The sequence below is a fragment of the Mercenaria mercenaria genome, chromosome 12, assembly GCF_021730395.1.
Source record: "Mercenaria mercenaria strain notata chromosome 12, MADL_Memer_1, whole genome shotgun sequence".
Lineage (NCBI taxonomy): Eukaryota > Metazoa > Mollusca > Bivalvia > Venerida > Veneridae > Mercenaria > Mercenaria mercenaria.
In genome coordinates this window covers 53,786,546-53,858,634 of record NC_069372.1, presented here as the reverse complement: position 1 = coordinate 53,858,634, position 72,089 = coordinate 53,786,546, and the positions used below count along the sequence as shown (strand labels likewise).

The 72,089-nt window shown below is 35.4% G+C and overlaps 1 protein-coding gene across 1 annotated transcript; it reads right to left on the bottom strand.

The window, feature by feature from the left end:
* Nucleotides 1–36,662: 36,662 nt before the first annotated feature.
* Nucleotides 36,663–70,272, bottom strand: LOC123534029 (methylcrotonoyl-CoA carboxylase subunit alpha, mitochondrial-like). Its single transcript, XM_053520095.1, has 16 exons — nucleotides 70,117–70,272; nucleotides 65,673–65,716; nucleotides 64,958–65,091; nucleotides 63,662–63,879; nucleotides 62,312–62,459; nucleotides 61,797–61,918; nucleotides 60,756–60,867; nucleotides 60,236–60,317; nucleotides 57,541–57,668; nucleotides 54,502–54,685; nucleotides 52,202–52,311; nucleotides 50,459–50,672; nucleotides 49,628–49,714; nucleotides 40,136–40,323; nucleotides 38,891–39,070; nucleotides 36,663–37,174 (listed from the first exon to the last, which is right to left on the bottom strand). Exons 1-16 carry the CDS (start codon nucleotides 70,152–70,154, stop codon nucleotides 37,031–37,033), a joined length of 2,133 nt encoding a protein of 710 aa, XP_053376070.1. The 5' UTR covers nucleotides 70,155–70,272; the 3' UTR covers nucleotides 36,663–37,030.
* Between the last annotated feature and the right edge of the window lie 1,817 nt (nucleotides 70,273–72,089).

Below are 72,089 nucleotides of genomic sequence, written 5' to 3'. Positions count from 1 at the left end.
CAAAATACAGCTGTAAAAATATACAGTTGAAAGTTACAGTTGTAAAATGCTCATGTCTCTAAATTACAGCTGTAACTTTTTTCGAGGGCAACATGAGTACTGTCAGCCATCTTTAAATACATTTGGCGGGATGTAACTGAAGTTCACAAAGAAACCATATTTTCTAAAATATTGGAATTTTAACTATTATAAAGTAAGTGCAACTGTATTATTACTTAATATAGTTATAAAAGGCCATATATATGTACATGTATTAACTACTGACACTATATTTGAAGCTGACAAGTTTAAGTGAAACAATTACAAAATTGTCATGTGTTTTCATGACAAAGAAAGAAAACAAGATCTGATGTACAGTATCCACTTTGACTATCCTACTCTTGAATTTTGCAAATGCTATACTCTAAACATATTTCATTACTGTCTTTTTTATTTACAAGGTCATTTATTTTGCCATTTTTGTAGTATTTGCTACCTTTTCTAGAAAATTACAATTCATCCTAAAACTTTTTGTACCTCTGCTTCCGTCCCTTAAAATTATTAAAGCCGATATCAATATTTGTATCCAGGATTGATTAATTACTTTGAAAGCATTTTAAACCATTATTAATATACATTCATTGTTTTGATTAAACAAAGGGCTTGGTAACATATGTAATTCTAAAAAAACAAACATTTATGGGGCTATAATTTCGGGTATATCTGCGTATGCTTTATTACGTTGCATCAGAGTTTCATCTTATTAACTGAGCCGCACCATGAGAAAACCAACATATTGCATTTGCGACCAGCATGGATCCAGACCAGCATGCGCATCCACGCAGTCTGGTCAGGACCATACTGTTCGCTTTCAAATCCTATTGCAATTAGAGAAACCGTTAGCGAACAGTATGGATCCTGACCAGACTGCGCGGATGCGCAGGCTGGTTTGTATCCATGCTGTCCGCAAATGCACTATGTTGGTTTTCTCATGATGCGGCTCAATTAGTATTCATTTTCTTTGTAGTCTAGACAGACGGGGAACTAAACTTATTCAAATAGAAACTACAAAAATAAATGCCCTTCTATAGAAATTAAAATTACTAAATGGCTAAATTTTCAACAAATGCATTTCACACCGAAAAAAGTGTATTTTACTTCAAGATACGATCAGCTACTTAATGTCATATGTGGAATTAAATTTGAACATGTAAAGGTTCTCCTTAGAGTGAAATTTTCATCTTTTGTCCTCTTTTGATTTCTTACATCCCTAAATCTAGTATATAATTTTCTTAAACAGTCGTTTTGATACGAGTATTACACAAATAACTTTAAAATTCAAAAGTATACTCGAAATTTACATATTTGATTTAGGTGTAGCATTTATTTCACACATACTGATCCCAAGCTTATTCTTTGTACGGCCGGAAAATAGCTAGATCTTATACCCATATTAAAATTGTCAAACAAATTACTAAAGCGTATCCTTGATACATCTTGCCCAACAGATCCCAGTTCTATAATTTGAGTACAGTATCCTAAATATACGTTGTGAGTTGTATGTTTGATTTCGTTTTCTTTTGATCGAGTAGTAATATATGGTCAATTGCAAGTTCAATATTTTATCCTTCCTATTCTTCTATCTGTTGATCTATTCTGTCCTCCCGGCTTTTAACATCAAATACTTCTAAAAATTTGTTTCCTCCCAACTTTAAAAGTTACAACTTAAATATCCCTTCGCGATTCTAAAATTGTCCGGTACAATTCTAGAATTGCCGGACGTTACTGTAATTCTTATAATGCCATTTAATCTTTCCTTGCCAAATCCGACAACATGTTTCGAACTGAAACCAGAAACCTCCCTGCGTTAAACACAGTTGGCTCATTTTTTCTATAAAAACTTTGTGACATATTTAATCTATATTCTAATAATACAATGCCTTTATTTACGTTTCGTGTGATTGAAAATGGCGGCTGTATAGGCGTGTAATACCAGAATTACCTATTAGCCAATGAAAACCCGTGAGCTGGGAATTTATTATCCAATAAAAACCTAGGATCTCAGGTTGGATTGATTTGCTCTCTGGAAAGAAAAAGCCTGTGTTCTGAAACAAAAACGTAAGTTCTCGACCCAGAACTTACGTTCTCAGAGAAATTGTACATTTTTCAAGTCAGAACCTAGGTTCTCTGTAAAACTTGTGATCTGGAGTGAGAACCTAGGTTCTCACCTGAGAACATAGGTTCTTGGATTTATTGTGCAATTTGCGTTCCATAACTAACTAAAGGGGAAACGTTACATTTTCTGTCAGAGCATTAGCCTCAAGAGAACGAGTTTTGTTTAGGAAATTACTAATCAAGTTTGTAGGTCAGCTATTTCAGGCTTACATTTATAACTAGTACTTTGCTTTGAGTTAAGCCTAAATAGATATCATATCGCAAGTTAAACTGTTATAGTAAAGATATCACATTTTTCAGTTCTTTTAATTTCTGACATCAAAGGTATGCGACTGTTTGATAAACGAGAGACTGGGATTACTTCTTTTATTCAGCCCCATTTTGTAGAATCATGTCGAGTAATACTGTTAAAATACCAGATTATACCCCATGTAATCAGAGCCTTCATTTGCAGAACTTTCAAAGTTAATACTCTATCACGCAAAGATATTGTCACCAAATTTAATGCTAAATTAAAATGATAATAAGAAGAAATCATTGAAACAAGAATCCCATTTTTACAATGGGGCTCCGAATTTCAAACTGTCGTGGGTAGGGTCTTTATTTTTTGGATTTTATAACTTCTAGAAGAGACTTTTACAGAACTTTGGTTCCATTCATTAATTAAAACCGTTGGAAGAATAAATCATGTGAAGAGAATTTCCTACTACAACTCATATGACACAATACTCTCTCCCGCTGCATCTAAGCGACTTTAAGCCATAATTTCTAGAATTTCATAAGAGACATTAAACTATAATTTCTGAAATTTTCAAAAGGTGCATTAAGCCATATTTTCTATAATTTCATAATTTTTATTACAGCATATGTCAGACATACAAGTATGTTCCTAACCAAGTTCCATGGACCAAGCTTTGGCAGCTGAAATGTCATTAATCTTTTTTTTTTCAGGTCAATACCTTAACTAGTGATATAATCATATTGGTTTGTTCACTCATGTTTGCTTCGAAGAAAACGTGTAAATTGTGTTTAAATTATGGATCGAAGTTTTTTGTCATTTTTCTTTTTTTTCTCTCTAAACACAAAATGTACTTCATTTTGTGATAATACATATAGTTTACTGATAAACCAGACTGTCTCTGTTTATTCATGTTTCCAAGGAAATGTTTAATATAACACCTAACATACTACCATTTGTGATTATACGTTAAGCATAGAGATAGAATTATACTGTCTCTGCTTACTCATGACTTCCAAGAAATGTGTAACTGTGTTTATACTATGGAAGGACATACTCGCCGTGTTATTTTTCCTCAAAGATCATATCATACTGCCATTTTATGATCACACGTTAAGTCTAATAACTGAGTCATACCGTTTTGGATTAATCATTTACTTACATTCGCTTCACTGATCATTGTAAATAGTATATCTGGTGTCACTTGTCAATTTATTTTAAATATTGATATCTCACAGGAAACTGCCAATGAGTCTTTGCACGTTTTAACGATGGAGGTATCCGAATCAAACTAGAAATGTATTGCTGATTTCATTATGCGCTTTATTACAACTTATTATTGTAGTATTGTATTACTGCATATTCTACATATTATTAAAGCAAAATAGGAAATCAGTAATCACTGAAAAAGGCGTGCTGAGTATTCAAATATATTTACGCACAACTGCTTATAGATATCTATATTAGATTAGTTGGTACTGTAACTGTTATCAACAATATGAGACTTGTGCAATGTTTGTTTCAAATATTGTCCTTTTGTATATATTATATATGTAAATATTATTCCACTTTAACATACCCAGTATTACGACGCTATGTAACCAATTAATCTGACCACTAAAATGTCCACTAACTAGTTTTAACCATACACTTTTTGGCGAAATAAGTCAGTTATTAAGTCGGCGTCGGTGTTATACTTGGGTTAATTTTAAGGTTAAAGTTTTTCGGCAACCTTTGTTTTTCTGTCCATATCTTTTTTACTATTGCTTATATCTTACTGTAACTTCACACAAACATTGTCAAGTATACAAACAATGTACGTGTAGGGGCTGAGCCCATTGTACCTAAGGTCAAGGTCACTTAGGTCTAATACTTTGGTTATTTTTAAGGTTAAAGATTTTTCGGCAACTATTGTTTTTCTGTCATATCTTTGTTACTTTTGCTTATATTATACTGTAAGTTCACATAAACATTGTCCAGCATATAAATAAAGTAAGTGCAGGGGCTGGGCTCATTATACCCAAGGTCAAGGTCACCAAGGAGTTATACTTGGAATTTTTTCCATGTTAAATTTTTTCGAAAGCTTCCTTTATAGACATATCTTTGGTACTTTAAAAGATAATGATTTGAAATTAAAAGTGTTTGTTAATAATCATCTGCACGTGTGGCTACATACCCCATAATTCTAATTGCGCTTTAGGCAGAATTATGCCCCTTTTGTACTTAAACTTTTTTGCAATCTTTGTTTTCTGGACATAACTTTAATGCTGTATCAGATAAAGACTTGAAACTTAAAATGTATCTATATCATCATCATCTGCATGTGTGATAACAATCCCCATAACTCTGATTTGTATTTTTGTCCGAATTATGCCCCTTTTATACTTATTTTTTTTACAAACTTCGTTTACTGTATATAACTTTGGTACTATATAAGATAATGACTTGAAACTCAAAATATATTGTAATGCTATCGTTTTTCATTGCATTTATTAGTTTGTATCCTAAATTTTCAGTAACTTTTGTCCGAACTCTCAATACTTTCTACTGGTTAACAATAATAATACTTTATCAATTTTTCTCATTGCTTTTTTTTCTTCTCTACGGTGCTCACACACTCTATCATCTCCCAACACGAATTTTCTACACTGTTTTGCTCACACACATGTTCTTACGCACTTAAGGCTCTCGCAAGTGAAAGGTATCACCCACCATGACATTCACATTTGAACGCGTCTTAGAAGCCAACAGAGCCTTAGTGAACCAGCTCTTCTCCATGCGAGTCGTACTTTACATTGTTGTTAAATTTCCCTTGACTTTTCTTCTTCTTTTAATATCAGGTGATGTTCACCCGAATCCAAGACCAGAATCAGTTTCATCAGAAAACATGTCAACATCAATGTACTCTGATCTTCTCAATAGTGGTTTAAGCATTATGCACCTTAACATCCAAAGTTTGAAACCCAAGCTAGATATTCTTGCAGTTGAGTCTCTCCCTTATGACATCATGGTTCTTACAGAAACATGGCTAAGCCATGACGTGATTAATGAAGATGTTCTCATTCCCGGCTTTAGTCAACCTGTTCGATGCGATCGTGATGACAGATTAGGTGGCGGTGTGGCGATATACGTACGCCAGAACATTAACGTTACTCATCGCCAAGACTTATCGGTCAATGGTCTCGAAGCTGTATGGATAGAGCTACATGTAAATAATCGTAAACTTCTTTTAGGCGGTATATACAGACCTCCTAGTGCTAATAACAACTATTGGCAACTTCTAGAACATATGGTCCGAGAGCTCACGGACTTTTATTGCAACAATTGAGGCCAAAAGAAGTTTATACATTTTTGGAAACAATATTTCATATCCTCCATGAAACCCCATTTCTTAAGTGTCAAAGCCGTGCCTATCTATATTTTGTTCACTTATGTTTGTGATAGGGGTGGTAAAACTCACTTGTAAAAATTTAGGGGGTAGGGTAAAGTTTACGTCTACTAGTTTTTTCACTGTTTAATTACAGTAGCTATATGATTGTCATTTAATGTATATATGTCAACCAATGTCAGCAAAAAGAAATTCATCAAAAAGGAATGAAGGGCAAACTTGATATTTAAGGTCAAAGGTCAAACTTATGTATAAATCACATAAATTGGCATATTTGAAATTTATTTTTATTCTTAAAAATTAGTTTGTTATCATAAGTCACTCAGCTTTATATATGCAATGTGTATATATCGGTCAAAGTCAGAAATACAAATCTTATAGCAAAACGCCAAGGTCAACTCTGATAATTAAAGGTCAAATTTCATTTTCATGCAAAAATATGAAAAATGGTACATTTACTTTTCTAACGTTTTTAATTTGTATTCACATTGTTAGTCAATGAAGTTAATTCGTTTTAATGACTGTATATCAGGTAAAGTCAGCAGTGCAAAGGTAACCCCAAAACTGCCAAGGGTAAAGCTTATATCAAAGGTCAAAGGTCAAAATTTTGTGAAAAATTGCATGAATAGTTTCCTTTTTGGATTATAACAGCTATTTCTGATCATTATTTGTAATTGCTCGTAATTTATTTTAATGTATATTTGTCCGACAATATCAGTAATAAAGATATCGTCTAAAATCAGACAAGTTCAAATGTGATATTAAGGGTCAAAGGTCATTTTCAAGTAAAAGAATGAAAAAATAGCCCTTTAACTTTTCTTCTTGTTTATGATATTTTGTCGATATTAATCAACAATATCAGTTCATTTTAATGTATAAAAAGTAGGCGATATTTGGTATGCACATATTATTTCAAAAATTTCAAGGTCAACCGTAATTTCAAAGGTCAAAAAAGTAAGAAAAATTTTGCAAACATATCACCAGTTTGTAATAATTTTTATTGTTTTAAAGTATTTGTTTTGTCATTTTTAGTAACTGATCGTTGTTCATTTTACTGCATATATGTCAGACGATGTCATGAAAGAGAAAATAAGTCAAGGTCAAACCTGGTATTGGAGGTCAGGGGTCACTGTTGTGTAAAAAATTACAACCTTTTCCATACTTACTCATTACTTTGATCAAAAATAGCTTGTTGTTATAATTCACTGTAGCAATTTACTTTAATTTATACATGTTAAGCAAGGTCAGCAATGTAGGTCTTATCATTATAAGTGAAAAGCAAACCTATTATCAAAGGTCAAAGGTCAGATTTGTGTAAGAATTCGCAAAATAACAAAAAAATTGCACTGATTTTGGTTGAGGGTTTATCCCGCTACAAAAGTTAAAGTGTATTTTTGACAACCAAAGCATCTTTATTTTATTCCGAATCACGTCAAAAAGATGTTCATGTGCTGCACAAAATAGTCCCATTCATGAACATTGCGGATGAATTATCAATGAACAAGCAGTTCTTATTCAACCTGTATACACTCACACTGACCATTTAGATTACATAAGATCTATTAATGATAAGGTATTCCAGCCCATGGTTACATCACAATCTGGGTGTGGCAGAGTTCATCTTAGATATGAGGAACATTAAATTTGTATTTGTTTCTCATTCATGTACATTCATAGACTGGCATTTAAACAGAAACTAAATCTACCCAAAACCCGCAACCATCAGACATTTCAAGGCTTTGGTTCTTATTGTGTAGGTTATTTCTGTCACTACTAGTAAAACTGATTAGTAGTCATTTTAAAGTATATACAACGACAATATCACTGTTGAAATAATAATGGAAAATAAGTCAAGGTCAAACCTGACATTAAAGGTCAAATGTCATTTTCATGTAAAAATTCAAAGTACAGCATTTTTTTATTTTTTCTTCGTTACAAATTATCTTGCCATTTTGTTCATTGAAAATAATTCTGTCTTATGTTTATTTGTAAATCAATGTCAGCAATGCAGATCTAATTTCAAAAACAGTGATTGGTAAAGCTTATATCAAAGGTAAAAGGTGAAATTTGCGTGAAAGACCGCAAAAAATAGCATTTTTGCAATACTCTTCACTGTTTAAAGGTATTTTGTCATTATTCTTATTAAGATTCTTATGGTCATTCCTTGAGGTTTCATACATGTATATATATGGATCAAAATCAACTATGGAGATATCATAAGACATGGGTCTAGATCAGCCCTGATGTTAAAGTTTAAAATTCATTTTCGGGTAATAAATTCAAAAGATATCACTGTTATTTCATTTTTTTGTTCAAACATATATTGTAACTTGCTGTTAATTTATTTTAATGTTAGCCTTTAATTACTTACTTCCTTACTGCCTTCTATCTTCTTATGGCCGTTTTATATTTTATGATTAGATGCGGCAATGAACTGCACCGTATTCTGCAGGTCGCTGATATCTCTCCACGGCTTGGTCTCAAATGGGATGTCTGTTGGCCAAACTTCCTGGCGTGCTTCTTCCAGATAGGAACAGCTCTGAAGAATGTGAAACTGTGTTTGTTTCTCTGATCCGCACTGACATTTAGCTTTCTCTGCAACTTCCAGCTTCTTCATATGTTTTCTCAGGCCACAGTCTTCAGACAGAAGACAGTTAATTGGCTGTTTAGCTTGTGTAGACAGTCCTGATTTGGCAGTTAACTTCCATTTATGTTCTTCCAATCTGACACAAAACTGTTCTTCCGCAGAGTCTGAGCTTCTCTGTATGAAGTTGGAGGTTGGGGCTGTATTTGCCTGGTTGCTGTCTTTGCAAGTTTGTGCGCAGCTTCATTTCGAGCTATGCCCACCGACATGTGCAGGAATCTATCGAAATGCTACATTGTTGTTCTCAGGCAGGAGATTGATGTTTTTCAACAGCTGTCTGATTAAGTTGTCTGATGGGCCTGCTGAGAGAGCCTGAAGAGCTGATTTGGGGTATGTTAAGAATATATTGTCCCTTTTCTCCTCGCTCATACTGTTCCAGTGTTGCCGATGTGAGGGCTTACATCTGGATTTGTAGTTGGAGCATCTCTTGCCGACTGTATGAGAGAGTATGAAGGAGGAGCTGTCTGAAAATTTGATGTAGGCACCACCCCAAGCTTTCTGAACTGCCTTTTCCACTGATCCATTGGTATATTCTTGAATCCAAGAATGTGCTGGATAGCGGTTATTGATCATTTCTAGCGTAAGAGACTGTTGGTAAGCCTGATGTTGCTTTCCCTTTTCTTCTACTCTTGGCATTCCAATCTGATTTTGGGAGCACATTGTCTGGGAACCCATTCTTTGGGCTCACGGCTCTGCCTCTGTGTCCAGGCTGCTGCTTTCCCTTTTTTGCAGTTTTTTTTTGACGATGTGGTTAAGACTCTGTCTTTTCAGTCTGTTCTTGGTTCTGCTCTCGAATTTTGAGTGGAGTGGGTGAGATGGTAGTCTCTTTGCCTTCTCTGCATGGACAAAAGCTTTGTACTCTCGTCTTGTCTCTAATGGTTCAGGATTGGCTCTCTTTTCGATTTAGTTTATTTGAGTTGTTTTCATTGCCCCGGGATTATCCTCAGACCTGAAATTTAACCTTGCCCAGTTTATCTTTACTGGTTTTAGAAGCAGGTACCAATGAGGTTGATGCGTACTCTGCTATGTACCGTACGTTGCCTGTGTAGACTTGCAGAGGATCTTTGCATTTACTCCCCAACTTGTTCCAGCCAGTTTTGTTTTCATAATATCGAGTTTTTTTAAGGCCCTATCCTTTGACCTTTAATGTCAGATTTGACCTTGACTAATTTTTCATTATTATTTCAAGAATGATATCATCTGTTATATATACTTTAAAATGAATAATAATTATACCCCCACCAAACATGTTTGAAGGGGGTATATAGGAGTCTGTTTCGTCGCGTCCCGTCCCGTCGCGTCCCGAAATCTATTATCTCAGTTATTACCAAATGGATTTGATTCAAACTTAAAATACATGTTCCACCTTATCACCCACATCATGTGACACAAGGGGCATAACTCTTGACATCAAGTTTTCATGAATTATGTCCCCTTTTACTTAGAATTTAAGGTTAATTTTGTTGTATTTTCACTATATCTCAGTTATTACTAAATGGATTTGATTCAAACTTAAAATAGATGTTCCACCTCATCACCCACATCATGTGACACAACGTGCATAACTCTGACACCATTTTTTTATGAATTATGCCCCTTTTTACTTAGAATTTAAGGTTGATTTTGATGTATTTTCACTATATCTCAGTTACTACTGAATGGATTTGATTCAAACTTAAAATAGATGTTCCACCTTATCACCCACATCATGTGCCCACATCATGTGACACAAGGTGCATAACTCTGACACCAAGTTTTCATGAATTATGTCCCCTTTTACTTAGAATTTAAGGTTAATTTTGTTGTATTTTCACTATATCTCAGTTATTACTAAATGGATTTGATTCAAACTTAAAATAGTTGTTCCACCTCATCACCCAGATGATGTGATATAAGGTGCTTAACTCTGACAAATTTTTTTTATGAATTATGTCCCCTTTTACTTTAAATTTAAGGTTGATTTTGATGTATTTTCACTATATCTCAATTATTACAAAATGGATTTGATTCAAACTTAAAATAGATGTTCCACCTCATCACCCACATCATGTGACACAAGGTGCATAACTCTGACACCAATTTTTCATGAATTATGCCCCTTTTCACTTAGAATTTAAGGTTAATTTTGATGTATTTTCACTATATCTCAGTTACTACTGAATGGATTTGATTCAAACTTAAAATAGATGTTCCACCTCATCACCCACATCATGTGACACAAGGTGCATAACTCTGACACTAATTTTTCTTGAATTGTGTCCCCTCTTACCTAGAATTTAAGGTTAATTTTGATGTATTTTCACTATATCTCATTCTGATTGGCTTAGAGCCAAACGGAAGTAACCTTTTTTAACTTTTGTACTGAGTCTCTTCCCCTTAAATTCCAGGAATGAGTCTATTTTTAGAAATCCTATTTTTACATTTTCAAAATTTTAGGTATTTTTCTAACTTTTTTATTATAAGTCCTATGCAAAAAGTAAATACATTTTTCTGTGGTAACATGGGTCGGTAAGACACTTTTTTGTATTCACTTTTAGTGTATCTCTAATATTAGAGATTTAATATATTTACTAGTATTACTATGCTAGTATTATACTAGTATTACTTATATGTGGAAGCCCAGGATGAAGTACTCCAAAGTATTTTTAAGATTTCTAATGGTTGCCATTCTTCTGTGACAAGACCTATTGGTGGGGGTATGAGTCACTCCTGTGTTAGGTAATAGTTTTTAAATACTCTCAAAAAATAATGAAAAATCATGCAAAAATACTAGATATTTGGCTAATTTTCACGCAGATTTGAACTTTGACCTTTGATAATAGGTTTGGCTTTGCCTTATTTGGATAAAACCTACATTCCTGACCTAGCTTGACATGTATACATTAAAATAATTTGCTAACAGAAAATTCTAACAAGAGCTATTACTTTTGAACAAAGTAATGAGTATGCTACAATTCGATCTTTTACACAAAAATGACCTCTGACCTTTAATACCAGGTTCAACCTTAACTTACTTTTTCTTCCATGACATCGTCTGACATATATACAGTAAAATGAAAAAGATGATCAGTTACTAAAATGACAAAACAAATACTTTTTTAACAATAAAATCATTTCAAACAGGTGGTATTATTGCACATTTTATTCACTTTTTGACCTTTGACCTTTGAAATTATGGTTGACCTTGAATGTTTTGAAATAATATGTGCATACCAGATATCGCCTACTTTTTATACATTAAAATGAACTGATATTGTTGATTAATATCGACAAAATATCATAAACAGGAAGAAAAGTTAAAGGGCTATTTTTTCATTCTTTTACTTGAAAATGACCTTTGACCCTTAATATCACATTTGAACTTGTCTGATTTTAGACGATATCTTTATTACTGATTTTGTCGGACAAATATACATTAAAATAAATTACGAGCAATTACAAATAATGATCAGAAATAGCTGTTATAATTCAAAAAGGAAACAATTCATGCAATTTTTCACAAAAATTTGACCTTTGACCTTTGATATAAGCTTTACCTTGGCAGTTTTGGGGTTACCTTTGCACTGCTGACTTTACCTGGCATACAGTCATTAAAACGAATTAAATTCATTGACTAACAATGTGAATACAAATTAAAAACGTTAGAAAAGTAAATGTACCATTTTTCATATTTTTGCATGAAAATGAAATTTGACCTTTAATTATCAGAGTTGACCTTGGCGTTTTGCTATAAGATTTGTATTTCTGACTTTGACCGATATACACACATTACATATATAAAGCTGAGTGACTTATGATAACAAACTATTTTTTAAGAATAAAAATAAATTTCAAATATGCCAATTTATGTGATTTATATATAAGTTTGACCTTTGACCTTAAATATCAAGTTTGCCCTTCATTCCTTTTTGATGAATTTCTTTTTGCTGACATTGGTTGACATATATACATTAAATGACAATCATATAGCTACTGTAATTAAACAGTGAAAAAACTGGTAGACGTAAACTTTACCCTACCCCCTAAATTTTTACAAGTGAGTTTTAACACCCCTATCACAAACATAAGTGAACAAAATATAGTTAGGCACGGCTTTGACACTTAAGAAATGGGTTTTCATGGAGGATATGAAATATTGTTTCCAAAAATGTATAAACTTCTTTTGGCCTCAATTGTTGCAATAAAAGTCCGTGAGCTCTCGGACCAATAGTATTGATCAGGCCTTTAATGAATCTTGTGATGATATTTTGATCACCGGCGATTTCAATACTGACGTTCTTTCAAATCCATCCAACCGATTGGACAGATTTATGTCATCATATAATGCACATCAACTTATAGATACTCCTACTCACTTCACAGAACGATCTTCTTCTCTCATAGATTTGAATTATATAAAACATCCCAATAATGTTATTTCTAGTTTTGTTGCCGATCCTTTTGTTCCAGACCTCGTTCGTTTCCACTGCCCAGTCGTCTGTGTCCTCAATTTTAACAAACCGAAACAGTCTTGTTTTAAACGCCGAATTTGGCAATACGACCGTTGTAATTTTAATGATTTTAGGCAAGAACTGGAAACATGTGACTGGAATTTTCTAAACAATAATGACCTAGAAGCAACAGCTGACATCATTTCAGATATCATTACCTCTGCAGCATCGAAAACAATTCCAAATAAAGTAATAACTTTAAGACCAAATGAAATACCTTGGATGAATGGCTCAATTAGAAAATTAATACGCAAACGCAACAGAATCCATAAAATAGCGAAAACCTCCAATGATCCTACTACCTGGGCTAATTTTAGGAAAATAAGAAATGGGGTTACAAATCTAATAAGAAAATCGAAATCTGAATACCTATCAAAACTCACCGATAAAATGAACTCTGATAATACAACAGCTAAAGAATGGTTCAAATTGGCTAAACAGGTAACCAAAAAGGATTCCTCAAAGTCTATCCCGAACTTGGTAAGTGGCAATGCTCAAGCTTCAAGTGATGTAGACAAAGAAAACTTATTAAATCAATATTTCTGTTCCCAGTCATGCATAGATGATACAGGTCACGAGTTACCAAATATCCCTGTCAGCAGATGCTCACTTCAGGACATATCTATATCAGTCCAAGACGTGATTGACAGTATAAATTCAATCGACCCCGGAAAGGCATGCGGCCCAGATTTGGTCAGTCCCCGTCTTATTCGGGAGGGATCCAGTGTTCTTGCTGAACCCATGCCCATCTACTTCAACAAGCTCCTTCAGCAATCTTTCTTTCCTTCTTCTTGGAAACTCGCTAATGTCACGCCAATATTCAAGAAGTCCGACCCATCCAAACCGACTAACTATCGCCCTGTCTCGCTCTTAAGCTGCATAGGGAAACTTATGGAACGCTGTATTCACAAGAACATCTACAATTACATTGTTGCTAATAACCTCCTAACTCCGAATCAATCTGGTTTCATAAAAGGTGATTCAACGGTTAACCAGCTGACCTTCCTTTACAATGAAATATGTCAAGCACTGGATGAGGGCAAGGAAGTGCGCGCGGTGTTTTGTGACATATAAAAAAGCCTTCGATAGAGTCTGGCATCGGGGTCTTCTTCACAAACTTTCTTCTTTTGGAATCCAGGGAAAGCTCCTAGAGTGGTTCTCGTCATACCTTTCGGGCCGTCGGCAACGAGTTGTTATTTCAAATACTTCTTCGTCCTGGCGTAACATTTCCGCTGGCGTTCTTCAGGGTTCAATTCTTGGACCTCTTTTGTTTCTAATCTATATAAACGATATTGTAAATGATCTAAGGCCAATGAGATGAGGCTAATATCCGGCTGTTTGCCGATGACACTACACTTTACATAACTGTTGATTCCCCGGATGCATCCGCTGTTGTCCTTAATTCTGATCTTCGTAAAGTAACAATTGGTCAAGAACATGGCTTGTGGATTTTAACCCCCAAAAAACTGAAACTGTTCTATTCTCTAGGAAGAGAGATCGTGCAAATCATCCCCGTCTAATCATGGATGACGTCCCTATTTCTTCTGTTAAAACTCACAAACATCTTGGTATTTCATTTTCCGAGGACGCTAAGTGGAAGGAGCATGTATCTTCGTCTGTAAATAAAGCCTGGCAGAGGTTAGGCATAATGCGATCACTGAAATTTATCTTGTCACGTTCCAGTCTGGAAAGAATGTACTTTTCATTCGTTAGGCCTCTTCTTGAGTGCGGAGATATTATATGGGACAATTGTTCTGTAGAGTTAAAAAATGATATAGATGCCGTTCAAAACGAGGCTGCGAGGATCGTTACTTGTGCGACCAAACTATGCAATATTCAAACGATGCTGTCTGAGCTTCGGTGGGAGACCCTTCCAATTAGGCGTAAGAAAAACAGGCTCGTTCTATTCTACAAAATGACAAACGGTCTTACTCCTCATTATCTCAGTAGTTTGATTCCTGAAAACAACCAAAATCGAAATCCTTTAAGGAATTCCGATAACATACCTACGATACCATCTAGAACGCAACTTTATAACTCTTCCTTTTTGCCAGCAACTATTCGTGACTGGAATTCTCTCCCGTCTGATGTTCGAAATTGTAACACTCTTCACACCTTCAAAACCAAAATCACGAAACAGCAAACAAAGTCTCCCGCCCTTTTTAACCACTGCAGGGAATCACATGATCAAAATAATCTCTAATCCAAAATAAATATATGAATAATATGGGATAATACTGAAACAGCTTTTGCTATAAAGCTAAAATATAGCCTATCATATGGCAACATACATGTATCATAAAACTACATAGATTTCAATCACAACCACCTTCTGATTATCTAGAACACTTCAAGAAACTGATACTTCTTATTTTCCTTAGTGTTTGTAATTACAGGATATCTATCATTATTGTCAACTTCATGATAATTTAACAATTTTCATTAGTCATATGATAGGCTATGTTTAAATTTCATATCTTATCATAATAGGAAATTTATTCATGTTCTTCAAAATGTAACTTTGGCTAAGAGATTATTTTGATCATGTGATTCCCCACAGTGTTAACGTTGGAACACGTAAAAACCAGATATTACATACTCGTCTACGCCTCGGTTGCAGCTCTTTAAATTTTGACCTTCACAGGAAAAATATTACCGATACCGCTCTCTGCAGATGCGGAGCCCCTGAGACTGTTTCCCATTTCTTGCTTCAATGTCCCCTTTACACCATGCATAGACAAGAAAACATTGGCAATCTCCCATGTGCAAAAACTGTTAGCAATCTCCTTTATGGAGATAAGCAACTCACGTTCGAACAAAACAGTCAGGTGTTTCTAAAAGTGCAAAGCTTTATATCTTCTTCTAAACGATTCTGTTAATGTATTCGTATTTTGGACTGATGTCAAGAGCTGTGTGAGCCCCTCCTTTCTCTTATTTTATTTTCCATCGATTTTATCTTTCTAACTCATTTCTCACATTAAATTTTTATTTGATTGTAGTAACGTGACATATACACATGTTTTAAAGAGTCCGTATACTTAGATCATTTCTCAAGACGCTCTACCCCAAACAACTTTCCAACTCTTGAAACATTATTCAAGTATAAATTGAATTACCTCGTTACAATGTTCATAAATGTCATACTGATCGTAACCTTGTACATTTATTGTTGTCAATCTGTTTTTTGGAAAGGAATTTACATAAGCTATCAGCTTGTTTTCCAATCCATGTATTTGACATGTAAAAATTTGTTGTACATGTTATGTGTATTTTGCTCAAAACAAAATAATAAAATATTGTTTAAACTAATACCTTAACTATGAATAGTCATCAGAAAGCTGTTAGAATGGTAGATATAGAGGATATTTGTTTGTTTCAGTGAAATATCAATTTTATTTCACAAGTGAGCATCAAAAACTGATATTTTCACGAGTGGCGTAGCCACGAGTGAAAATGACTTTTTTTGGTGCTCACGAGTGAAATAAAATTGATATTTCACTGACACAAACAAATTTTCTTTTTATTTCATGTGTAAAACTCTACTTTTGTTGCGTAATTTATAAAATGTCGAAAATTGCGGGAAAGATCAACAGAAAGCATAACACAAATGACGTCATTTTAACGACATCATCGTCATTATGGTCCCCGGTATTCATAACGTTCGGTATACATTTTGACTTCAGTCGCGACGGAGGACCGGAACTAGTTCGGCAAAAACAGTGAAAAATAAAAATGATAATCTACTGTTTCAAAACTGTGGATTATCACTTTTATTTCACTGAGAAAACTCTATAATTCACTGGAAAACATAAAATAAAACGATTTACACCAGTAAATACTCATTTATCAAAAAAACGTTACCAAGTCTAATGTACCGACAAAACATCAGCTTAAAGGGTTTAGTATAACGAATGTTTCGTATTCCTAGATTGAGAACAACCGCATTCTATTCTCTGTGATTCATTGACAGCTTTTCACGAGGGTCAGTCGATAGCCTGTCGGGTATAACTATTATTTACACTGTGCTGTAACTATAGCGGTGTAAAAGGTGAAGGTTGTTTAAGCTCCTAAGTAGAGTTTTTGTCACTGACCTTTCCATCTACCGTTTACCCCTTATCCTGCTAAATTTCTATAATGAACTTTTCCATCTTTCAATTTGGACAAAAACATAAACTGTTAAGAGGGATGTTGACCAAAATGGTACTGACTGAATAGCGAACAGTGCAGATCTCGATCATACTACACGGACGTGCAGGCTGATCGAGATCTGCACTGGTCGCAAAGACAGAATAAATCCTGTCCAGCAAGGTGAAGGTTAAACATGCATACGCTACTGTACGTTTTTATTCAGAGAAGCTTCGTTTTTGGTATGTATCTACTGGTATTCCTAATAAATCTTTGTCAGTGTTTTTTCCCAACGCATTATATTTTTTCGAATTGTCGCAATGAACAATCGCATCGCATTAATAGAACAGAACTCGGAAGTCTTGTTTTGAGATAACTAGACAAGCTTCTGTACCAATGACTTACCTTGGAAATATCCTCCTATTTAAGTAACAAATTACAGGAAGTAACAAATTACAGGAAATGGCAAAAGTTCAAATATCTGTAATGTAATTAGAATGTTTTTAACGAGAACGTTGCAATAGTCAAGACACTGAAAATCGTAAGACTTGGAGGTAATACTTGGAGTCTGGTTTACAATAAAACGTGCTTTTACTGCCCATAACATCATATAAACCATGGATATAGAAGTACATAAGAGCTAGTAGAAAATCGTGACTTGATGTGTTCCAAGTGAATATATCACGTTCTTTGAAAATGGCGCTTATCAAAAAAGGTTCAAAATAACAAACTCCTTGATAAACCCGACACCGAAAAATAAAGGATTATTGTGGATTGTCAATTAAGACACCTATATTTTTTCCTCATCAAGGTAATGAACGTGTATACCATGTCTTCTTATTAGAATATAATATTTGTTCTCTATTACTTCTGTCCTTTCATCTTTGCCTATACATTTACGTTATATTCAGAAAGTGCTAACTAGTAGGCATTTCGTAGGAGATTGCAAATTGAAATGATCCTAAAGCGTTGTCAAAATTTTCACTGGTTAAAATGTAGAGAATCATGGACATGTCTTTGTGAAGGGCATACTAAACCCGACGCTGAAGAAACTGAATGGTATTTTATAAACAAAAGAAGCGGCAGACAAATTATGACCCAGATCTAACTAAAGTATATCTCCAATTAACGCTACGCACATTTGATCTGAAGACGTGCTATGTTCTGACGAGCCTTCCGCTAGCCAGTCAGAACCTTACTTACAACATTTTGTATGTGAAAGTAGAAGTTTAAAAAATCTATATTTAGCCCGGAGTTTTCATAATTTACAATTACGACGACCACATCGCGACTACGCTCTCGTGTTTTGAGTCACGGTACGGACTTGGTAGCGTAAGGTGTCAGACAGCCGGTTAGCTCAGTCGGTAGGGCACTCGCCCTGTAAGCGAGGGGTCCCGGGTTCGAGCCCCGGACTGACTGCACATTCTTCTCACCCTTTAACATTCAACGTTATTTTGATGGTTCTGCCAAATGCTTGTTGAAACAAGTCGTCTGATTGGTTCAAATAACAATAAATAGCAATATCGGAAATCCAAAATTTATAGAAGGCGGATATGAATGGGCCATTCTCATATCTTCGTGTAGAAGATCAAGTACTTTAGTCAAGCTGAATATGACCCATATGACTTTTTCTGTAAAAACTTTTTTCATATATACAGGCTTTGCATACTTTCTACATGACTCACACCGGAAGTGTAATAAACTATACTGGTGTTATGCAAGCAAGTTAAGATGCAGTGGTTAACGTAAAACGGACGAACAGTCTTTTCGTATAAAATAATGAAAACAAAACTCTTTTTAAAATGTTTAAGGTAAAATGTGTAATTGTTATACATTGCTGAAATAGTGCCTTATTGTTTGATACGTATATTCTAAAATACTATTTCATTATTTGATACATCTATGTGAAATATAATTATTTCATTGTTTGGTTATACATTGTTTATATAAATGCGAAGGTACATTTGTTATGTATAGATTTATCTTTTGAATGGATGTATTTGGTTACATGAATTATAATTTTAGAAATCCATTGAACAGAAAATTATCTGGTATTGCCCTAGTACTATCTATCTTTCATTAATTATCAACTTGAAGTATAAAGAAATAGATATTCCTGTAAAGATATTGGAAAGCTGCAATATATATAAAAAAAACAACAACATTAAGTTCAAATCTCGAAAGTAAATTATCATAATTGTCTTCAGAAAAAATCATAAATTCATGATCCGAGTAACAAATAATTTTACAGTGTATAATAAATTAGACTGCCGTTTCCTAATGTGTCGCTGTACTAAACATACATATGTTACCGATTATTGATATTATTTGAAACGTTTTTCTTTACAGTGGTACTTTGCTGTTCATCATTTTGAGCCAAAGTACTGAAATAAAAGTTGAAAGTTGAAAAAATTTGAAACAACTTGATGCATGACTGATAATCATCAAAATAGTTAAGGCTCTGGGATAATAAAGTTTCGTAGAAGTGTTTTGGAACAACTGAACTCTGCTGGGTGTCATTCTTGTGGGAGTCATTTACACAAGTTTGCCTACCATTGTCACTTGTTCGTGGCTTGAAGTTATCTGTTACAACGTAATCTGTCCGATGCTAACATCTCAATTACCAACACAGACTAAAGCTAAACTCAACTAACTTATCAACTAATGATAACTGATAAAACCTTGCTCCTCGGTCTGATTTCACCAATAAGTCAAAGCGCTGAAAGCACAGAAAGGTTGAAACCCGCATTTGCTGTGCAGTAAATCACTCCGCTGTAACAGTTCAAGTCACTTCCATCAAACAGTATAACATTCAAATCATTTGCATCAATAGTACATTATATACTAGAAATTCTGCACTGACTAAACCCACCAAGTGTCTTGAAACACAATGACGGGCTGGGCAAGGCAACTCTTCATCGGCTTGATAAAAATTTACTATGAAGATACCAATGAGAAATATAGTGGCTGTTTTATCTAAAAGACAAATATTTATAAAGAGAATATAGATACCCATGTCTTTATTTTGCTCAAATTATAGAGGATTACCCTTTATCTAGAATATAAAAATTTAGCAACCGTATATTTTGGGCTGGACATACGTAAAAGAAGAACTTACTGCATTTTTCAAGAAGAGCATATATCGAACCATTCCGTTTTGAGCGAATTATCACTTATAGAGCGTCTGTCTATGATAAATCGCTATCCACCTAAAATTGTATAAGAATAACTTGATAAATAGTAAAACGTGAATATCACTTATTATTGTTGGAATGCTTAGCTGAAATTTTGAGAGCTGATGTTGTCTGGATCCATGCTGTTCGCAAATGCACTATGTTGGTTTTCTCATGGCGCGGCTCAAATCTTGATTGAGCATCAGAATCATGGCCTGCAGGTTAAAAGGTTTAAATATTGTTAAGCTGGAATTCGATTTGACTGGCATCAATCGTTAGAGTCCTTCAAAACAAATATATCTACTTTAAAATCCTCTTTTATAGCACTTTCTTGAAATATTAACAATATCTCTTCTCTCTGATTCTAGTCTCTTTTGAGATGAGCCTAGAGGAATCATGGTTTTCTGAGTAAATATCAGTATCAGTATGAAAAAAAGACATTAACATTATTACAAATTATTTAATCTCAAAAGACTTTGTAAGTCTGTAATTCGATCAAAGAACTGTTTTGTGAGAGTCCAATGGTCTGAAGTCTAGGATGCAGTCACTATGTGCATGTGATTCTCTGCATTTGATATAATTGTAGACTAATAACATAAGTTAAAACTGATGTGTACGGTAATTGTGGTTAATCGAATGGTTAATCGGATAACACAGCCTTTTAAAATAGTAATGACAAAATGTAAATGTGACGTTACAACTGTTTATTATTATTATTATCATCATCATCATTTTTTTAACTTTACACTACACAAATCTAATCCACAGCTCATTTTTTGCCAACATTCCAAATGTACATTTCTCGAAGTTTAGACAATCACCACAACAACAACAAAAAAACAACATCAAACGCACAATAATACTACTGTTTAGGCTACGTTGCTATTGTGAAAATCGTCATATAATCATAGTCTGAATATAAAGTGTATCCACAACATTAAAAACAACAACGAGAGAAATGAATTTGTCAAACATCAACAAATATTTAATTCTACTCGGTCAAAAAACGTCTTAGCATTAATTATTCTCTTCCTCCTCTCAAATATAATGACCTCAAAATAGTAATATGATTTTTTTTAGATTAGCATTGATTATTAAAAGAAATAAGGTAATGTTATTGCACGATCCGAATCAGCTATAATTTTGATATATTAAATAAGATCAGTTTAAACAAAATAAAAAAAGTACATTTTTTTAAATATGCTGAAAAAATAAAAGTTTCACCTAGTAATTTGAAAGGAATCGACACTAAGATTTATTAAGTATATATGTCTTCTCATTGGAGAATTATTGAATCTATTGAATCAACAGAACGTTTGCGTGATAAAATGAGCTCTGACTACAAAAATAGATATCATGCAAACTTCAAATATCTTTATTAGTTGTTTTTCTTTCAAAATCAAGGTTCGATATTTATATATTTTTTTTATTTGTATGTTTTCATATAATTCGTAGATTAAATATACGATTCATTTTCGTTAATCATATTGAAGGTGTCACCTGAATTAAGATCCTTACCATCCTAAAGTACTAATTATGTCAGTCATTCAAGTGCCAAGATCATTACTGAAAGTTTTGTCACTTTCAAAATTGCATGGGCTTTGATCACCTGCCGGACAACTGTAGTCTAGAACTGAAGAACCGTTCATTTCTGGGTATGCACTGTTCACATCTTGTCTGTTGGTCGATTCAAAGACCGAGCTTTCCATCCCGAATGTCTGTTTTCTCGAACATCTTACCATCCGGAAAAATCTTTGTCGAAATTGACGACAACACATTATGTAAACAAAGAAATTACTCGAATGATTCACTTGCTCAAAGGACATGGCGATGCCTGAAAGAATGATATATTCTGTCTTTGCTGAGCTGAAGAAAGGTTCATTGGTCCAAAATGTGAGAATTAGGACAAGAGTGATTGGCGTCACACAAATTATGTAAGTTATCACAATACCAATTAACATTATAGTTACACGAGATGTATCTTTTGCGCTTTTAGCTACATTACTTTGCTGAATATCCTGCCGGCGACGTTGGCTTCGATAAAGTTTCACAACAGGTATCGGTGTCAAGGTCAAAAGGATGATCATCGGAGCGATACAGTAGCAAGTGGCACAGACGATGACAAAATATTTGTGTAAGCCGAAACTTTTTGGAGACGCAGCATCGGATCTGCAACTGCCGTTTACAATGTCTGTGGAAAATGTCCAAATTCCAGATAAAGTAAATATCGCTATATAAATGGTGAATATAGCAACACCGGTCGTCGTTTTCGTTAACAACCGTTTCGCTTTCAGTGGAAACATTATTGCGACGAAGCGTTCAACAGCGACTAAAACTATAAACCAAGATGACGACATTTTCCCCGTTCTATACATGACAAAAAATAATTTACACCCTCCACTACATAGAGCTCTCACGTCTCGGTTCCAGATCGTGTGCATAAACTGTTGATTAAATGGATTTGTCAAAAGCAAGAGAGAATCAGAGACTGCCAGCTCACACAATAAAAACCGGGATGTCATTTGATGAAACTGCACATGAGAAACAGTCAATATTGTGCACAAATTCCCTAGAATTCCGAAAACAAACAATGTAGGACACACAATGTACTGAGCTGTATTCATTTTCTCCTGGATGATTTCAGCAGTTGTTTTGTTTACTTCCAAAAATGTCGAAAGTGAACAAGCATTTTTTTCCTTCGCACACTAAACTTGCTTCAGTCGATACATTAAATGTTTGAATAAATGTTTCTGTTGATACGTTAACCATTTTGTGTTTCAGGTTAATAGTTCTTCTTAAAAAATAGATTTGTCCGTATCTTTAAAATTAAATAAAAGAGAAGTAGAATCTATAGTAGATCTATTTTGATTTTTCATTTGATCATTTTAAACCGTTTTAAGCATGTTTTAAAACACTTCACACATTTTGTTCTCAATCGTAAAAGGTATCAAACCGTAAGTTTTGCTAATCATTTTAAATCCAAAGGCATATACCTCAATGCATCTGCTGAAAATGATTTCAAGCTGTCTTCTACTTAAGAAATAATAAATCTGTTCCTATATTTTATCACTTAATAAAATATGGGCAGGAGTTTGGATGCGTAATAATTAAATCACGAGTGCGTAGCACGAGTGATTTAATTATTCGCATCCAAACGACTGCCCATGTTTTATTAAGTGATAAAATTATTGGAACATATTTATTATTTCGATTCTAACAACGCAAATAATTCGCATTTTACAGTACTACATTTTCAACGTAATACGTCATTCGGGTCATATGCTGTTACAATTTACCCCCTATATTTAGAAAGTGTTGCACAGTCAGTGGAACGTATAGATATTTTTTCTTTTTTATCAGAATTTTGAGAAGTATTATAAATAAGTAATCTAACAGCTCGCAAACTAATTATGACTAGAATCATCAAATTAGGCGATTTGTCAAAATTGACCTTGTGTTACGAGTGACGAACTTAACTTTTTTATGACGTCATATCATTATGACGTCATACTTTATGTCATACATTTATTACGTCACCGCTGAATCATAATTGAGCTAATTGAATTCGTTCGTAGAGATCAAAACGTGTTTTGCGGTCCTACACATATGTCAGTATGATTTTTTATCATATTTATTTTTTTGAAATGCTGTTTTCAACCGTTTGGCCCTGAAATAATTTGTATGTAATAGAAATGAAATAGAATCTCTAATGTCACAATCATAGGGGGTGAAATGTAACAGCCAGCCATATTTTATTGTAGATTCATGTATAGGCGATTTCGCTATATGTTTATATAGCAAATGCTTTGGATTGTGTTAGAATATATGTTTGGTGAACCAACACGCTAATATAGACTGGTCGCTCTTTTATCGATAATACTTACTACAAGACATAGATTAGGTTGTCTGTCACTTCTCTTAGAAAATACCTACAGACGGTGCCAGACCATCTTTTACAATTTAAGGACGATTTTATGGTAGGTGATTTAGGACATTTCGTTATGTTGTGTTGGCGTGCATGCGGTTTATGAAGACGATTTCGTTATGTCTTCCTAGCATGTGCATCAAACCACCATAACGAATTTTAGAAGTTTAATTGTCATTTTGGCGTGCGCGACAACGCAAAATTAAAAACACGACATAACAAAATAATAGACAGAACGAAACATTTTATTTCGAGTCGGCGCGCAGCCAAGGCGAACTGGAATGTCGAGCCATTAATAAAGATTTATTATTGGCGTGTTGGTATGTGCGCGCCAAAACAATATAAAATGCTCTATTCTTATGTTGGCGCATGCGCCAGGACGAGACAACGTAATGATTTAAATTACCGCTCGAATTCCAATGCGACTTAATTAACGAATCATTTCATTTCGTCTTGACGCACGCCACAACATACCAGAACGAAATCGAAAAGAATGCGAAAGAAGTCTACGTGCTTCTTTATTTATAAGCGCTATAAGGACTATAACAAGTGATTATAACTATATAGCTAATAGCCTGTGATATACTGCTAACTTTATCACATAATTTAAAACAAAACAGCATCAAAGCTTGTCAAAAGCAGCATTTTTATACAATTAAAAAGGAAAATATAATAAAACTTTATAATATTATTATGATTTTCATCAGCGATAGCACTATCTCCATGGCGCTTTTGTTTCAGCATCTGCCTACAGCGTGAGGTAGTGCTAGTTTGAATATTGTCAATTTTAATAAGAACTATTCTACTGTTATGGTATACACTTACTGAACGGCTTGTCGGTCGGTATGTGGTCTGACGGACAGAGGGCAAGTAGTTTTTCCTGTTAATTGGCAAGCTATTCAACAAGCAATATATAACAACAGAGTCATGTATCTCTGACATACACTTTACGAAAGTTTGTCTCCTTTTAATATTCAAGTACACAGGTGTCCCTACAAGCCAGTTTTTAGCTATAGGAGAACCGAACTGCGCCCAGACTCTACAAATCTTTAGAAAATTTCGGTTAATCCTTTGTTAGCCAGTATTATCATGAAAGTACCAATTAGTCGATTGTGCAGTTATTAGCCTTCGCGTTATCAAAGGATTCGTAATGCGGAATAAGCCCTGCATTATTGCCATTGTATATGTTGTTTGATGTTATTATAGACGACAGACATTTCATTCAGTAACTACATTTGCCGTGCTCGCAAGGGACATAATACCTTTTAAGCTTAAGTATCAAAGTAAGAAGATTATGAATAGAGTACAAATTAAAACATCTGTATCAAGGTAATTACAAAGATGTGGCTAAAATGCCCACAAAATGTACGCAAAAAGGGCCTGTCTTCAGTTAAGATCTGCACGTATTTTATACTTACATATATAAAATTACTGAAACTGAAAAGAAATGCAGTTGGGATATACAGATGTACAACACTCAGCTCTAAAAAATACGCTGTAAAGAATAGTCGAAAATTACAACTGTAAAATCCTTATTTTGAAACGAACAGCTGTAAACATTTTGAGAGGGAAACAGGAGTATTTACAGCCATATTTAATGCATTTTGGCAGGATGACAGACTCCACATCTTCGATAATATACTGTAGTTGTAAAAGAATTTGTAGAAACAAATACATTAAGTATTTATAACATCTTTTAATGTATATGTATATGTTTTCATGGCAGAGAGATCTTTATAAAAACAAGATCTTTTGTTTTCATGGCAAAGCGATATTTAAAACAAGGTCTTTTACACAATTAAAAAAACTACACAAATGAAGGTACTAAATAACAAAACAACAACAAAAAATATATCATAGATGACTAGATCTGTAAAACAACACTTTTTCCCAAGTTCCATGATTTTAAACAAGAAGCTGCGTTCAATAAACGCTTGATGCCACCGGTGGCATTTTTGTCGATACAAAGCAACCTAAGTCAAAAACGAGGTCAAGTTCAAGGTCAAGGTCAAACTGAGGCCAGGTGATGTCTGAAGATGAGGAATGGTCACAGGTTACATCTGCATTAGTATCAATTCATTCTTGTAAGGGGTATTGATGCTAGACGAAACGGTCCCATTTGGTTAACCAAGAGACGGCCCATATAAAGCAATCAAAGTCCAAAACGAGGTCAAGGTCAAACTGCGGTCAGGTGATGTCTGAAGATGAGGAATGGTCACAGGTACATCTGCATTAGTATCAAATCATTCTAGTAAAGGGTATTGATGCTAGACGAAACGGTCCCATTTAGTTAACCTCGTAAGGACGGACGAACGAACGAACGGACGGATAGGACAATCACTATATGCCTCCCGCATCATTAGATGCCGGGGGCATAAAAATGTTTAGACATTGGCAATTTGAATTTGTCACAGACTCAGTGCTTGAGTTTACATAATACATTTATGTTGATAATTACTATCAATTTATTTGTTTTTTCACATATATGTACCGTGGTAGAACCAAATACCTTCCGTAAACCAGCTGGATGGCTTCTTCACATAAAGAATTCAACGTACGCCCCGAGTGAGGCTTGAACTCACATTGGTGAAGGGCAAGTGATTTGAAGTTGGCGACAAAGATTGATTGTACTTGACATACTTGAACAAACGTACAAAGTTTCAGAGCTAAATCTCTTAAAGTATTTAAGAAGATCCGCCAGGACCTGAACAAAATTTTAACAAAGAAACACCATTTATTTTTTCATAATACAAAATGGCCATAGTTTTCAGTTTACCACAAATATTAGTAACAGTGACCTTTTCTATGATGTACAAATAAATCAAGTCTGCCATTGCCGAAGTCCACTGCGCCACAGCGGAATTTTTCAAGTACACAGCAGAAGAAAGTAATGCTGGACATCAATGGCCCTATATGCAATCCAAATAAGCTTCCTATGAGCCAGGTTTCATGTCAGTCTATCTTTGCAAACCAAAATTATTTCAGGGGACACTGCGTTTTTTCTTTTCTTACGTGACTTGACAACACAAATCCCATATGCATTCCCAGTATTTGTCTTACTATAAGTTAACTACAGGCAAAGTGTTATTTCAATATCTCGACTCAAACTAAAGTTGTTAGCCCTCGTCTGCCAGCCCTACAATATCTCCTGTTAAAAACTGTTTACACCACCTCTGAGAACAAGACTGAAGACACCCAAAACATTTTACGCTAAAGAAAATTGATGCGACTTCTGAAGTACAAAATACAAAAGTACTTACGCACTTTTGCATGCAAATTTTGCTTCATAGCGCCTAAAATAGATGCAGTTACAGTTTAAATAAGTAAGTTATAATTATGAAGAGATAAATTATCTATAATACTACTGCATTCTTATTTATAAGTATTGATGCATTCAGGTGATTGTACATGTAGCTGAAAAATGACCTGAATACGTCATTAAAACTCTCCCAGTGCAAGCTTATGCCATCGTATGGCGTCCGTTTTTCAATCAGACTTATTTGCCTCATTTGTTTATGACTGAAATCAACTAAATTCTGACAGAATTATGCTTTAGTGGCATGGAAATAATGGTGCGGCTGACCCCTTTTAAGGCCAGAGCATGAGGATCCAATGTGTAACCCCATTACCTTTAACAACATTGTCCCCCCCCCCCCCCCCCCCCCCCCCCCCCCCTGGCTTGAAGATTCTCTAGTGGTATGGACTCCAGTTGTAAAAATGAAGGTTCTGCCGAAGCTGTGTATAAAAGCTGACTCCTTCAATGCAAAAAGCAACGTCAAATTAATTCAACAAAGAAAATGCCAAAATGCATACATTTGACGACTGACATCATTAGTGTCAACCGAGCATTCCCCTGATGAGTAATGGAGTCTACAGAACTATGTGATGGACCTTAACCTAAATTGTATGGAAAAAATACACTGATGGTAGGTATTCAATATTCTACAAATGCCCTAAATTCCTTTTGCTTACAAGTCATTTGGTTTAACAAAACTTGCTATATTGAACTTCTTGGTGGAATTAATTCAAATATGGCCCAAGAAAGGGATTGTAGGACCCCCAAATGTAAAAATGGTCACATATGTAAAAATGGTAACAAACGTAAAATAATTTTACCGTATATGTAAAAACTTTCTACAAATGTAAATCCGAGTTGTTACAAATGTAAAAACGTTGCTGCACGGCTACTAAACGCTAGCGCCACCACCAAATTGTGGTGATAAGGAAAAGAGCTATCGACATTTCCGTGGTGCAGTTATCGCCCGTTTCTACTTGTAAACACGTGAGTAAAATTTATATTTGATCTTATATTTTTACTGATAGAACTTTTTTCGAAAATCGGGGAATGTAGTTCCGTGTAACAACACTTTTACTAGAGGTTGGCTGTAATTTCATTAAAATATTATGCAAATTGTGGTGCCAGGAGCTTTTCTCCTGAATTTGACAGTGGCGTATTTTCATATATGCTAGTATTCGAACACCATTCCGATGATAAGACACACTGTAAAAACATACCTGCGCACGCAAATCGTGTAGAACTGAATAACACGTATTCCAGTACACCAAAGAATTATGAAAAACACAGTTAAAAAGTTAAAACACGACTATTTTTGAAAATGGTGGCGCTTTCACCAAAGTGGTGGCGCTATACAGTAGTGGTGGCGCTGTTGTATATGATTAACTGATATATTCAATTTTAAAATATGAAAGCCGCGGAACTTTCTACAATAATTGATGTTACCAACCTATCCCACACTACAGCCAAATTACGTTACTCAACAAAATACATGTAGTAACCTGTACATGATCGCAAAATAATCTACATGTATATGGATTCAGATTGTGCATCTAAGCTGTATTGATTAATCATATTTAATCGATTGGAATTGAAAATGTACTGTACTTTTTAGAAAGAATTGTGAAAGTATGGTCTTTTGTTTACAATGCATGCAAACGACGTAAAAATACAAAGGCAAGTAACTTTCAGAATCTAAATATAACAAGTAAATTCTACACAAATCTTTGTTTGAAATAAAAGTATTGCTACTATTTTTCATGACCTGAATTTAAAGTACACTTACATTTGTATTTAGGTAGAATATTTAAAGGTTAGAAAATAATTCTACATCAACATTTTAAACAAAGGAAATTTACTTTGACTACAAAAGTCCCAAGGGTCTGTGAGTATTTTGTTCTTTTTTTTTCTTGGATAGAGAATGTTTCATCAAGATAAATAAACTATGATCGTGTTTTCCTTTCTTTAATAACATGATTCCTTGCAGGAATATTATCAGTTAGAGAATGTTGGTATTTGTTTTGTTCCGGATGCGTCAGCAGTTCGTATTACTGAATGCCGTAACAGCGCCACCACTACTGTATAGCGCCATCACTAGAGTTATAGCGCCACCACTTTTAAAAATCCTGGAATATTTCTTCTAACCCGAGATTCTATCATTCATGATGTGTGCCTATATAGTTATTTATCATTTCTACACTATTTGCATGCGCAGGTATGTTCTTACAGTGTGTCCATTAATCTAAATGGTGTTCGAATACTAGCCGATATGAAAATGTGCGACTGTCAGATTCGAGAGAATAGCTCCTGACACCACAATTTGCATATTATTTTAATAAAATCACAGCCAACCGCTAGTTAAATTGTTGTTACACGGAACTACATTCTCCGATTTTTGAAAAAAGTTCTATCAATAAAAATATAAGATAAAATATAAATTTTACTCACGTGTTTACATTTTCAAACGGGCGATAGCTGCACCACGGAAATGTCGATAGCTCTTTTCCTTATCACCACAATTTGGTGGTGGCGCTAGCGTTTAGTAGCCGTGTGCTGGTGATATATGTAATAAAAAAGCGTCATAAATGTAAAAACAAACTTATGGTCACATACGTAAAATCAATTTCCTACAAATGTAAAACACAATTTTCAGTCACCCTGTGATTTCATCTGTATGAAATAGTTACGCCTTCACAGCCGCCGTTCAAGGTTACTGTGACATTAATCTGTGACCTACTACTGACTCCATAGTAGGGATCATCTACTCAAAGAGACCATTTATCATATGAAGTCTGAATTTGAAATGATGTTAAAATAACTAAAGTAGTATGGGAACTTTATGACCGAGTCTTGCATGTGTTCTATCAAAACTTATTAATTTTCGTAACTTCTAAACCATTCTTGATATTTTCGTTATTTTTCCAGCTTTTTCAATCCACGATTTATTTTCTTTAATATAGTCACTTCAATGGAAAAGTACATTTTTTGACGACATAAAAACAAGTACCCCACTTGGACATCTTTTTCGCTATATTATTCACTTATTTGTCGTGATAAAACACGAGCTGTGACTATAAAATGCCATACGCCCTTAAACTTTAAATCATTGCTCAGAATGGGCCTTAACTAAAGAACAATTTAAGATAGAGCTATGTAACATGCATTCTTTAAAGAGTATCCTTGTGATAACAAGCAAATTCGATGAATTGGAATCCCCCGCCGAAAGGGTCAGAGTTGAGGAACGGCAAAAAAAATATATCCAGCAAAAAGTTAAGAATGTTACCAAGAAGCAAATAATTTCATTAGTCAAAATCAAATTAAAAGAAAATGAATGGTTTGTTTGGGGGGGGGTGAGGATACAACAGTTTACATGTTGATTATAAATATTGATAGAAAACGAAAAATGAAAAAAAAATAAATAAATAAATAAATAAATAAATAAATTTGGGGGTGGGGGGGTAGGGGAGGGGGAGGGGGTGACCAAGGTAAGGTGGTGACCAGGTGTAGGTACACAACATCACATGTTTATAATAAATGTTCATGGAAAAGAATGAAAGAAGTTTAATGAAATTCTTCATCGGCGGGGGATAATAAAAACTTTGAAAGTTCAGGAGATAAGTCGATCTAGACATACAATATAACGCAAGAAAAGAACCGAGAAGATGAAGATCCAATATGAGACTTGAGCTTGCATACATATTAAGTTTTTATACTTACATTAAAAAGTTAAAATCAAAGCTTAACATTTGTTGTACGGATTTCATAAAAACCTGGGGCATAGCTAGGCCGATTTGAATTGTACAAACAAGCCAGATTTTAAAAGAACTGTTGCACCTTTGGGTAACAGTATGACCACCACCCCTTTCCCCATTCCAACCCCGTAGCCCAGCTAATTCCTGTCTTCGAAGGTTTTTCATGAATTGACTGTTGTCTGTTTTTTTTTCTGGTACGTGCCGGTTACGAACGTAGAAATGTTGCACGAAAGTGTGGCATGCGGTGGAGTGGATAAAATGTATGTCAATTTTCTGATGAACTCTACGCATGCACTTCTGTGTTTGCGTAACGGCAGCTAGGCCCCTAAAATTCCACAATTCTGCCAAGAAGTGAGTTAAAGATAAAAGTATATTGCTCGTAGTAGTACCTATATACATACTTTATGGTGGTGAACACATATTTTAACAGGCTGGGCACATTTCCCGATCTGACTATTTTAACGAACTTCATGTGTTTTAGTAGCCTTACCAATGTGTTAATGGACCAGTTAATGATTCAAACGCTAGATCTTACCGTTTACTATTGTACAATGATCATTTTGCCAGAAAAAAACTAATTATATTATGGGTAAAAAAAACGTTCCCCGTGTGGAACTCGAACCCACGGCTCTACGTGAACATTCAATTTAGCCTCGTTGTGAGTGCTGGTTTTCTTAAAATTGAGCTTGGTATTAAAAATTTGATAAAAAGAGGCCCGATGTCAATAAATAAAGCTAATTTGGAAACAATAGAACGAATTATTTATCTGAATAATTATTTTATTTAGCACTCTTTCTTGTTTTTGACTGACAAAAATTATACTAAAATCGGGAGTTGCGCATTGTTGTGGAGAGTCATTTTATGATATTTCATACATTTTAGTTCGTGTTTAACAACATTTCTAGAATGACAACGATTCAATGTAAACATAAGCTGTAATATCACGCCTGAGAAGAAGCATGATCCTTGTGGAACTGTTTTCAGAAAAAAAACATCTATATTACCACTACCCGCCCCCTCCCCTTTCTTTACCTGTACTCGCAGCCAGGAGCATTGGCTTCTATATTTTATGCAGGAGGAACTACAAACTGAGGAACGGACAAGCCCATTACTACACACACGAGCGCACACTACACATATCACTGTGTAGACCACTCCGGCTATATAGTTTTTGTTTTAGATAATAAAAGGCGAAACTATTTCATATAGATGAAATCACAAGGTGACTGCGAAATTTGTGTTTTACATTTGTAGGAAATTGATTTTACATATGTGACCAAGATTTTGTTTTTACATTTGTGACGCTTTTTTATTACATATGTCACCATCAATGTTTTTACATTTGTAACAACTCGGTTTTACATTTATAGAAAGTTTTTACATATACGGTAAAATTATTTTACGTTTGTTACCATTTTTACATATGTGACCATTTTTACATTTGGGGGTCCTACAGGGATTCATAATCTACAGGATTGCTCTGATCCACTGAAGTGTATAGAGCAAATTTTGCTTTAAACGACATCTACAAGGAAGTCAACAATGTTTTTCCTGCGTCTACTAGTGGTAGTGACCCAACATTGCACTGACAATCATAAAGATAAATAGGGTGTGGCCGGTCTGATGTATGTTTCAAACATAGCTAATTGCTGGAATTGTGATTGAGGTATGCTGAAGTGGTAGGGTACAAATGACGGCTCTGGATGAACCCCTGGAGATAAGGATGTGTCGCGGTAAGAATTCTCAGGAGCTTGAACTATAAATTATACAAATAATGCCTCCATGAGCACAGGGTCATACCAACTATCATTATGTTGTAAAATGTCATTTGCTTGTTTTTCTTGAAATACTTTCATTTAAGACATGTAGAATTCGCAAATTAATTAATACATATCTAATATAATTTCAAATGTGTCACAAAGGCCATTTGTTATACATGTATAATTATTACACATTACTCACTGTTTATAAACACATTATTAGAAATAAGGATATGCCGAGTTGAACATGAAAATCAAACATAAAAGATCAAGTCAAATTGTAAGTTGGATGCCCTGTAGGCAACCCGACAATTCCGGTATATATTACCGAACGTATCTGAAATTTGTCTACATATTTTAGACAGCAGGAGTGTTTATAATGCCTAGAACTCACAGACTTACCTTTTTCAGAAATATTAAAGACTGTATCAAGAAAGGCAATAAGTTTGTTTAGTATCAAATATATATTCTAACACGATCTGCAGCAATTGGTATATAAACATATAGCGAAATCGCCTATACATGAATCTACGATAAAATATGGTTGGCTGTTACATTGCACCCCCTATGATTGGTATAAGAGATTCTACTTCAGTTCCGTTACAAACAAATTATTTCAGGGCCAAACGGTTGAAAACAGCATCTCAAAAACATAAATATGATAAAATGTCATACTGACTTATGTGTAGGACCGTAAAACACGTTTCGATCTCTACAAGCGAATTCAATTAGCTTAATTAAGATTCAGCGGTGCCGTCATAAATGTATGACATAAAATATGACATCATAATGATGTGACGTCATATAAAGTTAAGCTCGTAACTTGTAACACAGGGTCAACTCGCCTAATTTGATGATTCTCTTCATAATTAGTTTGCGAGCTGTTAGATTACTAAATTATAAATACTTCTAAAAATTCTGATAAAAAGAAACAATTATCTATACGTTCCATTGGCTATGTAACTCTTTCTAAACTTAGGGGGTAAATTGTAACAGCATACGACCAGAATGACGTATTACGCTGAAAATGTAGTACTGTAAAATGCGAATTATTTGCGTTGTTAGAATCGAAATAATAAATATGTTCCAATAATTTTATCAATTAATAAAACATGGGCAGTCGTTTGGGTGCGAATAATTAAATCACTCATGCTACGCACTCGTGATTTAATTATTACGCATCCAAACTCCTGCCCATATTTTATTAACTGATAAAATATAGGAACAGATTTATTATTTCTTAAATCGATATGAGACAAGGATAGAAAGACACTGTCAAGAACCATCTAAATCGTAAATGATGTACATGCCATGCTTTCAAGGGAGATAATTTTACCGATAAGACGGCAAATTTTACCTAATTGTTGATCATGATGCTTCTGGCCAAGTTTGACAAGAGCTCATTAAATATTTCATGAGAAAGTCATTTAAAGGTTTCTATTTAAACTCTAGTAGCCTGTAAATGCCATCAATTAGCTGAAACATTTGAACAAACTTAAGAAAGGTCCTAACAATGTTTCTGACCAAGTTTGGTGAAAATCTATCAAATGATTCATGAGAAGTCGTTTAGGTACTCATGGCAGGCCTCAAGTGCAGTCAGGTGGAACCACTAAATTTAAAGGTCCATCTAAGGACGTTTTCCCTAAAGCTCCAGTTGCCTTTTAGAGCAGTCAAGCGGAACCACTTGAATAAACTTGAGATAAGTCCAAGGAAGTTACAGACCAAGTATTGTGAAGATCCATCCAGCAGAACTTACTACAGGCTTTTTCTATTTTTAGCTCTGACAGCCTCTAAATGCAGTCAAGTGGCAACATGTGTTCAAATTCAATAAGAGAACTTCATGCTACAGACCAAGTTTATTGTAATTCTGACTACTAGATTCAGAGAACTGTTTAAGTAAACAAGAGCTGTCGCAGGACAGCAAAGCTCGACTATTCAACAGTCTTGTCAATTGAATGAATATTAAAGTCAAAAAAGGGGCATAATTTTGTAAAATTGCAAAACAGGGTTATGGAACCTGTACAGTGCATATCAGCTCATGACAATGGACAAGTGTATGAAGTTTCAATCCATTCCCGTCAGTGGGTACTGAGATACCAGCTTATATACAAAAACTTAACCAAAAAACTGCTTAGTCAAAAAAGGGGCATAATTTTGTAAAAACGCAAAGTAGAGTTATGGAACCTGTGCACTGCATGTCAGATCATCACAGTGAACAAGTGTTTGAAGTTTCAATCCATTCCCCTTAGTGGGAACTGAGATACCAGCTTACATATAAAACCTTAAACTAGAGCTATCACTAAAGGTGATGAATATACCCCCCGCATGCACTGACACAGTACATTGCAATTTGACGCACACAAGATTGCATAATTATGTGGACTGTATGTATATAGACTGTATGTATACAGTACAGTAACAAAAAACAAAGTCCCATAACTATGCAGAATATTTATCTAAAAGAATGTAACATGCACCATGCACAACTAGGGTTGGTACTGATCACTTGTGTGAAGTTTCATTAAATTGTGTGTAAGGGTTTGGTAGATTAGGCACGCACAAGATTGCATATGCAGACTGTATGTACATAGTATGTTAACAAGAAACATATTCCCATAACTCTGCAATTTTTGTCGCTGAAAGAACCTAACATGCCCCATGCACAACTACTGTTGTTACTGATCACTTGTGTGAAGTTTCATTAAATTGTGTCAAGGGGATGAGGAGAGATGGTGTGCACAAGATTGTGTCTATGTATATAGTATAGTAACAAAAAAATAAAGTCCCATAACTCTACAATTTTTTTTCTGAAAGAACCTAACATGCCCCATGCACAACTACTGTTGTTACTGATCACTTGTGTGAAGTTTCATTAAATTGTGTCAAGGGGATGAGGAGAGATGGTGCGCACAAGATTGTGTCTATGTATATAGTATAGTAACAAAAAACGAAGTCCCATAACTCTGCAATTTTTTTTTCTAAAAGAACCTAACATGCCCCATGCACAACTACTGTTGGTACTGATCACTTGTGTGAAGTTTCATTAAATTCTGTCAAGGGGATAAGGAGAGATGGTGCGCACAAGATTGTGTCTATGTATATAGTATAGTAACAAAAAAACAAAGTCCCATAACTCTGCAATTTTTTTTTTCTAAAAGAACCTAACATGCCCCATGCACAACTACTGTTGGTACTGATCACTTGTGTGAAGTTTCATTAAATTCTGTCAAGGGGATAAGGAGAGATGGTGCGCACAAGATTGCGTCTACGGGCAGACGGCCAGACAGACAGACGGACAGACAGACAGACAGACAAACTGAAACCAGTATACCCCCCCTTACAACTTTGTTGTCGGGGGGTACAAAAATTTCTAAGTCGAAAAGGGCTTAATTTTGTAAAAAAGCAAAATAGAGTCATGGAGCCTGTGCAATGTAAGTCAGTTTATCACAGTGAATAAATGTGTGAAGTTTCATTCATTCCCATAAGTGGTTACTGAGACACCAGCTTACATACAAAAACTTAACCAAATCGGGACGCCGACGCAGACGCATGGGCGAGTCCAATAGCTCTACCTATTCTTTGAATAGTCGAGCTAAAAATGCTGATACAGGATGATGGGCCCTGCATGACTCCTAGGCTATCCATTTATACTAGTAGCTCATCCTAAACCCATGGCACAGATGAGCTTAAAAGAGGTAAATAACTAACACATGAAAGATTAAGTAGTTATATACATGTACTTTATTTTTTGGTAATAAATAATAGTAGCACTTTTGTAGAATTTCAAATTTACAAATCAACTCTACACAGTACTATGTAGCTAAAAATGCATAGGAAACTGTTGTTATCGTCATTTACAAACACAGCCATGCCTCTTCAAGGGTCTTTAAACTTCCTTTCAAACCATTTTAAAATGGCATGTGAAGTGGTCACTGATATGTAACAAAAAACACACAATTTGTTACAGCTGCTGTTCAGCTGAACTGAAAAATGTAATCACATAACTTTAATCTCTATACTGGTTTTAAGTCCAAAATCCATTCTGATTGGTCAGTCTATTTAAAGTCTGAAATCCATTCTGATTGGTCAGTCTGTGTTACTGTCATCTGCTGATTGGCCCTCTGACTGATCTTCTTTGAAATGAACAAGAGCAACACCTTTTTGCACAGTATCACCAACTTTATAGAATACTGACTCTACAACACCTGACTTTGGAGCCCTTATAACATACTGAAAGAGAAAATAGTAGTTGCTAAATTCCAGCTTTATCATTATATGTCCAGCCTAAGTTTTACCTTCTCTGAAAATCCAATTTTCAATTTTTTATATACAGGATATTACATTAGTGTCTTTTCACACTGGCGCCAGACCAGAAAGAAAATGCCTCTGTACATGTTATACCCTACCCCTAGGTATTCTATAAGAACCATGGTCATGAAGGGGAAAATATACTAACCCGTTTCAATTGCGCATTTCATACCTAAAGCACGCAGTTTGGTAAATGTGTACTAAAGATATCAAACAAGTGGTAATTTATCTTTACCGGACACATTTCTTCAATACTTCTTATCTTACAAAAACAACGCGTAGTTTATAGTTTTTTCATGTTACACAAAAAACTTGCTTGACCTTCCCTGGTGAAGTTCCGTTCTAGATTACGAAACCATTCTGACTGGCTCTTGTGAAAATGTGTGTCAATCGTCATTTTACTACACATGTTCGCTAATATGTGGAAATGCAGCATAAATGTGCAAAATGAATAAAATAAACAGAACAGATGTAGACCAATGTATGATTTCAAATTAAAAATCATATACAAGATGAGTTTCTTTCATAATCTCGAGTTTTAGTGTAAAACTGTGATTTTTTAAAATTCTGTTTTTAGTTGTTTACGGGTTAGTATATTTTCCCATTCATGACCATGGTTCTTATAGAATACCTAGGGGTAAGGTATAACATGTACAGAGGCATTTTCTTTCTTTTCTGGTGCCAGTGTCTTTTCATACTGAATTAATATAAAGAGTTAAATAAAATAATAAAATGCAAGGCTCTACCGAGCATTTTATCAATTTTATTCAATGAGTTTAATAAATTCAATGTGGAAAGACACAAATGTAACATTTTTTTTATCACATTTAAGCTTTTCCTGCTGAAACATCAAGATTTCTTCTTTTCGACCAACGTCTTCTATACCTAACACAATGTCAACATCAAAGCTTTATTACAAAAGTGTAATACCAAATTTATGTAATGGCTTCATTTCACTTCCACGACGTCAGTCATGTGATAAATTATTTTTTGGTGATTGCACTAATAACATGTATGGCCCTGCAATATCAATTGCAGTATTGTTAACAGTCCTTAAATTTTGGTTTTATATACTGTACAGGGGTTTGGATTTGCTGGCTCATTTTTTACACTATTTCTTTTTTTTCAAACTGGCCTGGTTCACAGCTTGTTAAATTTGTGCATTTTCATTAAAGACTTAAAAAATATTTTTGCGTGGAATTTTATTTGCCAACAAACGCATTTTGACTGCATTGCTATTTTTCTGTACATGTTCTTCAAATGACATCACCATATTCAGACATTTTGAAAAAAATGTTTTGAATAACTAAATACACTGTGGATTACTAGTTTTCTTCATAAATATTATAATTAAAACACACTTACTGACTGGCTTCATAGTCAAACCTCAAAACTATTGCCCAAGGTTCAAGACATTTTAGAAATCAATTTCGGTAAATAATGAACATTATCCATTCCATTTCTAGCAGAAACTGTACAGCAATAGTGTTAATTTACTTACCTACTTACTTACTTACTTACTTACTTACTTACTTACATAGAATAAGTGAAAGAAAATATCCAGTATTTCAGTACATTACATTAAATCTGTATTACTGCTTTCAGCTTAAAAAACACACAGAAAATTTATGACTTTACCTCCATTTTCATAGCTATCATAATGACTAGGGGGTCTCCTTTTTCCACCTGAGCCCCAGGGGTTACAGTGACCTTCTCTATGACCCCTGGCATCGGAGAAACAGCATCACCTAAGCCACCAGCATCAGCAGTGGATAACATAAACTTTGGTATAGGTAGCTTCAACTCATGTTGACCTTCCTGAATAAAAGGTATCATTTAAGCTAAATAAAACAAAAAAAAACACCAGATTAAATTTAAACATGCACTTTCTGAAAAGCATGCAGAAGAACAAGAGTCAAAATTGTTTCTTCTAGGTCTAGTCAAGTTTACTAATTCCTGATCCAAAACAATGTAGAATACAAGAATATTGAAAAAACAAACTTCAACAATAACTGTTTTTGCTGTACATCAGATTTTAAATGGTTCTATTTTTTTTTTGGTGGGGGGGGGGGGGGGGGGGGGGGGGGGGGGGCTTTGAACAGATTTCTTTCAGATTTCAGTGCTAAAACAACATGATCACAATTATTGTACTTTATCATGAACACTTAGTTCACATTCCACAATCCAACATTATGTCTCATTTTCTTAACAACTGAGAGTATTTTTCTTTCATGACCTATGAAACAGAGTATTCCATATGAAGTACTAGTGTATGAAATTTCATCTCACATTGCTTGTCTAATATCAGTCACAAAGCTCTTTATTTTACCAGGTCTTTTAAGTCTGATCCTAATTTATGCTTAAGTTCATTAAATTTATTTATCATATATTCAGTATCAGAAAGCTGTGATATTTAAAAAAATCAAAATTTACACTTGATGACATTAATGCTTTATGGCTTCACCATATGTTGTGTGGATTGCTTCAAATAATTAATAATTAGTTAGATTAAATGCTTGAAATGGTGACAAAATAAGTCAAGTCAGCCAATTAAGCTGTGGTTATGAAATCCCATTCTCAGTCTAAATACAAAACAGAACCTCTCATTTTTGCATAAAATCTCTAACCTTGGTTGGGATTTCTTCAATGGTTTGGTAGATTCATGACCACTTTTATTTCATTTGATTTTAATGTAGTACTACATGTAGGTTTGATAAAGAATTAGAGGCTTAAATCTTATAGAGATTGTCAGCATTAATCAAAATAATCAAGGCAACTAATTTTGTGTTGTACCCTTAGGCATTTTTATGGTTCCCTATTTTAGTTCAGGCTCCCTTCCTTTAAAGATCATATAATATATTGCTAAATATGTAAATATCTTACCGATGTGAACAAATGTAGAGAGTTTCCCACATTTACAACACAAGCCTGTGTCTTCACACCATCTATGACAGTTAAAATATTTGTTCTATCCTCTGACTGTTTTAAACTAGCAGATACTGTGTAGCTTTGACCGGCAAAGTTAACAGTGTATGTTGCATCCAAATTTGTTATTACTTCTATCTTCAACTCTGGAAAAAAATCACACATTGTCATGTTTTAACAGTGCTTATTTATTTAAATTCACAAATCTGTTCAAACAGCCATAACTTTTCCTGTGGCTCCTGTCATACTTTCTGTGACAAAAAAGAACACTATACTTTACTGTCAGTTGGGGAAGCTTCCCATTTTGGAAGTCAACCACTGGGTTTTTCCCTACTTCCTGAACAGGAAACTTGATACTAAATATAGTAACCTGCTTCCAGCTCGGGAAAGAAAATCACCCTTTTTTAACTTGTTTAATTCAAAAGACCCATTGCATAAGAATATGCATGGTATCATTAAATGTAATATACCGTTGTAAACTTGAGAAATACAGTCAAACTTGTGCTAGCAACCACCTGTGAATAGCGACCACCTGTCGAGAACGACCAGTCTCTGGTCCCCCCGTAGAAAAATGCTCATAAAAAGGCTGTGAATAGCGACCACCTGGCGACCGCGACCAGCAACCGGTCTAATTCATTCCCAACGGTCATATTTGCCCCCCAAATAACGACCAAGCTGGACCTTTCCGGCATGAAAATATTTGAAATCCGCCAAATTTTCACGACTTTCGTATTATAGCAAACATAATAATTACTGCTTGACTGAAAATTTGCAAGTTTGTACCGGCCGAATTAATACATAGAACATAAAGACAGCAAGAAGCTGAAAAACAAGAGCTGTCGGAGGACAGCAACGCTCGACTATTTAACAGCCTTGTCGCTTGAATGAATAAGAAAGTCGAAAAAGGGACATAATTTAGTAAAAAAGTAAAATAGGGTTATGGAACCTGCAAAGTGCTTATCAGCTCATGACAGTGGACAAGTGTATGAAGTTTCAATCCATTCCCATTAGTGGGTACTGAGATACCAGCTTACATATAAGAATTTAACCCAAAAACTCCTAAGTTGAAAAAGGGGCATAATTTTGTAAAATGCAAAGTTGAGTTATTGATCCTTTGCACTGCATGTCAAATCATGACAGTGAACTAGTGTGTGAAGTTTCAATCCTTTCCCAAAAGTTGATACTGAGATACCAGCTTACATACAAAAACTTAACCAAAAATATCTATGTTGAAAAAGGGGCATAATTTTGTAAAAAAGCAAAATAAAGTTATGGGACCTGCTTTGTGCATGTCAAATCATGACAGTGAACAAGTGTGTGAAGTTTCAATCCATTCCCATTAGTGAGTACTGAGATATCAGCTTACATACAAAACCTTAACCAAAAAATTCTAAGTCTAAAAAGGGGCATAATTTTGTAAAAAAGCAAAACAGAGTTATGGAACCTGTGCAATTTAAGTCAGTTTATCACAGTAAAATAAGTGTGTGAAGTTTCAATCCATTCCCACAAGTGGTTACTGAGATACCAGCTTACATACAAAACCTTAACCAAATCGGGACGCAGACGCAGACGCGGACACGGACGCGGACGCCTACGCATGGGCGAGTCCAATAGCTCTACTATTCTATGAATAGTCGAGCTAAAAACATTTTATCAGCATGATAATGGCTAACTGAGAAGTGACCCATCCCCCCGAATAAAGGTTTCACTGTATGTCTAAATTTCTGATGTTCAATTTTTTGTTAAATATCCAAAATTATTAAATACTGAAATTACTTAATTTCAAACTTTCCTGAATTGGAAACTTAACTTCCCGATCTGGAAGCTCATTATATAGATTTATATTGAACTGTTTCATACTTGCTGAGTGCTTAAGTTACACAAAAATACTAATAAATCACTTTTTAATTAACATTGCCCTGCTTCAATGTTGCTAAAACAAAATAATATTTCTAGATGCTTCAACACTTACTTCTTAAAAATACACAGTTTATACTTATATACATGCAGTTCTTGTTTTAAATTTTATATTGCTTAAAATTGCTTAAAATTTTACTGGCCCAAAATAATTTTTTGGCAGTAGTATGCATCATTAAAAGCTTCATATGGACCTGAACAAAAACCTAAAAGGAATTTTCTGAGAGGAAAGGGGGTCATAATTCAGACTGAATGCAAATCAATGTAAAAATACATACCTGTGTTTCCCAATTAGGAAGTAACATTTCCTGTTCGGAAAACTTTGAAATTAAGAAATATAGAAGTTCAATAAAATTTTGTTAAAACAGTAAAAAAAATCTGATGGTAGAAATTTAGATAAAGAATCTATGTTTACATTGGCATATTTCATTTAATGACACCCTGAATACTCTTATGTGCCAGAACTTTTGATGAAAACAAGTAAAAACTAGAATGTGTCTGTAGGACACAGGGTATGCCCCCACTGATACATTTGTCACAAATAAGGGGAAATAATTCAAATGTTTGCAGTCTTAGAGCCTCAAAAAACAAGAGCTGTCCATAAGACAGCCAAGCTCGACTATTCGAAATATTGTCACAGAAGCTGGAAATTATTACCCAAAATGTTAAATATCAAAAGAGTTTTAAGTTCAAAAGGGGACATATCAGAGTTATGGGACTTGATGCTATCAACTAGTTTTATAACCCCGAAGAAACATGTTAAGTTTCAATTCAATATCTGCATTAGTTTTGGGGATAGTAACTTGCATGTAAAACTTTAACCAGAATTTTCTAAGTCCAAAAGGGGGCATAATTTGCTCAAAATACATGTTAAGAGTTATGGAACTTGACCCAGTGAGGTAGGTAATTGATCTAGAAAAAGAATAAATAAGTTCCAAATCTATATGCCTTTTAGTAATAGCTGTATGTACTTGCACGCAAAACTTTAACCAGAATTTTCTAAGTCCAAAAGGGGGCATAATTTGGCCAAAATACATGCCAGAGTTATGGGACTTGACCCAGTGAGGTAGGTAATTGATCTAGAAAAAGAAAAAATAAGTTTCAAATCTATATGCCTTTTAGTAATAGCTGTATGTACTTGCACGCAAAACTTTAACCAGAATTTTCTAAGTCCAAAAGGGGGCATAATTTGGCCAAAATACATGCCAGAGTTATGGGACTTGACCCAGTGAGGTAGGTAATTGATCTAGAAAAAGAAAAAATAAGTTTCAAATCTATATGCCTTTTAGTAATAGCTGTATGTACTTGCACGCAAAACTTTAACCAGAATTTTCTAAGTCCAAAAGGGGGCATAATTTGGCCAAAATGAAGGTCAGAGTTATGGGACTTGGTGCTATCAACTAGTTTTATAACCCCGAAGACACATGTGAAGTTTCAATTCAATATCTGCATTAGTTTTGGAGATAGTAACTTGCATGTAAAACTTTAACCAGAATTTTCTAAGTCCAAAAGGGGGCATAATTTGCTCAAAATACATGTTAGAGTTATGGAACTTGACCCAGTGAGGTTGGTTATTGACCTAGAAAAAGAATAAATAAGTTTCAAAGCTATATGCCTTTAAATGATAGCTGTATGTACTTGCATGCAAAAACTTAACCAAGGTGTGACGCCGACGCCGACGCCAGGGTGAGTAGAATAGCTAGACTATTCTTCGAATAGTCGAGCTAAAAATTATGACAAGGATTCATTATTCTATACCATATACATTTTGAGCTATGAGCATGACAAACAAAAAATCCACTATTTTGGCTATTTCAAGGGCCATAACTCTGTAACAAACGCTAAAATTCTCAAGAAGAATGCCAAGTGTGCAAGGTCACATTATGATAAAGACTCAAGCAAGGTTTCCTGAATTTACGTTTAATACTTTCTGAGTGAGGCATATAATTAGGTGAAAAAGTGCATTTTTGACTATTTCAGGGGACATAACTCTGGAAATAGGAGGCAGACCCAGATGAAAAATAGTAGGTGCACAAGTTCATATCACGATAAAGACTCGTGCAAGGTTTCATCAATTTATATCAAATACTTTTTGAGCTAGGCGTGTCACAAGGTGAAAATGTGCATTTTTGACTATTTCAGGGGCCATAACTCTAGAAATAGGGTGCGGACCCAGACTGAAAATAGGAGATGCGCAAGTTCATATCATGAATAAGACTCATGCAAGGTTTCATGAATCTATATCAAATACTTTTTGAGCTAGGCGTGTCACAAGGTGAAAATGTGCATTTTTGACTATTTCTAGGGCCATAACTCTAAAATTAGGGGGCGGAGCCAGACGAAAAAAAAATAGAAGGTGCGCAAATTCATATCATGATAAAGACTCATGCAAGGTTTCATCAATTTATATCAAATACTTTTTGAGCTAGGCACGTCACAAACTTTGGACGGATGCACGGACACACGGATGGAAGGACGGACGTTTACATATGGATACTTATGTGGCTACTCTTTTGTTCTCTCTATTGTTCTTTTAGCCACGTAAGAGAAAAATAGCCACATAAAAGCCTTACGGAATGAATGACATCAAAGAAAAAGTACAGTTACCTATTGTTCCTATAGCCACCTAAGTATGCAAATGTGAGCTCGGACAGACGGATGCATGGACAAGAGCAAATCTATATGCCCCCACCACTCATTGTGGGGGGGGGGGGGGGGGGCACAAAAATGATAACTCTACTTCCAGAACAAGAAACAAGTAACTATATTTAGTAACAAGTTTCCCATTTGGGAATTAGGGAAAACCATGCATTGATTTTCTAAACGAGAAGTTTTCCCTACTGACTGTAAGTGTAATTACACTATTCCCATATATCACCTCATAAGAAACCTGGCTTACTTAAAAGTAAAAACTTTTCATAGAAATCGGACTTAAGTATGTCCACGTCTCATTGAACGCTGCATTTAAAATCATTAATTGGGGCCTCATGGCTGAGTGGTTAAGGTTGCTGACTTCAAATCACTTGCCCCTCACTGATGTGGGTTCAAGCCTCACTCAGGGTGCTAAATTCTTCATGTGAGGAAGCCATCCAGCTGGCTTAAGGAAGGTCAGTGGTTCTTGCCTGGTACCCGTGAGGAAATAATGTACGGAAGGGCACCAGGGCTCTTCCTCCACCATCAAAGCTGGAAAGTTGTCATATGACCTATAACTGTGTCTGTGCGACGTTAAATCCAACAAGAAGGCCCTGAAGGCCCTGTATCGCTCACCTGACCTAATTCTAACCCCTGATAACTAGCTTTTCCTTTGATTTGACCTTGTGACCTAGTTTTTTGACCCCACATGACCCAGATTTGACCTAGGCCTAAAGATCATAAAAATTAACATTCTGACCAAGTTTCATGAAGATTAAGTCATAAATGTGGCCTCTAGATTGTTAACAAGCTTTACCTTTAATTTGACCTTGCAACCTAGTTTTTGACCCCACCTGACCCAGATTGGAACTTGACCTTAAGATCATTAAGATTAACATTCTGACCAAGTTTCATTAGGACATGATCATAAATGTGGTCTCTAGAGTGTTAACTAGCTTTCTTTGATTTGACCTGGTGACCTAGTTTTTGATCCCACATGACCCAGATTCCAAACTGACCTAAAGACCATCAAGATTAACATTCTGACAAAGTTTCATGAAGAAACAGTCACAAATGTGACCTCTAAAGTGTTAACAAGCTTTTCCTTTAATTTGACCTGGTGACCTAGACCCCACATGACCCAGATTTGAATTTGACCCAGAGGTCATCAAGACAAACATTCTGATCAATTCTCATGAGTTTCAAACATAAAATTAGGTCTCTAGAGTGTCAACAAGCTTTACCTTTGATTTGACCTGGTGAACTAGTTTTTGACCCCACCTGACCCAGATTTGATCTTGACCTAAAGATCATCAAGATTAACATTCTGACCAAGTTTCATAGAGATATTGTCATAAATGTGGCCTCTAGAGTGTTAAGTACCTTTTCCTTTGATATAACCTGGTGACCTAGATTTTGACCCCATCTGATCCAGATTTGAACATAACCTAAAGATCATCAAGATTAACATTCTGACCAAGTTTCATTAAGATATGGTCATAAATGTGGCTTCTAGAGTGTAAACGAGCTTTCCCTTTGATTTGACCTGGTGACCTAGTTTTATAACCCCACATGACCCAGATTCGAACTTGGCCTAAAGATCAACAAGATTAACACTCTGACCAAGTTTCATTAAGATATGGTCATAAATGTGGCCTCAGGAGTGTTAACGAGATTTTCCTTTGATCTGACCTGAAGACCTAGATTCTGAAGCCATCATACCTAGATTTAAACTTGACCTAAAGATCATTAAGATTAACATTCTGACCAAGTTTCATTAAGATACGGTCATAAATGTGGCCTCTAGAGTGTTAACAAGCTTTTCTTTAGATTTGACCTAGTGACCTACTTTTTGACCCCAGATGACCCAATATCGAAATCATCCAAGATTTTATTGAGAGTAACATTCAGACCAAGTTTAATCAAGATTGGACCAAAATTGTGACCTCTAGAGTGTTAACAAGCTGTTCCTTTGATTTGACCTGGTGACCTAGTTTTTGATCCCAGATGACCCAATATCGAACTTCTCCAAGACTTTATTAAAGGTAACATTCTGACAAAGTTTCACTAAGCTTGGGCCAAAATTGTGACCTCTAGAGTGTTAACAGTCAAATTGTTGACGACGACGGACGTACAACGGACACAGGGCGATCACAAAAACTCACCTTGAGCACTTTGTGCTCAGGTGAGCTAACAAAACAAACAAACAAACATTAATTGGCAACAAAATTCATTCTGTTTGGACAAAAGTCTCTGGAAATTGCAAAGAGGTAATCTTTAACCCTATTTGGCAATAATTACACCATTCAAAAACATGAAAAGGGAAATGTTCATGGTCTATACTCTATGCAGCATTTAATAAATGTTTCAATGTGTCTGAAAGGGAGGATGGACCGTAACTGAACTTAAACATTGACTGACTTTTCATTGACTAATTACAGTGAAACTTGTATATGAAGACTATGCTTGGAAAAGCCAAAATATTTCCTTTATCTGCTGGTGGTCTTTATAAATATGATCAAAATCACATTTGAGCCGCACCATGAATAAACCAACATAATGCTTTTTCGACCAGCATGGATCCAGACCAGCCTGCGCATACAGCCTGTGCTTCCGCGCAGTCTGGTCAGGATCCATGCTGTTTGCTCTAAGAGCCTTTTGCAATTAGAGAAACTGTTAGCGAACAGCATGGATCCTGACCAGACTGCGCAGATGCGCAAGCTAGTCTGGATCCATGCTGGTCGCAAATGCAATATGTTTGAAACAATTTGAACAATTACGGTAGACAGTACAACTCTGATATCATACGCCAAGTATCAAGGCTCTAGCTATTATTGATTCAAAGTTAAAGATTTTCAAAGTTTCTTATTGTAAGCCTACAGTAAGTACATATCACACACAGGGGTGTGGCCATTTCTTACCTTAGGGCAATAATTTGGTTAATTATGGTAAAGAGTCAAAACCCTTATATCACATGCCAAATATCAAAGCTCCAGAGAAAAATATTTTTAAAGTGTGATAGCTGAAAACCTATTTTTAAACAAAAACACCCATATGTTCAATGAACTGGAACAATGCAAGGCTACCCAGAGATCAACTGTGTAAAGTTTCATCAAAATCCATTCAGTGGTTTTGGAGGAGATGTTATTTAAAGAAACTGTTGATGAAATGTCACCACATTCTCTGGCTGCCATGTTTTTTGAGGAATCAGAAAAATTTGAACAATATTTGTGGAAGGTCACACAAGGACAATTTGTGTGAAATTATTTTAAAATTGAGCTAACAGTTTCATACAAAAAGATTTTCTAAGTTTCTACTATATACACAGAGGGAAAAGTGACCAGCCCCCTGGCAGCCATTTATTTTGACAAATCGTAATAATGTGAACAATCTTGGTAGAAGGTCAAACAAGGACCATTTGTGTAAAATTATTTCAAAGTCAGGCTTGCAGTTTCAGACAAGAAGATTTTTAAAGTTTCCACTATATACATACAGGGAAAACTGACCACGCCCTCTGGAAGCCATGTTTTTTGACCTATCACAATGAGTTAAACAAATTGGTAGAGGGTCACAAAAGAACCATTTGTGTAAAATTATTTTAAAATTGGGTCAGCAGTTTCACACAAGATTTTTTAAATTTCCACTATATAAATGTAGGGAAAAGTGACCACGCCCCCTGGCAGCCATGTTTTTTGAAGAATCAGAATAATTTAAACAATCTTGGTAGGAAGTTACACACGGACCATTTGTGTAAAATTATTTTAAAATCAGGCCAGCAGTTTCGCACAAGAAGATTGTTAAAGTTTCCATTATATACATATAGGGAAATGTGACCACGCCCGCTGGCGGCTATATTTTTTGACGAATTGGAATAATTTGAACAATCTTGGTAGAGGGCTATGGAAGGACCATTTGTGTGAAATTATTTCAAAATCGGAACCATTGGTTTAGGAGATGTTGTTTGAAGAGTTTTCTATTTTTAGCTCTTAACGGTCCCCTATGTGCAACCAAGCGGAACCATTTGAACAACTTTGGTAGAGGACCACCACACAAGGAACATCCAGGTCAAGTTTCATCAAAATCCATTCAGTGGTTTTGGAGGAGATGTCGTTTAAACACAATTGTTGAAGACCGACGACTTGAAGGGACAGAGGAACGAAGGACATAGCGTGATCACAATACCTCACCATGAGCACTTTGTGCTCAGAAGAGCTAAAAAGGGTCATGTGTTTGAATTTTTGTTAAGTTGATTTGAAAATCTGGTCATCACGTAAGTTTCATTATGGCAGTCCAGCTTTAGAAAAATATTAACGTAGCCATTTTTCGAAATCAACTAGCTGGTTTCTCTTAATTCAATTTCATTTCCGTATGCAGAGTCTTGGCTGGCCTTCTTATTCTATGTTATCCAAATAAATGACATTTCAGCATTACTCCCAGTTTATCAAACCTGCAGAACATAGTACCTGAAGTCTGTGATTCTGTTAATATCATGTATTTTGCAATCAACTTTTGAGAAGAAGTTATCATCACTGGTATGATATATAGTGCAATTAGTTTCCTTTGATATCTTAAATACGACAAGACTGATTAAGAGTTTGCTCAGTGTATATCAATAAATGAGCCGTGCCATGAGAAAACCAACATAGTGGCTTTGCGACCAGCATGGATCCAGACCAGCCTGCGCATCCGGGCAGTCTGGTCAGGATCCATGCTGTCCGCTAACAGTTTCTACAATTACAATAGGCTTGAAAGCGAACAGCATGGATCCTGGCTAGACTGCGCGGATGCGCAGGCTGGTCTGGATCCATGCTTGTCGCAAAGCCACTATGTTGATTTTCTCATGGCGCGGCTCAAATAACTATTTACTAATATATCTTTTGATACGTTGTGATTAACAAATACCTTTATCTCCATCAAGCAGATTAATCCATCTTGTTGGGTTCTGGTTCACTCTGGTTGCAGTACACATCCAGAATGGTGAAAAAGGGTCTGGAAATAAGTGTATAAATGACATGTAACTGAATAACAAATAAATTTGCACGATACACTATTTTTCACAAATGCTATTTCCATACAGTAATTGTATAACAAGGTCAATTGTTTAATATAACTACATGTATGCCATTTTGTGGATTCTATTATATTTTATTTATGTTTAAGACATTAGATACTATGTTGTCAAATAATTTATTCTAAATTTAAAGAATTATGTTTAAAAAATAAATACAATAAAAATATGGTGTGTGTGTGTATTAAATGACTATGTATAAGTAATGTATAAAAATCACGATTAAAACTCTGAATACACTGTACAGTCGAAAAGCCTGACGTAATTCAACAGACAGGGTACAAACACCCAGCAAGTAACCTGGCAACATCCACATTATCAGTTAAAAACTTTGACATTAACATTTGCAGAAAATTTTATAAAACCTATTATGATTATCTCCCTTTATAACTCTAAATGTGTAATTCATGAGTAATATTAAAATTGAGCCGCACCATGCGCAGGCTGGTCTGGATCCATGCTGGTCGCAAAGTCACTATGTTGGTTTTCCCATGGCACGGCTCAAATAGTGATTTTCTAACCATGTAATTATGTATAACATCCATCTTGATGCCTTTTTAACATAAAAATTAAAAGCCTTACACAACTTTCAGAAGTAAATATTATTTAAAAATTCTACTACAACAACTAACAAACTCTGATAAACCAAGAAAGGTAAATCCTACCCTGAGTATTTTTGGCCAGTTCTTTAACTTTCTGCGCTTGTTGTAGCACCATAGCAACAGCTGCTTGACAAACTGCTGTGGTACTGGTTACACGTTCTGGAAACAGGTCCTGAGAGAACTGGGGGATGAAGTCTGTATGCACATTGCCTTTCATAAACTCCGGATGCTTGGCAAGGTCAGATAAAAACTGAATATTTGTGTTTAATCCAAGTACCTGAAAGAAAACTGAAAGTAAAATATTGGAGCAATTTTTTTATGAAAATCAATCAATTTTTAAAACTGGAAGAATTTTATAGTTGTTTTAAGCATTCACCCATGAATAGTACAAAATCATATTTCCACTTATAGACTCAACACCATTTGAGCCGTGCCATGAGAAAACCACCATAGTGGGTTTGCGACCAGCATGGAACCAGACCAGCCTGCGCATCCGCACAGTCTGGTCAGGCTCCATGCTGTTCGCTTTTAAAGCCTATTTGAATTGGAGAAACTGTCAGCGAACAGCATGGATCCTGACCAGACTGCGCGGATGCGCAGGCTGGTCTGGATCCATACTGGTCGCAAAGCCACTATGTTGGTTTTCCCATGGCACGGCTCATTTGTCTTGAAGAGATAAGCACTTAAAAAAACATAAAAAACTATTCTTCAAGGAGTTAAGACAATATCTGCCAGACACAAAATTGGAACAGGCACACTGACAAATGGACAATAAGAAAACGATACCCATCCATCATCAATAAGGGGTAACAAACAGATAGTATTAGCATGAACTGGTCACATACGAGAAACAAGAAGCTGCGTTCAATAAACGCTTGATGCCCCCAATGGCATCCTTGTCGAACAAAGCAACCTAAGTCCAAAACGAGGTCAAGTTCAAGGTCAAGGTCAAACTGAGGTCAGGTGATGTCTGAAGATGAGGAATGGTCACAGGTTACATCTGCATTAGTATCAAGTCATTCTATTAAGGGGTACTGATGCTAGACGAAATGGTCCCATTTGGTTAACCTCGTACGGACGGACGGACAAACGATCAAACGAACGAACGAACGGATGGACAGGACAATCACTTCATGCCTCCCGAATCAGGTATGCCAAGGGCATAAAAATCAAAATAAATTAGAGAATTATTGAACAAACTAATTTCTTCACAAGCTATGACCTAAAATAAAGATCGATAACACACTTTTAAGCAGTCTCTCATTAAAGCATAAAGTTAGCATAAGTCAAAACCGTGCAAAAAAGGGAGAAAGGCTAAAGCTGAAACAAGAGATAAAGATTGTAGCAGCTCAGTGAAGGAATATTCATATACAGGAGGAAAAAACAACTGTGCTTAGTGAATTTCCTGGTAATTTAAGAAGTTTTCAAAAAGGCTTTTGTTATCTGTTAAAAGCAAATAGACAGTAGGAAATCCATTCTGTTCAAATACTTTTTACAAGTACTGTGAAATCATCTTACTTCGCTGGCAGGAAATTTTGTTGTATGCACCAAAATGGGTATTGTGTAAAAATATGAAGTATGGATTTAAGCGTTTGAACACAAATTTCACGGAAATTTTACTTGTTTGTTTGGGATTTAATTTGACTCAAGCACAAAATCCCCCAAAATTAGTCCCCCACAAATACTTATGATTACACAGTAGTTGACAATTTCCCAGCATGAATAAGACATGGAAAAAATAACACTATGTCCCCACACAAAGGATTGAAGCTAGTTACCTATAGATTGAAAGTAAGAAATACCTACCTGGTACTCCATCAGTGCTGAGCGACATCTCCTTAATGCAGACTCTCTATCCTCTGACCATACTATTAACTTTGCTATCATTGGATCATAGTGTACCGACACCTCGTCCCCTGTAGCATGTTACAGAAGTGAATCACTCAGATTATGGCAAAACAACTTGCTTTACAAAATTACAGAAATAAAAACTTTTTAGAAAATCATTATTATTATTATTATACAAGATTATTGTATCAAAAGTGTTATTTTTCCTACTTTTCTCAAATCCCATGAACAATTAGATAAGTCACTTTCTATACAATATATCAAGAGCCATGTTAGACATGGCTAATCCCCCCGCCGGGTATATTATAATTGAAGGCTAAAGTTCCTGGCAAGTTAGTGTCTGAAAGTATTAATTTGGGGGAAAGCTTTGAAGAACCGTTTAGCTGTGGTCCGCATCAGGGGTTTTAAAGATGTGGAAGAAAAAATAAGTCAGTGGTGAGGTGGTTTACAGCTAAATTTTATTAATTTTCATGAACAGTATAGCTATGATGTTTTTCTATATGGCTACTGTAAAAAGAAGGAATGGAAAGCTAACAGGGAACAAGAGTGCCAGAATGTCACAATATACGCCCGTCACAGCAAATTTCTTTTTTCTAGCAGCTGTATTTACAAATGGAATTTTAACTTTGTGGTTGTTTAGTAATCATTGTAAGTCTTTTGTTTTTCTAAGTCCACAAAAAAACTCCTTACCAGGTAGAGATACCTTAAAATACACCTAAAATTGGAAAGTAACATCTATGTTGTACCACAGAAAAGTGGTCTTGTTTTTTCCCTACAGTCAATTATAAAAATGTTACAATATAAGTTATTTATAGTAACAACTAAGGGAAGTTAATCTTAAAAAAAAATTTTAAAAAATAAAAATTGTAAGTTCACACAAAAACCTTTACCAGGTAGAGATTGGTCAAAATACACCTCAAAATTGGATGTAGCATGCATGTTGTACTACAGAAAGGTGGTCTCGATTTTTCCCTACGACTAGTAATGAAAAAGTTATAATAAAAGCTATTTAAAGTAACAACAAAGGGAAGTAATTCTAAAGAAGGGAACTGCGCATGACACTTCGTCTCATGATGGTGTATAATTGTGCCAAGTTGCATCAAAATCCCTCCATACATGAAGAAGAAAGGCTTCAGACAAAGTCATTCTTGTATCTGACCTTTGGCCTCTAAGTGTGACCTTGACCTTAGACCTAGGGACCTGGATCTTGTGCATGACACTCCGTCTCGTGGTGGTGAACATTTATGCCAAGTTATATCAAAATCCCTCTACGCATGAAGAAGAAATGCTCCGGACAAGGTTTTCATTCTTGTATCCTTTGACCTCTAAGTGTGACCTTGACCTTAGACCTAGGGACCTGGTTCTTGCGCATGACACTCCGCCTCGTAGTGGTGAACATTTGTGCCAAGATATATCAAAATCCCTCCATGCATGAAGAAGATATGCTCCAGACAAAATTTTTTAAGAAAATATGATAAAGGGGAATAACTCAAAAAATAGGCAAGGTAGAGTTATTGTTCTTGCACACTGCACTTTCTCCCAATGTGTTCTATCAGTGTATGAAGTTTGAAGAAAATCCCTCCAGTACTTTTGGAGTTATGCTCCGGACAAATTTTTTTAAGAAAATAAGATAAACGGGAATAACTCAAAAAATAGGCAAGGTAGAGTTATTGTTCTTGCACACTGCACTTCCTCCCAATGTGTTCTATCAGTGAATGAAGTTTGAAGAAAATCCCTCCAGTACTTTTGGAGTTATGCTCTGGACAAAGATCGTTGCGGACCGACGGATGCATGCACAGACGGAGAGCATTTCTAATATCCCCTTCGCCTTTGGCGGGGGGATAAAAAATGCTTTCTCTTAAAAATGCAATGACTCATATCTTGTTATATTATTCAGTTTTTAAGTCATATGGCCATTTTGCAGCTTTAAGTGCAGTGCAGCTTTAACTGAGTTTTAGTGGAGAAGGAAAACTCCAGGTGCCCCTCCAGGCTTGGGCCGGCACCTTGGTAGAACCACCAACCTTCTCCAAGCCAGTTGGATAACATCATAATATGACAACCTGAGTGGAATCAAACTAACACAGGTTAGAGGCAAGTGCACTATGATGGTTGAATGGAAAACTGTTCTAAATTGTCCTTAAATTCATTGAGTTACTATAGTTTTCTGTTCAGCCCTTGACTGGCATATGCAAGTGCTTTCTGAAGTTTAAAATATCTGAAGTTAATCTGGAAATATGTTGCTTTAAAGTGTTATTTACCTTGCCTAACACCAGTGTCTATTCTGGTGTTGCTGTCTGATTGTGGGGGTGACAAATGTAACAAAGGTCCAGCCCCTGGCATAAAGCTGTTGTTTGGATCCTCTGCATATATACGTGCCTCAAATGCATGTCCATTTAACTTAATATCATTTTGTGTGACAGGTAACTGTTCTCCTGCAGCAACCTGAATGGGGTTAGAAAGAATACTAGTGTGTTGTATTACAATTTTAAACCATAAAGCAGTATAAAGGGGTAATTATAACAATAAGGTGTATTCGACTCAACTGCCTGTTTTGGGTGATCCCAGTCACATAATCTCCACTCCAGATCAATCTACTGTCATAACGGACCTTTTATCATATACCTCTATGTACTCAAAAAGATTTTTTAAAAACAACAACAACAAAATGACCCTTAATGCTATAGACGATATTTCAAATTGGAACTCTTAAATATTGCAAGTCTCTGAAATACAATATGAGCCACACCATGAGAAAACTAACATAGTGCATTTGCGACCAGCATGGATCCAGACCAGCCTGCGCATCCGCGCAGTCTGGTCAGGATCCATGCTGTTCGCTTTCACAGCCTATTGCAATGTTGGTTTTCTCATGGTGCGGCTCAATTAAAATTTTACTGAGATTGAATTCCTATGTTGCATTTACATACCAGACTTATAAACTGAAAAGCATACTAGTAATTAAACATTTTAAATGAATCAGAAGGAAAGACATTATGATAATTTTGCGAACTTTTGGTTACAAATATCATATCAGAGAATCTATGAGGCTTATTTTTTCAATTTTTTCATGGTTATTTTTCTTTTTGAATTTTTCATAAATATTAACACAGGATTTTAGTCCAGGCATATTCATGTTATAGATTCTTAATTTCCTCATGTGTGATGCAGATTTCTGTTTCTGTCTAGTTTTTATTTTTTTTTTTGTTAAAAATTGTAACAACTACAGATTATTTATAATAAATAAATTATGATACTTTGGCTTGTACCACAGTAGTATGAAACACTTTTCAGATTTACGTCTAAAGATCTTTGTATTACTTTAAAAAATTAGTTTTCATTTAAAGTTTTGCAAGATCAACTAAATAGATATGACTCCACATCAACAATGTTTGTCAGAAATGATATTACTCAGCAAATAATTCTTTTTCAACAACAGGCAAAATCAATTATACATCATATATACCAGATTCTACTAGCACAAAACAGCTAGTAACAACAGAACAAACTTAAGAGGTTATTTCTTCAAACATGATATGACATTTAGGTGCCTGGAGTTAAGAGAAGTACAAAACAAAACCCTAAAAACTTTCTCTAAATCCATACTCAGCATGAATTCTTCCCATCAGAGGCAAATGTTTTCTCTTCAAACTGATCTATTTCGAAATATCATAAAACAGCCTAGTACGTTCTGTTTTGTCAGTTTCTAAGTAATACTAACACATTCTAGGTCACTTAACATTTTTCAAGCTGTTTTGGTTGAGGAATATCCCAGATACCACTCTCGGCATTATTTCAGGTACCTGTGAGCACCCAAGTAGAACCACTGACCCTCTGCAAGCCAGCCAGATGACATTCTTACCCAACAACTTAAGCAAGAACCACACCTGCTGAAGTGAGACACGTGGTTCGAAGTATGTGGCCTGAACTATTCCATCATGGAGATCTATATATATAACAAATCAGGAGTGTCATTAATCCTTGTCCTGCTAAATTTCTATAATGAACTTGTCCATCTTTCAATTTGGACAGTACCATTAACTATTAAAAGGGGTGCTTAACAAAAAGATGAATGGCAAACTAAATGGCAAACAGCACAGATCATGATCAGACTGCACAGGCATACTCTGTTCAGCATGATGAGGGTTAATCACTTACCTTTATCTGCCAGTCCACAAGGTCAGTACCAGTGACCGTTTCAGTTACAGGATGAGGGTCAATCACTTACCTTTATCTGCCAGTCCACAAGGTCAGTACCAGTGACCGTTTCAGTTACAGGATGAGGGTCAATCACTTACCTTTATCTGCCAGTCCACAAGGTCAGTACCAGTGACCGTTTCAGTTACAGGATGAGGGTCAATCACTTACCTTTATCTGCCAGTCCACAAGGTCAGTACCAGTGACCGTTTCAGTTACAGGATGAGGGTCAATCACTTACCTTTATCTGCCAGTCCACAAGGTCAGTACCAGTGAACGTTTCAGTTACAGGATGAGGGTCAATCACTTACCTTTATCTGCCAGTCCACAAGGTCAGTACCAGTGACAGTTTCACAGTTACAGGATGAGGGTTAATCACTTACCTTTATCTGCCAGTCCACAAGGTCAGTACCAGTGACCGTTTAAGTTACAGGATGAGAGTCAATCACTTACCTTTATCTGCCAGTCCACAAGGTCAGTACCAGTGACCGTTTCAGTTACAGGATGAGCGTTTCAGTTACAGGATGAGGGTCAATCACTTACCTTTATCTGCCAGTCCACAAGGTCAGTACCAGTGACCGTTTCAGTTACAGGATGAGGGTCAATCACTTACCTTTATCTGCCAGTCCACAAGGTCAGTACCAGTGACCGTTTCAGTTACAGGATGAGGGTCAATCACTTACCTTTATCTGCCAGTCCACAAGGTCAGTACCAGTGACCGTTTCAGTTACAGGATGAGGGTTAATCACTTACCTTTATCTGCCAGTCCACAAGGTCAGTACCAGTGACCGTTTCAGTTACAGGATGAGTCTCAATCAATTACCTTTATCTGCCAGTCCACAAGGTCAGTACCAGTGACCGTTTCAGTTACAGAATGAGGGTCAATCACTTACCTTTATCTGCCAGTCCACAAGGTCAGTACCAGTGACCGTTTCAGTTACAGGATGAGGGTCAATCACTTACCTTTATCTGCCAGTCCACAAGGTCAGTACCAGTGACCGTTTCAGTTACAGGATGAGGGTCAATCACTTACCTTTATCTGCCAGTCCACAAGGTCAGTACCAGTGACCGTTTCAGTTACAGGATGAGGGTCAATCACTTACCTTTATCTGCCAGTCCACAAGGTCAGTACCAGTGACCATTTCAGTTACAGGATGTTCAACCTGTAATCTAGTGTTCATTTCCATAAAGTAAAATTTCTGATTTTTGTCCATGATAAACTCCACTGTGCCTAAAATTGAGCATAAATATACATGTAGATGTATTCAAAGTTAAGGTCCACTAATGACAACTTATAAACAGGTTACTGATTTAGCCATGAAGTAAAGAACAAATATATTTTATACGAGGAAGGAGAAAATATTTACTCAAAAGTCATACAGATGTTGGAATAGTAAAGACTGAGTAAATTTTGCATCGGCTTTATTTAGCAGCTTCATAATTAGCAAGCCTCATTTTCATTGTTAACAACTTGTGAAACATACGTCTCTGTGTTTATGCTAGGAGCCAACAACCTTAACTACTTGGCTACTGAAGCCCCTCAATTTCTTTTATTGTTGTTGTTCAAAGGGTTATTTTAGATAAAAGGAAGGCAATTATTCCATTAAAAAGGTTTTGGCTTTATAGGTGCTATGATTTAGAGAATTTCCATGACAGAAATATTTAATCCCAGACAGTAATTTTAACATCCAAGAAAATCACTGAGAATTATATCACAAGGATGCATCAAGAGTGATAATATGCATCTGAAGACAAAAACAAGAGGACCATGATGGTCCTGAATCACTCACCTCTTCCCACATGACCCAGTTTTGAGTATGACATTGTTTTTTCTATTATTTGACATAGTGACCTAGTTTTTGAGCTCATGTGACCCAGTTTTGAACTTGACCTAGATATTATCAAGATAAAAATTCTGACCAATTTTCATGAAGATCCATTGAAAAATATGGTCTCTAGAGAGGTCAAAAGATTTTAATAATTTTAGACCTACTGACCTAGTTTTTGACCGCAGTTGACCCAGTTTCAAACTTAACTAAGATATCATCAGATGAACATTCAGACCAACTTTCATACAGATCCCATGAAAAGTATGGCCACTAGAGAGGTCACAAGGTTTTTTTATTATCTGACCTACTGACCTAGTTTTTTAAGGCACGTGACCCAGTTTCAAACTTGACCTAGATATCATCAAGGTGAACATTCTGACCAATTTTTATGGATATCCATTCACAAGTATGGTCTCTAGAGAGGTCACAAGGTTTTTCTATTTTTAGACCTAATGACCTAGTTTTTGACCGCACATGAACCTCTTTCGAACTTGACCTAGATATCATCAAGATGAACATTCAGACCAATTTTCATACAGATTCCATGAAAAATATGGCAGTTAGAGAGGTCACAAGGTTTTTCTATTATTTGACCTACTGACCTAGTTTTTGATGGCACGTGACCCACTTTTAAACTTGACCTAGATATCATCAAGATGAACATTCAGACCAATTTTCATACAGATCCCACGAAAAATATGGCCTTTAGAGAGGTCACAAGGTTTTTCTATTATTTGACCTACTGACCTAGTTTTTGATGGCACGTGACCCACTTTCAAACTTGACCTAGATATCATCAAGATGAACATTCAGACCAATTTTCATACAGATCCCATGAAAAATATGGCCTCTAGAGAGGTCACAAGGTTTTTCTATTATTTGACCTACTGACCTAGTTTTTGAAGGCACGTGACCCACTTTCGAACTGGACCTAGATATCATCAAGGTGAACATTCTGACCAATTTTCATGAAGATCTCATGAAATATATGGCCTCTAGAGAGGTCACAAGGTTTTTCTATTTTTAGACCTACTGACCTAGTTTTTGACCGCACATGACCCAGTTTCGAACTTGACCTAGATATCATCAAGATGAACATTCAGACCAACTTTCATACAGATTCCATGAAAAATATGGCCTCTAGAGAGGTCACAAGGTTTTTCTATTATTTGACCTACTGACCTAGTTTTGAAGGCATGTGACCCAGTTTCGAACTTGACCTAGATATATCAAGGTGAACGTTCTGAGCAATTTTCATGAAGATCTTGTGAAATATATGGCCTCTAGAGAGGTCACAAGGTTTTTCTATTTTTTAGACCTACTGACCTAGTTTTTTGATGGCACGTGACCCAGTTTCGAACCTGACCTAGATATCATCAAGATGAACATTCTGACCAAGTTTCATGAAGATCTTGTGAAATATATGGCCTCTAGAGAGGTCACAAGGTTTTTCTATTTTTAGACCTACTGACCTAGTTTTTGATGGCACGTGACCCAGTTTCGAACTTGACCTAGATATCATCAAGATGAACATTCTGACCAACTTTCATAAAGATCCCATGATAAATGTGACCTCTAGAGTGGTCACAAGCAAAAGTTTACGGACGGACGCACGCACGCACGCACGCACGGACGGACGGACGACGGACACCGCGCGATCACAAAAGCTCACCTTGTCACTTTGTGACAGGTGAGCTAACTAGTTCAATTTAACATAAAATCACGGAAGAAAAAACAATAATTAAATTTAAGAGAAATTCACTGTTTGAGATGTATTATTTAGATTTCCACAAAATTCTGCCTCGTATTCATTTTCAGTGTGCCAGTATGTAGTTTGACAGTATGACATATTTACAATAGTGTACAAACAGTAATTTTATCACATAATAATGCCGCACTTTCAGCCTTCTTCGTTTAATAGGAAAACAAATTGTGTTGTACAAAATGTACAACATAATTATACTTATACCTGCTCCCACATAGTTGACCGCCTGTGCAGCTCTTACTGCAGCTTCTCCTATAGCTTTCCTTGTCTCCTCACTTAGACCTGGCTGTAAATACATATACTTTGATAATTCTTCATTCATTTTTTTCTGTCAAGACTTTAAGTCACCCCAATATGGCAACTTTCAAACCAAAACTGTGGCAAAAAAGCATAAAAAATTCTCCTGTCATTTTACGCAGCCATGCAGATACAGATGGACCTCTTTACTGAGCTATGAACCTTTCTTTATGCTAGTCTGAAGGTTTCCTAAAAGGAAATAACCCAACTGACTTTGGTCAAGCTGGAACAAACAGTGGTGAGAGTAAAGCCAGTCAGTGATCAGAACCTCTTGCTTACAGAAACCATAGAGGTACATTTCCTACAGAAAATACATCTTAAAAGTATATAAATTCTCTTCTAAATATAAAGTTTTTCTATAAAATACATATAGACACTCTTGAGTCATTTACACTGTGACTGTTATTTATAGTCCAGTAGTACTTACTGCAGGTGCCTCCTCTATGATTTTTTGGTGTCGTCTCTGAACACTGCAGTCTCTCTCAAATAAATACACATAATTCCCATGCTGATCTCCAAACACCTGCACCTCTACATGTCTGTAAATAGAACATCACAAGACTTAACCCTTATCATGCTGGACACGACTGATTCTGCCTTTTGCGACCAGTGCAGATCATGATCAGCCTGCACATCCTTGCAGTCTGATCATGACCTGCACTGTTCGCCATTCATTACGTATCTTTTTGCTATGCACCCTCTTTAAAAGTTAATGGTACTGTCCAAATTGAAAGATGGACAAGTTCATTATAGAAACTTAGCAGGGTTAGGGTTCAGGTAGTGGCTCAGTAATGCCTGTTGGCATTTTCCATCTGATTAGGTACATATTCATTGTATGTCATTTATGAATTATCAGGTTGTAATTAAAAAGCTATTTTCATTTATGGCTGAAAAATACCAAATAAAACAGCATAAGAAGAATATGTACCTGCATGAGCATTGCGGGTTGTCATTGCTGGGCCAATACCTTTTGACAATACCTTTTCTCAATATTTTCACAATCATGATATCACAAATTTAAGTACATATTGTGATCAATAACTGCTGAAATTGTTTTAGCTATTTCTGTAAATAGTTGCCAGATGACCACTTTTGCAAAATTATTTTTAAATCTGATAATCAGTTCCAGTGCACAAGATTTTTAGAGATTTTCATTTTGTTCCTATGGCAACATGTCTGCAAGGCTTTGTTTCTGGTAGTTTGGTAGAGGACAACCTTATGAATACTATTGTGAAGTTTTATCAGGATAGGTTAAATGGTTTCAGACATGATAACTGTTTCAAATGGAGAACTGACATGCTGTGATCATACTAGCTCATCGCCGATGAACTAAAAACTTAAATTCAATGACTTATGATAGTTTTCCGTTTTCAGCCCTCACTACATGCCAAACCTAGTAGACTTTCATGAAAAAAGAATTGCTGAACATTGAACTAACTTCTTGGACTTTACAGCAAACATTTCATACCTTGGCATTTCTACAAATTTCTCTATAAGCATGACTTGATCTCCGAATGATTTCATAGCTTCTCTCCGTGCTGATTCAAGTTGTTCATCAAACTCTGACTCTGTCATGGATATTCTCATACCCTAACATATGCAATACAGAGAAAATTGATCATATGTAAATAATTATTCAAATAACCACCAATTAGTCAATAATAATAAGAACCAATTAGTCAACAGTTCATGTTAATGATCTAAAAGAAATCTGAACTGAAACTACAGTAAAGTACATTGATTTGAGTTTATCAAAAATACTTAGGTCAGTGCTTTTTTATGTTTACTTCTGCCCGTCTTAAAAATGAATTTTTAACTTTTAGAATATTATTTAGATTTTTTATAAATGAATTAAAAACTTCAAAAGTGGTTTCAAACTAAAAAATAATGTTATTTTATTTAAGCTGTCTGAAAGAATTTTTAACTTGTCTTAGAATTTGCTGAACTCTTTAAAACCTGCCAGAATTAATAAAGTCATCATACCTTTCCACCTCCACCTCGGACAGCTTTGATCATAACTGGGTAGCCAATGGCAGCCGCTTCCTGTTTCAATCTAGAATCTGATTGGTCATCACCATGGTAACCTTCTATAACAGGAACACCTGCTGCTGACATAATAGCCTTGGATGTACTGTAAAGCAAGAGTGCCATACTGTCACAATATAAGCTAAACACAAATATTAAAATTTCCCTTTAAAAGTATTCTATTTATTGAGTTGACTGAAAACTGTTGAAATTTCGAGTAATTCAAGGGCTGTAACAGTTGAGTCATAGGAATGATTCATTTGGTTATTGAACTTAGCCAAGATCTAATACCATTAAACATTCATGTTTGGTGAACACTGGTTGTCAACTTCTCAAGTTATGGAGAAGACAATTTTTGTGGACACTGCCCACCACCCACCTGCCTACAACATATGTTCCCATAATACGTCCTGTTTCATGGGCTTAAGAAAGTGGGAATAATAATAAGGATTAAAATATACCACAGCTGTTTAGGAGCAGGGACCTGTGTGGCTGAATTGTCAAGGCTATGAGTTTGAATCAGCAGCCCCTCAATGCTGCTAGTTCAAAACCCTGTAAGGGATTTAGAATTCTTTGATACGATAAAGCCCAGCTGGCTTAAGGAAGCCCAATGGTACTATGCAGGCCAACCTTGAAATACCATATAACTGGGCAACCTTAGAGTATTCTACCATCCTTAAAAGCTAAAAAGCCGTCTTATTACCAAATTTGTTGGTGTTATTTAAAACCAAACAAAACCATTTTGGATCCTTAAAAATATGTCGAATATATGGAAAAACATCTTCCAATGGGCCATTAATAATTACAAACTCATCAAAAATACTCTACTGATAAGCTTCTAACGACTCTTTGTTAACAAGGAGGGAGTCTCTGTGCCTGCATGGCTAAGGTCAGTGACTTCAAATCATATGCCCCTCACCACTGCCAGTTCAAACATGTGGTGCAGAATTCTTCCATGTGAGGAAGCCAGCCAGCTGACTGGAAGGCTGGTGGTTCTACCTAGGAGCCTGTTTGTGCTGGAAATAATGCTCAGAGGGGCATCTGGGGTCTTCCTCCACTTTGAAAAGCTGGAAGTTGCCATATGACCTATTAATGTGTCAGTGTGACCTTATACCCAACAAAATCAAATCAAAATCTTTTCCTTTTTAAAGAACTTGCACCTGTTATTTTTCTTCTCTATGGCTCCTAAAACAATACTGCACAGAAATGCTGCACAAATTTTCAAAGTCTTCAAAATCTTTGCTTTCATTTAATGCATTATCAAATGGTGATAAAATACCAAAGACTGCAGAAAAAAGACAAACCTACCTTTTAATACCCATGTCCCTGATTGCTGTGGAGGGTGGTCCTATAAAGATAATACCCTGATTTCCACAAAGTTCAGCAAATTCTACGTTCTCTGACAAGAACCCATACCCTGGATGGATGGCTTGCGCCCCAGACCTCTTGGTTACATCAATGATTTTGTCCTGGCAGAGGTAGCTCTGGCTCGCTGCAGCCGGACCTATGTGGTAAGCTTCATCAGCCTGTAACCATAGCAACAAAATAGAAATTGTAAATCTGTCCACCTCTTAGTTAACTTTATAAAACGTCATTAAGTTTGACTATAAAGAAAGCTTGGTGGCAATTAGTATCTTTGTTTTATGGCAAATATATTTGTCTGCTTGTAATATTGTTTTATGATTAGTGCAGTTATTCAACAGTCTTTCAGTTATTGTAATAGCAGCCAGAGAACCTTAAGCAGTGTTCTGGATTCTGTACCAGTATTCTCAGCAAGTAATTGTTGACTTCTCTATGCAAGTCAGAGGTGAAAAATAAAATGGCTTTAGACATATATTTTTTGTCATCAAATCATCACAGGACGCATCGCCCACTCATCCAATGATCTGCCATTAACATATGGCATTTATCACAGTGTGAAGTTGTGCTGAATTTGTCAACCAAAGTTTATCCCCAAGACATTCATAAAAGAATAGGGAATTAAAAATTATAAGCTATAGAGCTAGAACTCTCCATAAAAATGTTTTGTGTATTCAAATGTTTCAGTAACTAGTAGTTCCTTATAAAGTACAAATTCAATTGCGCAAACACACTTAGAATTTGCCTGAGACAATGTGTTTCCAATAACTGCTATCTGACACTAGTACGTAACACTGAAAGAAATGCACTTACAGCGACGTAATAATTAAGGATGTGATCTCATCAATGATAAAAAACAAATCTAGGATACATGTCAGTGGGTGACTTTCTTTGGGTATGGCGAAATGCTCATAACATGACATAATAATCATGTGTTTCATAAAACCATGTGCAGGAGAAAATTTGCTATTTTTTGCCATTAAATCATTACTGTGTTAACAATCCAGTTTTAAAGACTGAAGTACCTTGGTTACATCAATTTTTAATAGCCGTTGCTTGTGACTGTGGATGGAACATCAGGGGACGTAACTAGAGACAGATTGGGACTTGGGTTTTATCTTACTGATGGCCTGACCAACTGACATGAACAAAACAATAGAGCTTATCATTGAAGGAGAGCTACTGATCGAACTAAATGTTCAGACTAATGAACTGACATAAGCAAAGCAAAATGGCCCCTTTTACCATTGAAACATGTAGCGCATTTTTATCAGCCTCACTGTATATGGAGACAGTTCTGATACCCAGACTTCTAGCTGTTTTGATCACTCGACATGCTATCTCTCCCCTGTTAGCTATCAGAATCTTCTCTATTGATGCTGAAATATTGACACAAGAACAATTTTAAATTCAAATCTACTCAGACACAGGTCAGCAAACATTTATTTCTACCAACTGAAGAGTCAACAATAAGGCTTATTTTTTGGGGACCAGTATCCCATTATAACAATAAGGTTAATTAACCTTTAGCCTGCTGGCGGCAAACGATAATGCCTTTGCCACCAGTGCAGACCATGATCAGCCTGCACATCTGTGCATGCTGATCACGGTCTGCACTGTTTGCTGTTCAGTCAGTAAATTTTCAGTGAACACCCCTTTGAATAGTAAGTGGTATTGCTTAAACTTAATGATGGACCAGTCCATTATAGAAATTTAGCAGGATAAAGGTTAAATAATCAGAACTAGATCAATACTAATGCAACAACTGATTTGCAAATGGAAACAAACATAAATTTGGAAACTTCTCAACTACAATTTTCTATTATCTTTCATTTAAGTTTGTATTAAGGCAGTGAATATACAATCTTGAGTCATCACCTACGCAGATTGCCGAAACTGTCCATTATACAGAGAGCATTGTAAAAGCTCTTATAAACAGAATTGTAAGTTGTGAACTTACATTTGTTAGAAAGCTTCCTGTTCTGAAGTATCAGCAGAGACAGTCTGAAAAAGTTGTATTCAAGGTTGCAGCTTTCATTTATATTTAATATAAGGTAAAAAACGCTGGTCGCTGACCAGTGTCAAAAGTATTCCTACATACATTGCATACTGGATATCATTGTTTGTAGTACAATGTATTACAGTATTAGCCCTCACATGTAACTTCTCAATGAAAGTTCAAAATCTTTTCCAGTCAAAACTGCTTAGTAAAGTTGTCCGTTGGGCAACCATAAATTTCAAGAACTGTTTATTTTATAAGAATTCATTAACAGGTATTTTCTTTAAAACTAGGGATCTTCCAAGTTCCGATAAAATGGATGAAAATCTGTCATAAATAAGGGATTTGGGAAATTAATGAAGAAAATTTTAACAGAAATTTAACTGATGCACTCTAATACTAGATTTTATTCAAGACCTACACGAGGCTGACAGAATCATAGATCCTTGTTGTTTTTTTATATATTTGAATCATCCTTATACTGCTATTCAATTTTAATTAATATGACCAAAGACGCATTAATTTTCATCATCTATATCTAAATTTGTAGCTGTGAATTATTCTCTCTATGGTAGTTTACCAGAATTAAGTTTTCAAGTTTTATTGTAACATATATGACAAGAACTTGTTTAGCCAGCTATGACAATTTTAGTAGTTACTACTCCAGGTCTTGTCTGCAGCAAGAAATTTGGCAACTGCTATTATATTTTGAAAAAGATTTGTTTTAAATTGAAAAAAATCGTGTTTATACAGTGCATTCGCGGTGCTATGAATAACAATTTAACGAAATACCAGTATACTACGAAAAGGTGTTGTGGTCCCGGCTGCTTTCCTTCTTATTTCTATGTTACATGAAAGTTTTATGAAAATGCTATTTTACGAAAAATGCGCTCCTACAAATATATTGTTATGCCCTTATGGCCTGTTTTCAACTTGTTTGAGTTGCAATTTTATGAATACCTGTACCGGCTAAGTTTTCACACCTTCCATTCTGGCGCTATGTTGAACGGTTGTCACGGTGATGCGTGAAAAATGCTTTAGAGCAGAAAGTGTCACTGTCCATTAGCTGGGCGTAAACAGTAATTAAAGTGTGAAAACTTACAAATTAAGTGCGAAACACATTACGCTGTACACTCTGACACAAGTTACTTGACATTACAGTGATTAATCTTTTCTCATATAAATATCGGATCGGATGGCCCACCAGTCACACGTGCTTCAATATCTATACGTCTCATACAATCACTGCATAAAGAAGATAAGAATAAATATTAAAGTCCTGATCATCTGTAAATTGATGTTTTGTTATTCCGAGCAATTCAGCGAACGGTCCAGGTCATATGGAAGGATAGCTTAATCGGAATAGGCAATTTACGCGTTCCTGTATATGTTTTATGTATGCATTTATATTTATGTATAGGGTATAAAAAGTAAAAAACACATCCTGTCCTCATTATATTTTACATTCCAGATACCCTCTGAGTTCATATTTGAATTAGATTTGTATTTTTTTTTTTTGTGTAGTAAACCCCGATGTACATATAACCGATATGAAAATCTCATGTGTAATATCAAGACGTGTACATTTGGGTAGTTGTTACGATGTGTAGATATTATGGTGTCGCATTAAAGAAATTTCATATGCTGCGCTCGAACAAAAATGCTATATTACAAAAGAAAAAGCCTGTCCCTTTGTTTTTCGTAGGGCTGCGATTGTACTGTATTACAGTTTTCAAATGCAATTTTCTGATACCACATTATTACTAATCATTTATATCTTATCAACTGAATTTGGAGAATTTTGCCTTCTATCCTTGAATCAAATAAAATTATATAAACTTTTTCTGCTGGGGATCAACCAACTGTTTACTGAAGTCATTTTATAACAGGAAAAGTCCCTGGAATCATGAGTGACAAAGGTTTTTGTTGTTGATTGTACACTGGTGCAAAGCTGACTACCAACAGACTTTAAATGAAAACAAATTTTAAGTAATGCCTTTACAATAGTACTGGCGAATTAGAATTGGCAAGAGCATGTTATAATATTATCTGACGTACTGGTCCACTCAGGTGTGGGGTAAGGGCAACTGCTCTGAAAAAGTTAAGTTGAATTCTGATATTTGTTTAGATATGGACCAAAACAACTTTTTCAGAACATCATTTGAATATTATGTCCCCTTTTCTCATATTCTCCACAGACACTTGGGGTCTGGAACCCCTACCCCCTCCAGCCCAAACTACTACGCCCCTGCATATATTTTTTATCATCATCATTGTATATCCAGACCCAGACACTAATCACACAAACATTGTTAAACTTATTTGAGCTAATTTAAAAAAGAAAGTGTCTAGCCCTCTGGTAACCAGACGCCTAGCCTGCGTTCTAGCCATCCGGTAATAGATTTCCTAATGAATAAGTAATGATACCTATTATTTACTAAATTAAGATATCGATACTTATCTGCGAACAAAATTTTGTGTGATACTAAAGATTTACTTTTAATGGTGTCGAATAAATCACTGCATTATTCAGCCGATAAAATGAAAGATTGCCGAAATCAATAATGGCAAGATCGCTGTGACGTCACTCATTAAAAATCTGTTCATCTGGTCGGGGGCAAAACAATGATTTTATTGGATCAGAATTTTTAAATATTAGCAACTTTTTCACTGAATTTTCAGAATTAAAACAACTAATTTTGAAATACTTCCCTACACTTTTATATATTAGTATTCAAATATTCTTTCAATGAATAACTATTTTAAATGACATTTAATTTCAATAGCGGCAACTTTTAGAAAAACAAGAGCTGTCACTAATGGTGACAAATGCCCCCGCAGTGCCTTGACCTTTGATCTGGTAACCTTCACCTTTGACGTGGGTGACACCAAAGTCAATAGGGGTCATGTACTCAATAAGTGCTATTAGCATGTGAAGTTTGAAGGTCCTGGGTGCAGTGGTTCATGAGTCAAGTGCCTTCATGCAAAAAGTTAACATTGGCCCCTGTGACCTTGACCTTTGACCTGGTGATCCCAAAGTCAGTAGGGGTTGTGTACTCAATGAGTACTATCAGCAGGTGAAGTTTGAAGGTCCTGGGTGCAGTGGTTCGCGAGTAAAGTGCCTTTATGCAAAAAGTTAACGTCGGCCCCTGTGACCTTTGACCTGGTGACCCCAAAGTCAGTAGGGGTCGTGTACTCAATAAGTACTATCAGTACGTGAAGTTTGAAGGTCCTGGGCGCAGTGGTTCGCGGGTAAAGTGCCTTCATGCAAAAAGTTAACTTTGGCCCGTGATCTTGACCTTTGACCTGGTGACCCTAAAGTCAGTAGGGGTCGTGTACTCAATGAGTACTATCAGCATGTGAAGATTGAAGGTCCTGGGTGCTGTGGTTCACGTGTAAAGTGCCTTCATGCAAAAAGTTAACGTTGTGACTAACGAACAAACGAACGGACACTTGAAAACTAATAATAATAGTAATATGCCTCCCTTCGGGGGCATAAAAAACAGTACTTAAACGTTCATTTTATTTCGAAATAAAAGTCAAAATTAATGAATGAATTGCCTTTTTTATAAGCTTAATAATTTCCATTCATCATAAAAAAATATTTCTAATTTTGTGTTTAAAATAATAAGATTTAAAGTTTAGGCTGTTAGAAAAACAACATTGACTTTCAGCAATCAATGTTTTATCATTTCTAAAAATAGAATCTCGAAGGATTTGTATACACACAAGATCTCGTAATCAGTAATCAATTCGAGATGATGGAAAATATTCTTTGGTATGTATTCACACACTATTTTGTTTCCAGGTAAGTATTGATATCTTAAGTAAATAACAGTTAAACTATATATAAATAACAGTTAAACTATATAAAACCATTACTTATTAATTAAGAAATCAAATTACAGTACGGCTAGAAAATCCCCTGATGATTTGCTAGCCGTACGGTAACCGGACATACCGGATGGCTAGAACGCAGGCTAGGCGTCCGCTTACTGGACGGCTAGAGTCTAGACACTTCCTTTAAAAAAAACATGGGGTATTATATATTTTTTTTAAATTAGCTCAAATAAGTTTAACAAAATTTGTGTGATTAGTGTCTGGGTCTGGATATACAATGATGATAATAAAAAATATATACAGGTGTGAAGTAGTTTGGGCTGGAGGGGGGTGGGGGTTCCAGACCCCAAGACAAGTGTCTGAGGCTACAATCAGATTTTCTTATAAGACAGAGTACTGCATATGTGCGGTAGAAGGAACCTTTTACTAAATCATGTTCTTATTATTAATAACAACATGATAGTTGTAACATTTGTCCGTTTACAAATTATCCGAATTCTAACACACTATACCAAGGTCAAGTTAACCGACAATTTTATCAATTTCACGAAATAACAACACTTACCTGTTAAATTTTGAAAGTGGATTTATTATCGTATTCATTCTGACAAGATGACAACGAAATCGCACGATTTATATCGATACAATTGCAAAATTAAGAAAAATATTTTTTTGAGACGGAAGCAGACATTATCCGTCGCTTACAACATCAAAAACACGCAAAAGGATGCGAAACTACACGAAATAACACCACCAAGAATTAAAGGTGAAACGTTACATTAGACTCTTCCACGCGTTTATATACTACATATTAACTCCGTATTGCTAGATTGATAAGTGGAACAGACTATCCGTTACATTTGCATTTGATAGATATGGGGATTTTTGAAACGTACCACCTGGCTTCAGAAATCATTTATTTCCATTCTACATTGTATAAAGTGTACTAAGATAGGCAAAGTGAGGTAATAATAGTTTTACAACTTTGCATTTCTATTGAATATCGGAAAATACTGTTTCATTGCCGACAACCATGACAGGAAAATCATCAAATTTTAAAATACCTCCAGTGCAAATCTAGCTTTAATGTAATAATCACTCAGTAAACACAACTACCCAAACAAAAAAAGGCCCAATAAACACTGTCAATAAACGCCACTAAAACCATGATCCGCAAGCGAGTTGTTAATCCAATAAACACCATCAAAACCGTGTTCCAATTTCACATGCAAATGGGCTAATTAACATAAATGTGTCATTTAACAACACGCTAATGGAGCGCACAATAGATCGCTCAATGGAACGCATAATAGATCGTATAATGGAATGCATAATAGATCGTATAATGGATCGCTTAATGGATCGCATAATGGATCGCTAAACGGAACGCATATATAATAGATCGCTTAATAGATCACTCAATGGAATGCGTTTCATCAAACTGATATATTCCTAACTACAGACTGTATTTAATTGAAACCTGATGCATACAGTTTTGGCAAATCGTTTATGTGACTGGGAATAGCCTGGATTTGCAGAGATATGCAGTAACTGTTGAAAAGGTCTTTCTGTTAAAATTATTCAAATAGTAATTTGTTAAATAATGTATATATATATATGATACAAATTTAGCAATCATTCAACATTTTCATGATCATTTGGATGCAGTTTTATACAAATCATTTGATAAACCATGCACCTAACAGAAATTCCATCTTTGATTTTGTGAAATATGGATAGACAAAGAGAAACATACATTTATTAACTAGTTTCCATATAAGAAAGTATACAGGTCATTTGAATCAGCTAGCATTTAAAGCTATTGTGTTATGAATTTGATAAATCTTTGAATTCTAACATACACTTATTTTATTGAAATCTATACAGAATCACAATGTAAACATGCATTTATTCATACTGAATTGTAAGTGCATGTATTAAGAAAATACCTTTAGTTGTAAATCATAGAAATTAAATGAAATAACAACCACCATTTTCTCTTCAGTAAATCCATATCATGTCCAACCTCTACACTTATTACCTACAAAATGCACTTATTTCTGTCCCTCTATATTATACCTTAGATGAGATAACATAACATAACCGTAGCAACTAGAAGATCTGCTGTTATGGTACATTGGATGGATTAAAACCATATGTTTCCTGATAAAAGAGGAGAAAGTCTTCTGAATGGCTTTGTAGGCATACAGACACTAAAAAGAAAAATGGCGCGAAAAAAATGGTAGTCGCATAATGGCGGATACAAATAGTCCTCAGTTTTTTTTGCTCTGTAGAGCTATTTTCCTTATTTTCTTTGCATTTTTTTTGCTAAAATCACATGACAGATCTATGCTTGACATGTAGGTAGCATTTTCATAATGAAATAACAACATTACAAAATTTTTCATGGAAACTTAGATCATACACCACAAGTATAATTTGGGGTTGCAGTTTTTAGCTGATTTTGCAGTTTGTGTGTTTGACTGAAATTATTTTTCTTGCATCAAACATGACCCCACTTTTCTTTTGATTTTTAGT

Coding starts and splice junctions, on each gene's coding strand:
- LOC123534029 (XM_053520095.1), bottom strand. CDS start 70,154: ATGAATACGATAATAAATCCACTTTCAAAATTTAACAG. Junction 60,868..61,796: donor AAATTTGTAGAAATGCCAAG/GTATGAAATGTT, acceptor TTCTATTTACAG/ACATGTAGAGGTGCAGGTGT. Junction 52,312..54,501: donor AGACACTGGTGTTAGGCAAG/GTAAATAACACT, acceptor AACATGCTACAG/GGGACGAGGTGTCGGTACAC.